Consider the following 72089-nt stretch of genomic DNA (forward strand, 5'->3'; position numbering starts at 1 on the left):
TCAGTGTTGTGATACTAGACTTTTAAATGTGATGGCATTCCTTCATCAAAACGAAATGCCGTCGCTTCAGAAAATCAGAACTGACATCCATCATCATGTAAATTATTGATTGCAACAATCAGTCGTCCTTTTTTAAATTTTATTATGCAGATCCAGATTTCGGCTAGAAGCTAGCCAATCTCATTGTTAAGAATACGTGTTGTACATAGTCAGATTATGTCTTAAAAAGTTACAAGTAATGGCTTAACTCATATGGTTTGTATATTACATACCACTATTATTTTCGCTCAAAGCATGTAAGTCCCTGTTGATCGGATTACACCCTCATCATTATTCAGGTTACTGTCGCTATTTTTGTGATGGCAGAAAATTTCGAACTTTTCTAGGAGGTCGAGGAACCTGCACTTTTCGCACGTATGCAGCAACCTCACACTGGATGTCAAAGTCGGCACCTTATGTTTTGTTGTAAATTTAACATCCAATGCCAGCTTGCTGCACAAGTGCGAGAAGTGCAGATTCCTCTACCTCATAGAAGAGCTAAGATCATCTGTCATCACAAAAATACCGACAGCAGCCGGATTAATTATCGGGTTGTTATGAAAAATGCACAGCTCTCGGAATTGTTTGAAGATTTGTTGCTGGGAAACAGTGTAGTGTTTGAGCCAGGGGAACGAGGTAACACCTGCCGTCTTGCCAATATGTAGCGGCCATTTTCTAAATACTGTAGGAGTATGATGATTATAATTCTGAACCAACAGAACTTATTCCATGGTACGTTAGCTCAGATGCAGGTACAGTATTGTTAACAGCAACTCAGTATATTGGTTGTTTTGCATTTACAAGGTAAATCGGTTTCAAGGGATAGTGAGGTTGGTACCCTCTGTATCTATAAAGGAGTAGCCAAATTGCGCCAACCATGCATCTGACTGACATTTGGCACCATCTATGAACTATTCAGTAAATATGATGAACATTATACTTATTATGTTTTAATGAAGGGAGATATAATATAATGATAAAAATACTTCAGCCATACTAACTAATAGGTGTATACAGCATGTGCCTTCTTGTGTCATAAATTTTTAACAAATTTAAAAAGTTTTACGTAATTTAGATGTTTTAATAATAAGAACGGACTCACAAGGAGTGAACATGGAAATTTTATTACATGCCAGCAAATATAAGTCGTACTACAATGTAAAGAACTTAACTTATGTTTCACTTTATGTAATTCTAATGCAAATTTGAATTGGTTTACTTCCCTTGAAATTAATATATTTAGTTCATATATATGGCACCTTGTAACCAACCGATGTGCCTTCCGCAAACAGTAGTATTCAGTGAAATGTGGGTGTAGTCTGATCAACAGGACCTTACATGCTTAGAGCAAAAATAATAGTGGTATGTAATATAAGGACCATAGCAGTTAAGCCATTACTTGTAACTTTTTAAGGCATCGTCTGACTATGTACTTCTTGTATTCTTAGCAATGATGATGGCTACCTTCCAAAGCTGAAATCTGGATCTGCATAATAAAATTTAAGAAGGACGAGTGATAGCAGCAATCTATAATATACAAGTCAATATAACAGTCACCGAGTGCAACCGCTTTCAGAATCGAAGTTAACTTGACCCATCATCACGTTTCTCCTTCTTTGCAATATTTATCTGCATAGGTGTCAGATCTATAAAGTCCACTTACTTCATTTTAACGACTGCTAACGGTTTATTTTTCAGGATTCTCCAATGACTGTAATCTATTCATCACAGGTGTACACAGCGGGGTTTCTGTTCTTAACGTGCTTCTCAGTTCGACCGAAATCTCGGTCAGAGGGCAATTGTGTGTGTACAACTTGTAGAAACCATTGTTGAACGGCTTGAAATTGTCCTGAACGCAGTAGTAATCTCTCTATTACAACAGTTGCCCAGTGTTTAGCTTGTCCACTGCAATTGTCACTAATAATGAGAAGAATGTTTGCTTGAGACTTTTCTCTTTCTAGGAGTTTTATCAGACAGCTTCCTATCTCATCAAATCCATGCTTCGCTTCATCTTCAATGATCACGAACATATGCCCCTTTTAAGACCCACAATCATGAATACCAAAATTATACACCCTCATCTTCGTCTTATAGAATCCAGGCCCAGACCTCAGCCTTGGAGTTGGAAACGTTATTGTAGATTACAGGCTATTGTAAGATGTTCCTCAGAATTATCTCTAGCTAACTTGGAAAGCTGTGCAAATGATATTTTGTCCAGCACATGCTTTGGCATGATGTAGGTCCCTTTCAGTTTTTAATTTTCTAGTCATATCTTCAGAGTTGGTCAATTGTCCATTCTTTATTTGAATTCGAAATTCATCACATGCGTGACATGTGTCTGAACGAGGCAATTTAAAACCAATATTAAAATCGTCGTTAAAAATATCTCGAAATTTCGAAACTTTTACTTGTGGTGCATTATTTTCTCCACAATATTTATTGATATAATGAAGAACGCTACATGCCGCGGTCAGAGGAAAGATTATTAGGGTCCTGTGAGCGGCTGTAATGACTGGCAAAATCAGGTATATTATTTATGAAGTTGTGAACTGTCTGAACTGCTTCTGGTGATATTTTCCTTTAATGGATTTCCATTCTTCTGGAAACAAAGAAAAGGAATAAAAGTGATTTTATAGGTAAATTCCCAGGTCTGAGAAATTTAGTGAATTTATATTTGAATATAATACTTAAAGAAAGATAATGGATAAATAAGCACAAAAGAACAAAATGATGGTTTCTCTGGGAAGCGACAGTAATTTAGTCTTTGAAGACCTCTTCTGTATTTTTGAGAAGTGAAGTGTCCATCACACAAGTGTTTTTGTATTTTCTTAAGACGTCTTTGATTGTTCCAAAGCCCATGCACACTTAAAAATGCGTCTCTGCATCCCAAAATATTACAGCCATTAACCTCGACCTAGTACAAAAACGTAATAATTCGCCACGAAACTGCAGTTTTCCCTTTCTTTGGGCACCTAAAAGAGTAAAATATATTAATCAGAATAATAATTTTTTTATAAAAATTACATTATATAAAAATAAATTTCAGATTTTCGTTAACCATAGTTATCCGCTTTTCACTTGTTTCAACCTAATGTTGCCCAGAAGGTAATTAATTTGGCATCTGAAATCACCCATATCCCAAAAAGAATGGAATGTCTTACCTACACATTCATCATTTTTGCTCCAACACTTGTTTTTACTTTTACATCCAGGACCAGGAACTTTAGCACCAACGGTTCGTCCTGTCTTATCAGAAATGGTCTCTTTACCAGAATTTCCACCACGTTTACATTTTTTCTATTGAAATTGCACATATTTGTTCTTTATCTTGCATTCGGGTTCTTTAGCAGGTGATACTTCGGTAGACCTTTTACATTCGTCGGCATCCTGAGCCAAACAAAGTATTCAGAATGAGAAAGACAAAGCCGCTTTAACACGTATAACATACCTTAATACAATATGCAAATAGCCGGATAATATTAAAATTATTACCAATAATGCAGTAATTAATACGAGAAGTATAATTTGTTTATGATTTACAAATACATATTTTCATTAGCGAGTATATAACAGTTATAATTATGCAATTGTATTTTACTCTTATACAGTCTTAAGCCTCAATGTTTTAAATGTTTAAAAAAATTAAGTATTGTCGACTTACTATGTCAATTTCGGATGAATATTCATCAGAGGGACAATAACTGGTTCAACTGGACGAATAATCTTCTCATAACTGACCATTTCTGTCTCGTTTCGGTTACACATGGAAATAACCTCTTCTTTGTAAGCGCCATGTTACTGTGGTTTTGGGTTGTGTCACACACGAAAAAGACTACTTCCCCACTGTCTGAGAAAGACAAGTGGGAACTACTCTGCCATTTAGTTAGTAAAAGTTAAAATATTTTCGCAGTAGCTTCCTCTTTTGAAGGGAAGTAGAAGTAACGCAAATAACATATTTTGAGAAAAGTGTGGATTTGGACTATATGATTCTCACCCTTTCATTTATTTATCTCATTAACGGTACCTCACCATTTTGGAGTCTGAAGGAGGAAAAAGTCAACAAATATGACACATCTGAGTGTCATGTTGTCTAATTGTTACAAAACTTATCGAATCCCTGCAAGAGGAGTTGCAAGACTCAAAACTGCAGTACTTGAGAAAAACCGACGTAAAGAATTCTAGAAAACGTGTACTGTAAGAGTATGAGCTTCCTTTAAATTTCAAGCAAGTATTTTTGGCAGTAAATTCCACTACATCCCGTACAACAGTAATGTGGACACGTAGTTATGTCCTCGTCGAATGTGAGCTGTTGTTAGATATAACAAATCAGTTCCTCGAGGTGTGTCGCTTTTGCAGCATTTCTACTAACTTTTTGTTTTCGTTATGGTCCCTCGTGTAATACTTTTGCCACTTTTACACTTCAAATAATACAAGAATGGTATCTATTACGTGACAGTTCTGTGATGAGCTACACCTAGACTCTGCTCACAGGATGTGTTGAACTCTCGTAGAAAGCTTCTTAAACAGGTCTGTAGTGTGTCCGAGGACGACACAGCGACGAAGTCACCATTGCTGAGGCGAACAGAATGCGTAGAAGGATGTTATAAAATTTTTGGAGTTTTGAGTTCTTGTGACATTGGAGCTAAGTTAATATTCGTGCTTAAAGGTGAGTGGCTATTACCGTACTCTCCTATTGTTCTTAATTGTGATGGAATTACTTACAAATATTGGCAGTTACGTTCATTTTTCAACGAACGTTCTCAGCATCACTGTGACACTTCGTGCATTATGGAATTATTCCTAAATTCTGATAGCAAGGGGATCCAAATATGCGATAGTGTCGCATATTAAGACACACATAGCTTATTGGGCGAACTCTTTCTCTCACTGTTTGTTACATATATTATCACAAGAGGGCAACAGTTTATCGTGCATGGCAGTAAAATAAAAATCTGTGTGTATTTTTGTTTTATTAAATTACGATAAACGGAGATTACGTTGCATAGTCCTATGAATTGAAACTTGGCAAATTTTCCGGACCTTTCTATTAGGGTAGCAGTTTGTTCATAAGGTAAGAAATGTACTTTAAAATAAAGTACTCAGCTAACAATAAACATAATAACTGACATAACAAGTAAAAAAATTGGAGTGTTTCGAGAACCATTTATGATTAATGCATCTAATCTTAACAGGCGGCATCGGCATCTAAAAGGAAGACATGGAATAAAGAAGCCATGGTTTGTGCAGCGGTCTTTGTGAGGAATGACGAGGTGGGGTTCTTGAAGCCCTCCAAACTTTTTGCTGCACCGTAAAGTAGATAGGAAAAGGACGTGAGGAATAAAACTCATACACCTAAGCAGCTGGTATTCTGCATCTTGATAGAAGGACTTTCATCTCAAGTGAAGAATGAACTTGTGAAATACTGGCTTGCAATGGAAGAACGATTTTATACTAGTAATGGTGAGGACATAGGAGACATGGCCCTACAGTTAGCTGTCAGGACTATGCTAAGAAACCATCGAGTTCAGAAACGGTTTTAGCAGGAAAGAAATAGCTCAAAGCTTACCTTAAGAGAAGTGCTATTTTATCAATGAGAAGTCCTCAGCATCTCGCGTCAGCAAGAGTGAAAGCTCTTACTCAAGAAAATATGGTGAGATTGTTTGATACTTACGAATCCCTGCCACCAGAATTCAACCATAGAGCACGTAGAATCTTCATTATTGACGAAACTGGAGCGACGTCTGCGAAACACATACATAGCGAGGTTATCGCTATTAAAGGGAAGAGACAAGTTGTTGTCTTGACTTCAGCAGAAAGAGGAAACATTCCTTTTTACTTGTTGTTGTTGTTGTGGTCTTCAGTCCTGAGACTGGTTTGATGCAGCTCTCCATGCTACTCTATCCTGTGCAAGCTTCTTCATCTCCCAGTACCTACTGCAACCTACATCCTTCTGAAGCTGCTTAGTGTATTCATCTCTTGGTCTCCCCCTACGATTTTTACCCTCCACGCTGCCCTCCAATACTAAATTGGTGATCCCTTGATGCCTCAGAACATGTCCTACCAACCGATCCCTTCTTCTGGTCAAGCTGTACCACAAACTTCTCTTCTCCCCAATCCTATTCAATACTTCCTTAATTCGACAATGGAGCCTCTATCAGGCAAAATTAGTACTTAAGTTGGAGTAAAAGGTGGAAAAAGTTGAATTTGTGGTTAGAAGATTGCAACATGCATAGTTATGACTTATGAAAAATATTGCAATGTAATATGGACATCAGTTACGAAATTCTGTAATATTTACAGCTACTGTAATATCAAAACAATATTTGTCCCTCACACACGCACACATGTGTGAAAGATATTGTTATGTAAGATGTAGGCACGTTATGAACACAGAGATTGCAATTATCAATGATATTGAAAATTACATTCGATTTACCTTACACATGAAAAGTACCTCAACTCAGAATATGCCGCTCTTCTTGAAATACCCCTGCTCAGCTGCCTGCAGCAACGCAGAAGTGACACAGTTCTTACTGGGACGAATCATGAAGTAGCCTACAACAAAACTGACGTAACTGCCTTGAAGTGGAAAAATTGCGAGATAGAGATATGCAGTTTTCCGTGCAACCTTAGGCACTTCATACACGTATTGTTTCAGTAACATAAATTACAAACTCAGTTTCTTTCGCCTCTGTCACCTCATAGTATGTGAACAAACTTACCCTTGCACCTCAAAATGGTTCTATAACTGAACTCGCGATAGTGAAGTAAATCAGTAGTGAACATTTACAGTCAAATGGCGGCAGTGTTCTTAGTCACAAATTATGTCATGACTATTGTAGACAACCAACGAAAATTCATCAATAGTACAAATTGTACCGTTCAAGAAAAAACGTAAAGCGTGGTTTCCACCTACTACTGGACTAATTAATCACATGTACAGTCACTCATGTCATGGAAATATACGGCAGTAACAATTCACGGAGACAGGGGAAGATATGTTTAGACAATGGACATGTAATCTGGAGGACGGTGGTTGAAATATCCGTTGCGTCATCCAAGTTTAGGACTTAATGATTTCCCTTAATCAATAAAGGCAAATGCTAGGATGCAACCTTCGAAAACGGAACGGCTGAAGTCTACTCCCCATTACTACACAATCCGAATTTGTGCCTTCCACGCAAATGACCTTTTCGCCAACGTCATGTTAATTGAAACCTCCAGTTCTTCCGTCCTCCATTGTGTATAACTATGAAGTAAAATGACCACACATGTTCATCTGTAAGTAAAACAAATGGAAAATGCCACGATTCATTCATCAGAAGAGACTTTGTACAGAATATTTGGACGATTGAATACTGCTCATGTGTATTGGGACCATTCAGGTGGTATTAATAGAAGACGTCTATAGTATGGAAAGAAGTGTGGGAAGCTTATTTGAATCATGAGTATATTTATTAGCTACCGAAAATCGTTGAAGGATGTGGAACGTCTCGCGAGAAATTGATTAGCATTTTTAGGAATTAATATTTTTCTGAGTCGCTGGGTTGATATTTCACGTCTAGGAATAAGAGTGAGATGGAAGTAGCAAAAGCACGTAAAATAAATGAATACGACCGATATCAGTGTTCAATATATACTTCTCTGGTTTTCTGTTTGCTGAGCGTTTTGATGTTTTGCTGACAATTATAAGATGTGTGCTTGGCAGTGCCTAGGAGGAGGCAGGAGAATTAGGAGGAATGCAACACACAAAAATAATGAAGAGTGACCGATATTAGTGCGGGAATCCTAAGTGTAATAGTTTCTAAGCTGATTCGTGGCATTTTTTGATATATCCTTCAATAGAACTCGGTTTTGCCTGTGACAGATCTTTAGAAATATTTTTGTTGCCTTTCAGTTTTTGAAAGTCTTTTAGCTTCCTCTACAGATACAAACATACACACACAATAAATAAATGATTGTCATATTTCAACTGCCAAGGACTTCCAATAAGTACGTCTTTACTGACAATCGGTGTTGATCACCTAATTATCGTCAGACACCTTAAAATCATTTATATTGCGACTGTCGTGTAAAACATTATGAAAGACAATTCACGTCACAGCCATCTACATTACAGAAACGAATCCACCTCTTTATGTAGAGGCACTTTGCATTTAACAGAAGAAGATCGGAAACGGCTTTAGTTGGTATTACTACTGACTATGTAATGTATTTTAGTGTCGCAGGCTGTGTCTAGGATGAATTTTATGTTATTTGACAGCACCGTTTTTATATTGCCATGTGAGCTGTTTTTTCCATTTCTTCTCACTGTTTTAATTCGGCAGACCTAGAATTGCTCTGCGATGCCAAACTTTTCATCTCAGAACAGCAGTTGTGTCCCACGTCCTCAAGTATTTCCTGGATGTATTGTAGTCTCTGCAATCCTCTACATTTTTAACTGTCTGCAGCTCCCTCTAGTATCATGGAAGATATTCCCTGTTGTCTTAATGCTTAATCGATGTCAAATGATCCTGTCTCTTCTTCTTGTCATTGTTTTCCATTTTTCCTGAGGACAACCGCCCCATTTCCCAATGACCGTGATTCAGTATCATACAGGGCTGTGCCCGAAACGTACATTTTCAGAAAGTTTCCCGAAATTAATGCATATATTTTTTACCATTAAGTTTCTTTTGGCCAGGAATGCCCTCTTTGCCTGTGCTGATCTACTTTTTACTTCCGCCTTGCTACGTCTGTCATGCGCTATTCTTCTTCCACGGAAGCAGAAATCCTCAACTTCGTCTACTTCGTGATAACCAATTTTGTTGCTTCTCGCTATGCCCACTTCTGCTGCTTCTCAATCCATATTCGTTACTCCATTAGACTGTTCATTCTGTTCAACAGTTCCCTTAATTCTTCTTTCCTTTCACTGAGGATAGAAATGTGTATTGCGAATCTTACTATTAGTATCATTTCACCCTGAGTTTTAATTCTACCCTTCAAACTTTCTCTTATTTCCGTCATAGTTTCTTGGATGTATAGATTGAGCAGTGGGGAGGAAAGACAACTTCTCTGTCTTCAGTTTCCTTTAATCCGGGAACATCGGTCTTTCTCTTCCGATCGTCCCTCTTGCTTTTTGTACATATTGTACATCATGTGTTTATCCCTATAGTTTACAGCCAATTCTCAAAGAATTTGGAACAACTTGCACCATTTCACATTGACAAACGCTCTTTTTGAGTCGACAGATCCCATGTGTGTGTCTTTACTTTCCTTCAGCCTTTCTTCCATTATCAAGTGCGGCGTTAGGAGTGCCTCCTTGTGCCTTTATCTTTCCTAGTCCGCCCCCGGTAGGTGAGTGGTGCCGGCACGGTACCTCAGCGTGTTCGGTCAGGGAGCTGGTTGGCCTCTGTAATAAAAAATTGAGTGGAAGGATCAACAAAACGAACTTGAACGGATGTCATGTGACGCCCGCAACGACCAAAGACAGCGATCAACAACGAACAAAATGAAAAAAAAAAGTGGCCAGCGCCACAGAATGTCAATTCTAAAAGCCCGGGTTCGATTCCCGACTGGGTCGGAGATTTTCTCCGCTCAGAGTCTGGGTTCTGTGTTGTCCTCATCATCATCATTTCATCCCCATCGACGAGGAAGTCGCCGGAGTGGCGTCAAATCCAAAGACTTGCACCCGGCGAATTGTCTGCCCGACGGGAGGCCCTAGTCACACGACATTTACATTCATTTATCTTTCCTATACCGAAAATGGTCGTTATCTAACAGAATCCAAGTTTTCTCTCTCATTATTTTGTGTATTATTCTTGTTAGCAGCTTGTATGCTGACCTGTTATGCAGAAGTGCGGTAATTCTCTGACTTATCAGCCCTTGCTGACTTTGGAATTATGGGGATGATATTTTTTCGAATGTCTGACAGTGAGTCGCTAGTCCCACATACTTTACACACCAACTTGAAAAGACGTTTTCTTGCCCCTCTACCAATAATTTTAGAAATTCCGATGGAATGTTAAATATCCCTTCTCCCATGTTTCTTCTCAGGTTTTGGATACCTGCCTCACATTCAGTCTCTAATACCTGGCACCTATGTTTTCCATAAGACTCCAGCTTCTTCTTCTGTCTCGTTGTCAGACAATTCTTCCCAGTCATACAGGCCTTCAACGTGGTCTTTCCAGTTATGTGCTCTCTTCTGCGTTTAACAGGTTTAACAGTGGTGTTGCTATTGCGTTCCTTATGTTCCCGCCTCTCTATTAATTTTACTGAATGTTTTCTGTATGCTTAGTCAGCCCTTCCAATGATCATTTCTTTTTCTAATTTTTCCTGGAGCCACTTCACCTTGACTGGCCTCTGGCTCCCATTTAATCATAGCTAAGCTATGTATATTGCTGCAAAACTGTCTTTTCATGAACACTTTTGTTCTTTCCTCTTTCATCGATCAGTTGATGTCTTTCTGCTGTTACTCAAGGTTTCTTCGTAGTTACATTTCTTTTACCTATGTTAGTTTGTCCAACTAGTGACGGACCTTCCCAGCTGTGTCCACGTCTCCTTCAAAGGAACCGTCTATTCTCATATTTCTTATCGCAGCATCCACATCCTTAGCGAACCTGAAACGGGTCTAATTATTATTCATTATTTCTGTATTTCACTTCCTTCCAAATGGATTCCCTTGAACGCAGTATACTCTTCATCATTATTGTGTTCTAATCTGGCCTATATCTAATACTGTGTATGTCTTACAGCCCAATATCAGACTTCAGAATCTGTGACTATTATAATTTTTCCCGATACTCCGGGTCTTTTCAAATTACAGCTCCTCCTCTTGCAATACTTCACCAGATTATTCGATATTACTACTTTAAGTTTACTGCAGAATTCAGTTAGTTATTCTCCTTCGCCATTGTTCCTGCCAAGTATATATTCCCCCAGAGCTTTTTTTTCCTATTACTTACCCTAAACAGCGTTACAACGACCCTGTTTAGTAGTTTCTTGTCTCCTTGTACGTATTGGGTTACCCTTGCCTCATATACTTTCTCTATCTCTACATCTGCTTGCGACGTCAGCATGTATATCTGAACTATTGTTGTTGGCGTTGGTTTCCTGTTGGATCTGATGAGAACAAACCTTTCACAGAACTGTTCACAGTAGCTCACTCTTTTTGGTACTTTCCTAGTAATAATGAATCTCAGTTCAGTGATACTATTTTATACTACTGTTTATATTACCCTATATTCATCTTACCAGAAATCCTTATCTTCGTTTCATTTTACTTCACTGACCTTCACTAGATCTAGACTGAGAATTTACATATCTCTTTTCTATCTTCTTTGTCATGTCCAAACATATGACATTCAACAATCCGACTCTTAAAATGTTGTCCCTTAGTTTATTACTTCTAATTTTCTTCATGGTCACCTCCGCCTTGGCAGCCTCCTGCCGAAAATGCGATTTGAGGGCTAATGCAGGTTCTTTTGGCAATGGAGAGATCATTATGACACTTTTTCAGTTACAAGTCACATGTCCTAAGGATACACGCTATGTATATGTAATATAGTGGTTTCATTGCTGATTATTTCTCGTATTAGGGACAATTTCCCGCTCCAGAGTCCAGGGAGTACCCTAAACCTTTCTTCGCTCCTTCGCCCTCCTTGAAAAGGCTTACAGTTAACCGAAGAGGAAAGGAATATATCGCAAACAGGAAGAAGGGGCAGGATGGTAGGGCATCTGTTAAGACATCGGGGAACAACTTCCATAGTACTAGAGGGGAATATAGAGGGTAAAAACTACAGAGGAAGACAGAGATTGAAATAGATATAGCTAATAATTGACCGCCATTGCCGATAATTTTTATTCAGAATTCAATCATCGGCTGGGTTAGAACCCAGGATTCAGAACGCAAAGATTACTGATGAGAGACTATTGGCCTAGACCACCGGTACTGCTGACAGTAAGCAGTTATATATGATAGAACATCTGAAGACCCTCTGCAGATAGAAGAGGATTGTCGTTAAAGACTTACTCGTCAGCATCTTTTGGCATTTGAGATACGTCGTTTTTTAAGCGTCACGAGATGAAATGGCATACCATCTTCACGATACATAACACTTTAAATGATTCCATCCCGCCTGCAACTGTCAGTTTAGCGTAATGTTTTTTTGTCATCAAGACATCTGATACCGGCCTATGGCTAGAACCGTACAAAGGTGCAGTGATTAAATGAAGGCTGACAGCTGCAGGCGGGATGAAATCACACGCAATATGTCGCAGCTTTAGACCCTATTTCAATCAAAATTAAATACATACAATATCTGTTCTAGCTCCTGATGGAGAAACTAATTTATTTTTACATCTAAGTTTCATGTTAAATTGTCATTACTGAACTTGTAAAAGATTTTTCTCTTCCTTTCCTGTCTTATAAAAAACTATGATTGGTGAGCTTTTAACCAGCTGTCACGTGGTAGTCAGTAACATAAACACCGAGTCACCCGTCTGTCACTGAAGTAGGATACGTCGTGCCACGCTCCCTTGAATCCTATTCCTCTCGTGCATATGTTATATTTTTAATGTGCGCCATAATTACTCATTAGTTTGAGCGGATCTTTTTATTAATGTACATATATTTAGTTTAATATGTATGACAATAACTCAGAAAGCAAGTTGAGCAGTAAATAAGTTTCTTAGATTTCATTACTCATTATCCTTATTCATAGAGGGCAATACAAAAATGGTTTAAATGGCTCTGAGCACTATGGGACTAAACATCTTAGGTCATCAGTCCCCTAGAACTTAGAGCTACTTAAACCTAACTAACCTAAGGACATCACACACATCCATGCCCGAGGCAGGATTCGAACCTGCGACCGTAGCGGTCGCGCGGTTTCAGACTGAAGCGTCTTGTATCGCTCGGCCACAGCGGCCGGACGGGCAATACAAAAATTAAATGTTATCGTCTGCAGTATATGAATCACTACAATCTTCTAATATTACAATCTAAAAATATTTTTCTAAATTTAAGTTTCTTTGTTATTATAATTCACTTCAAGCAATGACATTACACGGTACAGTCACGTTAATGTGATCACGTCCTATGTTCGACGTCAACGCCCAGTAACCACTCACAGACTGGAGGTGGCAGCACTAGCCGTGGAGAGTAAATAAACCGTGTTAATTGCGTTATATTTTTAAGTTGTTGTTGTTGTTGTTGTTGTTGTCTTCAGTCCTGAGACTGGTTTGATGCAGCTCTCCATGCTACTCTATCCTGTGCAAGCTTCTTCATCTCCCAGTACCTACTGCAACCTACATCCTTCTGAATCTGCTTAGTGTATTCATCTCTTGGTCTCCCCCTGCGATTTTTACCCTCCACGCTGCCTTCCAATACTAAATTGGTGATCCCTTGATGCCTCAGAACATGTCCTACCAACCGATCCCTTCTTCTGGTCAAGTTGTGCCACAAACTTCTCTTCTCCCCAATCCTATTCAATACTTCCTCATTAGTTATGTGATCTACCCATCTAATCTTCTACATTCTTCTGTAGCACCACATTTCAAAAGCTTCTATTCTCTTCTTGTCCATACTATTCACCGTCCATGTTTCACTTCCATACATGGCTACACTCCATACAAATACTTTCAGAAACGACTTCCTGACACTTAAATCTATACTCGATGTTAACAAATTTCTCTTCTTCAGAAACGCTTTCCTTGCCATTGCCAGTCTACATTTTATATCCTCTCTACTTCGACCATCATCAGTTATTTTGCTCCCCAAATAGCAAAACTCCTTTACTACTTTAAGTGTCTCATTTCCTAATGTAATACCCTCAACATCACCCGACTTAATTCGACTACATTCCATTATCCTCGTTTTGCTTTTGTTGATGTTCATCTTATATCCTCCTTTCAAGACACCATCCATTCCGTTCAACTGCTCTTCCAAGTCCTTTGCTGTCTCTGACAGAATTACAATGTCATCGGCGAACCTCAAAGTTTTTATTTCTTCTCCATGGATTTTAATACCTACTCCAAAATTTTCTTTTGTTTCCTTTACTGCTTGCTCAATATACAGATTGAATAACATTGGGGAGAGGCTACAACCCTGTCTCACTCCCTTCCCAACCGCTGCTTCCCTCTCATGCCCCTCGACTCTTATAACTGCCATCTGGTTTCTGTACAAATTGTAAATAGCCTTTCGCTCCCTGTATTTTACCCCTGCCACCTTTAGAATTTGAAAGAGAGTATTCCAGTCAACATTGTCAAAAGCTTTCTCTAAGTCTACAAATGCTAGAAACGTGGGTTTGCCTTTCCTTAATCTTTCTTCTAAGATAAGTCGTAAGGTCAGTATTGCCTCACGTGTTCCAGTATTTCTACGGTATCCAAACTGATCTTCCCCGAGGTCGGCTTCTACTAGTTTTTCCATTCATCTGTAAAGAATTCGTGTTAGTATTTTGCAGCTGTGGCTTATTAAACTGATTGTTCGGTAATTTTCACATCTGTCAACACCTGATTTCTTTGGGATTGAGTTATATTTTTAAAATGTTAGCATGTACCTTGAATGATGAGTGCAGTAAATTTATGGCTCTCTAGTTACTGCCCAGGCTTTTATCTCCTTTTTTATCACTCTAGCAATCTTCCAGTGCTTGGGGATACTGCTGCTGTTTCAATATTGGTTTAAGAGGTGTAGCAGTTGTAGATGTAGCATCATTCCCGCATATTTTACCAATTCAGCATTAATACCATCTCTTCCTGTAGCTTTTCTGTTCTTAAATGATGTGAAGACAGATGTTTTTACTTCAGACTGTATTTCATCTAATTCGTTCTTATCTAGGGATTCAGTTTCAATTTTCTGTGGTGTACCTTCCAACAATAATCCTTTTTAGTACTTTACTCACTTTCTTCTTCGGTATTCTTTATTTGCTTCTTCTCTTTTTAATTTGTGTTTAAAGTTTTTTACCCTTATATGCCACTTGCTGTTTCCCGTGAATAATATTCTCCATATTAGAAATAAATCAATCCCAATGTGCAGACTTGCTTTTCTTACTACACATTTACCAGTATTTCGTCGCTCCTTATAGTTCTGCTTATTGTCAGCTGCGGAGTTCTTTGAGTATTTTATACATAGATATGGCTTACCTTTAACAGCTTTCATTACATCCTCATAGCTTTCCTTGCTATTCTGCATGCCAAATTCTTTAGATTTTGTCATTATTTTCATATATTAACTTCAGTTTGTAATTGTGCTAGCTCTTTATTTAATCGGCTATGGTAGGTAAAGCTGTATGATGCTATCCTCTTCTGGCTAGTATATTTTATAAAACTGTTTGAGTTTGTTAGATACTTACTTGCCTGGTGGTTTTCTTCCACATCGTAAAAAATCTGTTTGTAAATTAGAAAAAATGGTATGATCCTATAAATTGTGCGCTATTAACTGTTCTATCCCTTACATGAAACGCTAGCTTATCAATTACTAAGATATAGTCAATCATTGATCTAACACATCTGATGGCCCATGTATAATTTTGTTAAAAGATGAGTTTGTTATTTTTGGATTATTATAGCCTATCGTATCTATTAGTATTTTCCCTTCTTCAGTCTCCAAAAGGCACTATATATTCGTTATTGTCTAGTTAAAGGATAACATGTATACGACTTTTAACATTACTATACCAGAGTTAACCTGAAACTGTAATAAAACACTAACATTTCCGCTATTCTCCGAGTGACGACTGATAAAGTAATGCGCCACAAAAAAGAAATTTGCGCTACCCACGCTCTTTCACTCACTTTGAATGTCTTTGTATATGTGTGTGAATATGACATCTGAGCTGTTGCAAAGAAGGCACTACCCAATTAGCAGAGACCAAAGAATGAGCCTAAGTCTTAAATGAGTCTTTCATGTGGGAAAACATCCATCCCTCTTAACTGTATTTGTCCTCGAAATTAAAAATTAACTGAGATCATAATTCGTTTAGTTGTTTCACATCAAACATTTGATTTTAATTTGCGCCTGGCAAATTTTAATTGGCACAAGCTCATTAACTCCGCTCTGCCACGAACAACATCTTCCTGATGAGTTTTCGAAATTAATATTTTACTAAAGGTCTCGTTTTAGTCATTCGTGTACAACATTATGCCGGCTGCTTTAAACATGTAGTTATATCCAGTGCTAGAACTTATTCATTTTCCGTTCTTCATCGATTACTTGTATGCAAACGTGCTAATTGTTCCCGCAAGTGGCATGCATTATTGATACAAAAGGCGAATAATATTTGAAGAAAGGTTACTCTCTTAAGGAATGTGTCGTGTAGAAATTTTTATTCAGGATTGCGAATGTTATCAGTTATATTTTATTGAATATTTACATACTAATCACAGCGGACTCTTTTAAACGATTCGTTGAAGCTGTATTCAAGTTGAGACAGAACCAACGGAGTGTAGACAGACTGATTCCGATGCAGTCTAGTCCCGTTTTCTCTCTTTTTATGAGTTACAAGGGCGACTTGTTGATACAGACAAGCAACAATTAAACGGTAAGAAACGGTTACCCGAGGGGGTGAATTTAGTTACAAATATGCTGTTCCACCGTCTCAGGCCTTAAGCACTATTTTCTCAATACACTGGTTCTCTCCAGCCGCAAGTAGACACTGAAACCGTAGGTCAACAGAGTATCAATCTGTGATTGCTCACACTAGATTACTATGGGTTTTACTGCGGGCCAGTGGTATAGTCTGAGCAGTCAGTTTCTCTTGCAGCTTCAAGAATCAAATTGTTTATGTTCTAGTTGCGAGGTCTACATGAAAGAAATTCAGACTCGTGTTCGGAAGAAACGTACGTTACTTGCACAGTCTTTCGCTTTACGCTTGATGAATACTGTTGTTGATGTTGTTATTGTTGTTTTTGTGGTCTTGAGTCTGGAGATTGATTTCATGTAGCTTTCCACGCTTATCTATTCTGTACAGGTTTCTTCATCTGTGTGTAACTGTTGCCATCTACATCCAATTAAATCTCCTTAATCAAGCACTTGCCTCTCGCTGCAATTTGTACCTTATCAGTGACCCTTCTTTAGGAAATTGGCTGTTCCTTAATGCCTCAAGACTTCTCGTAAGTGAATTTGCTATAAATTTATTTCAGCTCATTTCGCTTCGATTTTTGCTCATTAGTTGTCCGATCTCCCATCCAACCTTCCCCATTCTTCTGTAGCATTACGTTTCAAAAGCGCTTGTTCCCTTCTTCTCTTCGCAAATGTTCTGTTTATTACCCACTTTTCACTCCCGTGTAAGGTTACACTCGAAATACTTACGCAGAACACATCACAGAACTTAAATTTAGACCTGACTGATTTTTATGCCATTTTCAACCATTCGTGACACAAGTACTATGCTAATCGGTCATTCTGCTTGAAACGCAGTAAAAAAGAAAACATAAAATCAAACTGACATCTATTTAGAAATATAGCCACTTGGATCAATTAGGTAATTATTGTCAAATTGGCAGGCAAAGAGACATTGTCACAATCTTAGTGTACCTACATTCTGATTGTTGGATCCAAAGACTCCAGATGACTACGTAACAGTGTATGTCAGACTATCCCCGAATTGCAAATATAAGAGTAAACAAACTCACAAAAAATGAAAAGGAGAACAATACTACCAGTGTAGGTAATTTACGATCCCAATTACAATAAAAGCCCGGGTAACAATCCGGTAGCTGACGTTGGCAAATGTAGCCACAACAGCCCGAATGAAATTAGTGTTAAATTCACTTGTTAACAAACAAGTTGGAGTTGTCAGAGAATATAGCCCCAACAAATGAAAAAGAGAGAGAGAAACAGGAAGAAGAGATATTATAGCACGTCATCAGATATTTCTAAGAAACGTGTTATTAAGGAAATCCCTTTGCTCGTTTAATATCTGCTATTGATATTTTTTTACATTAGTGAAAATTTCAAACACTTCAAGTGCATCTAAATGGCAACCTTTAGGAACGTAATGACTGATAGACAACTTTTGGTCTATGCGTCCTCGTTTTTTCTTTTTTTAACAAACTGCTTTAATACTGAAACTTCCTGTCAGATTAAAACCTTGTGCCGGACCGAGACTCGAACTCGGGACCTTTTCAAAGTTCCCGCACTCGACTCTCGGTCCGGCACACAGTTTTAACCTGCCAGGAAGTTTCTCATCAGCGAAAATACCGCTGCAGAGTGAAAATTTCATTCTGTTTCATTACTAACAACGTTCTCAAAGTCCATCAATAAAGGACGATACCGTTTCACCTACGTAAAATTTTTGTTGTATGAGGAGCCATTTCACATCTACATTCCATTAATGTATCCTGCATTTGTCAGAAATAGATTTCCATTTCCCACTGTCACACAGTCGTCATCCAAAAGTGCACAATCCGTTTCAGTGTTTTGTGACTACCTTGATTCCAACAGACAATGTTCTGGAACATAGTTTGACACCCACCTTATGACTTACATGGTTTGGATTTCTGTACTGCAAACCTGATTCTCAGTTCTCTTATGACCACAGATAATCTCTTCGTGAAGTCGCTATCGTAATGGAGGTTAACGTGCATTCTTACTGCATCTGAGTTGAGAAGTGTATGTTATTCACTGTGAAATGAACGATTCTCTTTCTGTGTAGTGTCCAGCTTCTTAACAAAGCTCGTAGCTTATGCCGTGCGCGCACTCTCTCTTTACTGCAAGATGGATAGCGCTAGTCGTTGTTGGTCGATTTTTGTGAAGCAACGTGACGTCATTCGAACTTTCAGATGTCACGAGAAACGAAGCATTGAGTATTTGCCTCCTAAAGGTCTCCCGTGGTCAGTATAAGGAATGTCAGACAAGCTGATTGGTAACACTGAAAATTACCTAGCAAGTAAGGCACAGTGCGTCGTCCTTAATGGAATAATTCTCCAGACATAAATTTAACATCGGAAGTTTTATAGAACTATTACTGTTCGTAATATACAATGTGAGACAAAAGTTTGGATACGCCCCTTATAAGTCGAACGGTGTTAGGAATCATAATGGCGTCTGGTATGGGGTATCAGTTGATGAGGCTGCAACTTACAAAAAGCTATGACGACAACGGCGGCTATCTTGTTATCCACCAACTATATTTCGGTTTGCTTGTTTCAAATGCGAAGGCGCAGGAGGCACAAGTTATTTAGAACTGCCTCTTTCTCAGGTATACTCATGTGAAATCTGTTTTAAGATATCTTTATTTGTGTAGGAGATAATACCTGTGATCAATTTTGTTTACTGTCACAGGTATCGACAATGGCATACAGCAGGAACGTATTGAAATTGTGTGGAGTATGATGTAGCAGAATGATTGCTGCTGGCATCAATGCCTGCCCTCCTGAGAGAAGTCACTTTTCAAATATGACAATATCCAAGTTATTGGACAAATTTCGTGCAACAGGTTCTTTGGTGGACAATCCATGCAGTAGACGTACAAGAACTGCCGCCGACGAGGATACTGCGGAAGTAGTTATGGTGCCGTTTGTGAAAAGTCCACATCTCAATACGCGCCGGTTATCAGCAACATCTGGTGTCAGTCAGCGTTCAATCCTGAGTGTGTTACACACACACGAATGACACCTGTATAAGATACAGTTGTTATATCATCTCTTGGAAGATGACCCTGATCGGCAGGTGTAGTTTTCAGAATGGGTTCTTGATCAGTGTAGCAGGGAGACAAACTTCATACGACAGATGTTGTTCAGTGACGGAGCTAGTTTATAAGTGCAAGGAAATGTAAACAGACAGAATCAACGTTTCTGGTCACATGTGAACCTCTCATGGGTATAAAAGTGCTGGTGGTGAAAAAGCGATGGTTTTTGTGGGATTTGGGACACAAGGGAATCTTGGCTCCGGTGTTTATTGATGGAACCTTGGATCGTGAGAGATATCATAACATGCTCCGTGATTATATGCTTCCAACCTGTTGAATCCTCAGGGTGATTTCCCAATATTCTTCCATCAAGACTGTGAACCTTTTCAATATGCTACTGAAGTCGTCTGACTTCTGCATGAACAGTTTGGAGGTCACTGATGAAACGTCCCCTTAGAAAAATTATACATGACTGTGCTTAAATTGACACACAATATTTTTAGCGCAACGCAATCTGACTTTCAATAATCCCTACAAAAGAATGGCCCTATCTAACAATAACCTATACCTTTCACAAATCACTTACCTCACAAAAATCTTCGTTACTCGAACTACTGCAATACAGCGAGCGCCAATACTGCCAGCTAAATAAAAGATTCAAACTGCGCAAGGCACTAACTACTGATAGGTAGAGTTAGCAAATGAAAGATTTTAATAGAGAACAAACAATGTATTTATCTTAATAGTCATAATATACATAACAGTTCATGACATCCATTCGTAGAAATCTACTGTTTCTGATGGACACACCTCCAGATTATCCATTCTCAAAAATTGGCCATCTCACTTCCCCACATCCACCACTGCTGGCGGCTCGCCTCCAACTGCGCAAGGGTACGCGCTGTTAACAGCCAACTGCCCAACACTAAAATGGCGAATATTGCAACAATGCCGACCAGCCTCAGACTGCACACAGCACAGCCAGTGATTTTCATACAGAGTGCTACATGGAGGCGGCCACCAATATAAGAACCTAAACAGCCTACTTACATAGCCGCCATGCTCCCCACAAAAAATTTTACAAATTGTTTTGAGCATTGGCTAATGCAGAATTGAAAAAAATTTTCATAATTATAATTACAATAACAAAGAAATCAAATGCACACACTTATTGATATAATGTTGGTCAAAAGCTAAAATTTTCTCACAGTCCATAAAGACAGTCCAGATCGTTCGTCGCAGTAAAATAGCATCGTTTTTCTCAATGTCTGAGCAGTAAAAGAAAATGCACACAGAAGTAGTGGATTTACATGCAGTCTTGAAGAAGTAGTGTTGTCCTTCCAACGGAAAGATAGTGCTGACTCTTGACATGCAGATAGGTAATGGGCCACAACAGAGCAAACCCACTGCAGAGTCAGTCGAAGTTTTGAAGAATATTGGTAGGTAGGTCATCACAGAGCAGACCCAGTGTAGTCCTGGTAGGGATTATGGTATTGGTGGGTCATCAAAGGTCCAGACCCACTGTAGTCCTCGTAGAAATAATGATATTGGTGGGTCATCAAAGGTGTAGACCCACTGTAGTCCTTGTAGAGACGGCAAGCAGCCATCTGTAGCGACTGTGCAGGTGCACAATCACCATCGAAGAGTCTTGCGGAGAAGATAGCAAGTCCATGAACCACCACTTGTGCACTCACAAATTTTTTTTTTCAAATGTCCTTAGAGTCAACAATGCTGTTATCGAGTCTCTTGCTGAATTATTAACACATGTGCAAACACTATCAGTCCCTACTTCTCACATATTGTACATATGCTATGACCAACAGAAACGTGTGCAGTGAAATGTAACTTACAAGTTACTTAATTTGATGAACTGGTGTCAATTACAATTTTATAACATGAGAATACAATTACAGAGATACAGAAAACATCATTAAAACATAATAATACAGATAATGGTTCAAATGGCTCTGAGCACTATGGGACTTAACATCTGTGGTCATCAGTCCCCTAGAACTTAGAATTACTTAAACCTAACTAACCTAAGGACATCACACACATCCATGCCTACGGCAGGATTCGAACCTGCGACCGTAGCGGTCCCGCGGTTCCGGACTGAGCGCCTAGAACCGCTAGACCACCGCGGTCGGCAATACAGATAATATTTGTAGTAATACAGGCTTTACAAAAGAATAGGATTAAACATATGCATCAGTGTTACAGGAATTATGACATTAGTAAATATGTATGATAATGAGAATAGTTTTCGAAACATTAATTTCACACTTGAGCATTAAAACAAGACAGAATAAATAATGTCTAAACATCTTTACAAAGAAAATAACATAGTATTTTAAAAATTCTACAACATAAATCTTATTAGCTAAACACATAAAGACAGGAAAAAGGCAAATACACAAGGGTACGTAAACACATAGTGGGATAACACAAAAGGAAAGACAGGGTTCGTTTTCAGTGTAACATTTGATACTGCAATCCAACCCAAAACATCATTCCATAGATCTTCCCTCTTATTTCAACATTTGCTCCAGCCAAAAAAAATCCTATCCATGCATGTTTTCTGTATTCTGTTCACATCCTCTTTCAAAAATAGTTTTTCTCCACTGTACACTACGTTTTTGGCCAAACCATTTTCTTATAGCTTCTCAATGCATTTCTTCCAATTCATCATAGTTAGTTTCTTATATAGTCTACTCCCTCTTAAGCTAAATTAAACCTACTGAGCTCAGATATATATACCAAGGCATGAGGGAATGTAGCAGCACATAACAAATTAACACACACAGCAATGACTAAAAAATGGAAATTGGCAAAGCAAGCAGCAGTAAATATCATAACTTATATCTAAACGTGACAAACCCACAAGCAAAAAAAAAAAAATTACAGTAAAGATGGCCATGTCTAATACCTATGTCAGATCTTAACACTAGAGTGATGCATCACAAAATCTTACTCTGCAAGAAAGTTACCAAGTTGTTAAAAAATTTATTTATGCAATTCCTGTGAAGGGAAATGTCTATTTGTGCTCTCTTTTCTAAGAAAGTACATAATGAACGTATTCTTTACTGGGTCTGTAGACAGAAAATAGTGATATTAGTACATCTATTAAATTTTATTTTAACCAATGCTACAGTGCAGCTAGAAACTAGATATTAAACAAAATAGGCTAAGCAAGGCGTGAGACGTCATTCACTAGCCATTTGGCATTTCACAATGCAGTAAAAAATCTTTCAACTAGCAAGACAATAGGCGTGAAATGTTTCTCATCATTTCATTTCAGTAAATATTATAAATTAAGAGCTCCACAGTGTAATCATAAGTTTTCAAGTTTGGGTGTGTCGTATTTGCGATGCATTCTACATAGAAAAGTCAATAACGAGTATAATGGCCTCTTTTTTTTCACCTGTACCTCTAAAAGGCACGCACTAATGGCTTTTTCCCAGGCGACTGTCACGCAGCTGGGTGCCCATGACGCATTACGTGAAGGTGGTCACTTAACTTTCTTACCGAAATATTTACGACACCAGTTTGCACTACAGTGCCAGTCTCATATAAAATTTCACAGGTCGAGAATTTGTGGTACAAATGTGTAGAAACAAAATCCTTTAAATACACTCCTGGAAATGGAAAAAAGAACACATTGACACCGGTGTGTCAGACCCACCATACTTGCTCCGGACACTGCGAGAGGGCTGTACAAGCAATGATCACACGCACGGCACAGCGGACACACCAGGAACCGCGGTGTTGGCCGTCGAATGGCGCTAGCTGCGCAGCATTTGTGCACCGCCGCCGTCAGTGTCAGCCAGTTTGCCGTGGCATACGGAGCTCCATCGCAGTCTTTAACACTGGTAGCATGCCGCGACAGCGTGGACGTGAACCGTATGTGCAGTTGACGGACTTTGAGCGAGGGCGTATAGTGGGCATGCGGGAGGCCGGGTGGACGTACCGCCTAATTGCTCAACACGTGGGGCGTGAGGTCTCCACAGTACATCAATGTTGTCGCCAGTGGTCGGCGGAAGGCGCACGTGCCCGTCGACCTGGGACCGGACCGCAGCGACGCACGGATGCACGCCAAGACCGTAGGATCCTACGCAGTGCCGTAGGGGACCGCACCGCCACTTCCCAGCAAATTAGGGACACTGTTGCTCCTGGGGTATCGGCGAGGACCATTCGCAACCGTCTCCATGAAGCTGGGCTACGGTCCCGCACACCGTTAGGCCGTCTTCCGCTCACGCCCCAACATTGTGCAGCCCGCCTCCAGTGGTGTCGCGACAGGCGTGAATGGAGGGACGAATGGAGACGTGTCGTCTTCAGCGATGAGAGTCGCTTCTGCCTTAGTGCCAATGATGGTCGTATGCGTGTTTGGCGCCGTGCAGGTGAGCGCCACAATCAGGACTGCATACGACCGAGGCACACAGGGCCAACACCCGGCATCATTGTGTGGGGAGCGATCTCCTACACTGGCCGTACACCACTGGTGATCGTCGAGGGGACATTGAATAGTGCACGGTACATCCAAACCGTCAAACAGCATAGTGAACGCATTATTGTGGCCAAGATAGATACGAAGCCCACACCTACTACAGTAGTAGAAGTTTATATGCCAACTAGCTCTGCAGATGACGAAGAAATTGAAGAAATGTGTGATGAAATAAAAGAAATTATTCAGATAGTGAAGGGAGACGAAAATTTAATAGTCATGGGTGACTGGAATTCGAGTATAGAAAAAGGGATAGAAGGAAACGTAGTAGGTGAATATGGATTGGGGCTAAGAAATGAAAGAGGAAGCCGCCTGGTAGAATTTTGCACAGAGCACATGTTAATCATAGCTAACACTTGGTTTAAGAATCTTGATAGAGGGTTGTATACATGGAAGAACCCTGGAGATACTAAAAGGTATCAGATAGATTATATAATGGTAAGACAGTGATTTAGGAACCAGGTTTTAAATTGTAAGACATTTCCAGGGGCAGATGTGGACTCTGACCACAATTTATTGGTTATGACCTGTAGATTAAAACTGAAGAAACTGCAAAAAGGTGGGAATTTAAGGAGATGGGACCTGGATAAACTGAAAGAACCAGAGGTTGTAGAGAGTTTCAGAGAGAGCATAAGGGAACAATTGACAGGAATGGGGGAAAGAAATACAGTAGAAGAAGAATGGGTAGCTTTGAGGGATGAAGTAGTGAAGGCAGCAGAGGATCAAGTAGGTAAAAGGAAGAGGGCTAGTAGAAATCCTTGGGTAACAGAAGAAATATTGAATTTAATTGATGAAAGGAGAAAATATAAAAATGCAGTAAGTGAAGCAGGCAAAATGGAATACAAACGTCTCAAAAATGAGATCGACAGGAAGTGCAAAATGGCTAAGCAGGCATGGCTAGAGGACAAATGTAAGGATGTGGAGGCTTATCTCACTAGGGGTAAGATAGATACTGCCTACAGGAAAATTAAAGAGACCTTTGGAGATAAGAGAACCACTTGTATGAACATCAAGAGCTCAGATGGAAACCCAGTTCAAAGCAAAGAAGGGAAAGCAGAAAGGTGGAAGGAGTATATAGACGGTCTATACAAGGGCGATGCCCTTGAAGACAATATTATGGAAATGGAAGAGGATCTAGATGAAGATGAAATGGGAGATACGATACTGCGTGAAGAGTTTGACAGAGCACTGAAAGACCTGAGTCGAAACAAGGCCCCCGGAGTAGACAACATTCCATTGGAACTACTGACGGCCTCGGGAGAGCCAGTCCTGACAAAACTCTACCATCTGGTGAGCAAGATGTATGAAACAGGCGAAATACCCTCAGACTTCAAGAAGAATATAATAATTCCAATCCCAAAGAAAGCAGGTGTGGACAGATGTGAAAATTACCGAACAATCAGTTTAATAAGCCACAGCTGCAAAATACTAACACGAATTCTTTACAGACGAATGGAAAAACTAGTAGACGCCGACCTCGGGGAAGATCAGTTTGGATTCCGTAGAAATGTTGGAGCACCTGAGACAATACTGACCATACGACTTATCTTAGAAGAAAGATTAAGGAAAGGCAAACCGACGTTCCTAGCATTTGTAGACTTAGAGAAAGCTTTTGACAATGTTGACTGGAATACTCTCTTTCAAATTCTAAAGGTGGCAGGGGTAAAATACAGGGAGCGAAAGGCTATTTACAATTCGTATAGAAACCAGATGGCAGTTATAAGAGTCGAGGGGCATGAAAGAGAAGCAGTGGTTGGGAAGGGAGTAAGACAGGGTTGTAGCCTCTCCCCGATGCTATTCAATCTGTATATTGAGCAAGCTGTAAAGGAAACAAAAGTAAAATTCGGAGTAGGTATTAAAATCCATGGAGAAGAAATTAAAACGTTGAGGTTCGCCGATGACATTGTAATTCTGTCAGAGACAGCAAAGGACTTGGAAGAGCAGTTGAACGGAATGGATAGTGTCTTGAAGGGAGGATATAAGATGAACATCAACAAAAGCAAAACGAGGATAATGGAATGTGGTCGAACTAAGTCAGGTGATGTTGAGGGTATTAGATTAGGAAATGAGACACTTAAATTAGTAAAGGAGTTTTGCTATTTGGGGAGCAAAATAACTGATGATGGTCGAAGTAGAGAGGATATAAAATGTAGACTGGCAATGGAAAGGAAAGCGTTTCTGAAGAAGAGAAATTTGTTAACATCGAGTATAGATTTAAGTGTCAGGAAGTCGTTTCTGAAAGTGTTTGTATGGAGTGTAGCCATGTATGGAAGTGAAACATGGACGGTAAATAGTTTGGACAAGAAGAGAATAGAAGCTTTCGAAATGTGGTGCTACAGAAGAATGCTGAAGATTAGATGGGTAGATCACATAACTAATGAGGAAGTATTGAATAGGATTGGGGAGAAGAGAAGTTTGTGGCACAACTTGACCAGAAGAAGGGATCGGTTGGTAGGACATATTCTGAGGCATCAAGGGATCACCAATTTAGTATTGGAGGGCAGTGTGGAGGGTAAAAATCGTAGGGGGAGACCAAGAGATGAATACACTAAGCAGATTCAGAAAGATGTAGGTTGCAGTAGGTACTGGGAGATGAAGAAGCTTGCACAGGATAGAGTAGCATGGAGAGCTTCATCAAACCAGTCTCAGGACTGAAGACCACAACAACAACAACACCAACAATCAAATTCCTCATATAGCATCAGCTTATTGATTACAAACATACTTCAACAGCATAATACACATCGTCGTCGTAAAAACAACATCATAACACCTCAGTCAAATCTCAAAATCGTCGTAGCTTTCTCCAATAATATCAAAACGTAAAGAAAATTCTCTGCTCATTTCAATAGTGTCATCTACGTCAAACGTACTTAAAAAATGATTATCCCATACCAAATATGACATTCAAAGCTCTCATAGTATCACACTGGTTCCAAAAAAATATGAACAATACACAAAGTACAGACAAAATACAGTTTCATAAGTGCGAAGTTATCCAACTGTGTAATTGTGTAAACATGTGTCATTGATGTAGTAAAAAAAAAGTTTGTTTCTCTGTTAAATAATAGATAGTTGTGTAATTTATGTGTTAGAGAAATATGGTACCGATGCATAAAGTTGTATAAGTAAATACCATATTAGCTAGGGCTCCTTGTGCTTGCCAAACACATGGTACACGAAGTAGGCGTGTTCCGCCCTGAGGATTAATGTAATTATACCCTCAGGTAATACAGATTACAGCAATGGAATGAAATGTATAACGGAAAACTTTCTTTGTAACTGAAAAATCTTGAAAAATAAATGGTTTAGGTACAAAATTAATCACTATATTGCGTGTCCTTTAGCGCAAAATGTGCGTCTTGCTATAAGATAATTCTGTGGAAGTGTCGTAGTTATCGTCCTCCGAAAGCTAAGTTCTGCAGAAGTCAATGTACTTATCTCATGGTAAACAAACGAGAAATGCTATGCGTATAGATATCGTAGTTATTATGCACACTACCGTGATCAAGAAAGTACTATACTGTAATGTATTGTTGCGCTACGAAAAACGCTGTCTCATTGTAGCTATACCACAAAAGTTACTACTAAGACATGTTTTACTTTCCAGAAGAATTCAGAAAAACTGTGCGATATAAAACAGATACACCGCAAAAGCAACAATGTAAATTGTGTCACATATTAGTAGCGTCGTGATATAATCGTGTAGCTGTCAAATAAACTAACCACTGTGTCATCTGGTATCTCTCAGAAATTACTTTAAATCCAGAATATATTTTCAAGTAAACCAAAATGTTGCATTAAAATCTCAGTAGCAGTAGCGGTACATGTTCTAAGTATGTCCAACTTATAGTCATTACGTAATCGTGCAACTAACAAGCAAGAATGTACACACACAATAACACTGTGTCGTCTGTTCACTATAACAATGCACTCGTAAATACTGTCTAAATATGTTCCCTAGGTTCTAGACTGGATAGTGAACTTCAAAACATTGTTGCATGTTAACAGTTTCAAAGTCTGACAGATCATACTAGTAACGTGAAGTGAAAAATTTTATGGCAAAGACTAAGTTATAAAGCAGATTATCTTTCAATAAACGATTTTACATGTGAAATGTGGTGCAATCCTTTACTCTTCCTAGTATGCAGAGTTTCAACTTCAATGCCATTATCATGCGGTATACGACAGTAAAGAATACTGGAATTTTTCTCAACGTTAGTCTCTACGTTATTTTTCTCTGAGCCAGCTGGCGTACGTGGCTGCCTGCGGTGCGAGTCATTGTCTGTCTCTTTGTTGGCGTGCGTCGTTATTGGGATTAGGAGACCTAACTTCTACAAATTCACCTTGTCGAGAGGGCCCTGCGGTGTTTGAATCCCGGCAGTTCTGATGCAATTCAGGTCTATCGTTACGATTATATCGTCTGTCGTCATGTCGGTAGTTTCCATAATTTCTTTCTTGTCGGTCACATGGTGGAGAATTTCTCCCGGAATCGTAACTACACGGTTGACCACTGCGACTGAAGTTATTCTGTCTCCCTTGAAAATAATTGTTTTGGTTCCCATATTGTCTGTTTCTATGGTTATCTCTGTCATATTCATTACTACAGAAGTGCGATCTTTCTCTGTACCTATTATTCTGCCAATGGTTGTCATAAGTGTGGTGTCTGTTTTGGTAACGATTTGTGTTGTGAGAATAGCCTTGTCATGTCCAGTTATTATTTCTTTCATCACGGAATTGCGACGGATGTGACCTGTAATTGTTGTGTTCCGGTTTTCGCGTTCCGCGATTGTCTGTGTCAATTTCTAATCCTTGTAAGAGTCCCTGGAAAGCTTCAATGTCGTCTTTGCAACGTCCTGCCAAAATAATATGTCGTAAATGTTCAGGTAATTTGATTAAGCAAATGCAAATTAGTTCTGAGGGGCTGTATGGGTTTGACAGGTACTGGTTCTTGTGCAACATGTCTTCAAAATAGTTCATAAGACAGGAGAATTCAGATTGTTCGAAATGTTTCATCATTATGATGCTATGTTTTACTCGGTCTTGTGTAGCTTGAGACAAATATGCTGAAAGGAAGGCATGATAAAATTCTCCTTGACTGTGACAATCGTGAATGACCAATCGCATTCTTACAGCTGGTTCATTCTCTAAATAGCCACACACAAATTCCAATCTGTGCTGCAATGACCAGTTGGGAGGAAAACAATGAGAGAATTGATGAAGCCATGCTCGTGGATGAATGTCATTGCCGGAATTCTTAAATGTTTTGAATTTACGTGTAGTAATGAACAGCTTATAGTCAAATTCATCGTGTCGGTGAGTCACATGTCTGTCATTATTACGTCATGTCGGCGGTTCCATCTCAAAATTCGGTGCACCTTGCCAATTTATTTCATAATTTCCGACATGCCCTGTGTTATTATTTTGTGGCTTTTCCGTATTTCTAAGTCCCTCTTCCCATGTTGGAGCGCGAGTGTCCTCTGAAATATGTAATTTTTGTATTACTTGTGCCAACTGATCTTGTACTTCCCGGATTTCTCTTTTGTATTGTGTATTGATTTGATTTTGATTTTGTTTGAATTTTCTAATTTGTTCTTACTCTTCAGTGTCAGTGAAGGCTACAGGTCTTGTGTCGTTCAGATCATCATCTACCTTTGTAGATAAGTTAGTGAACTGATCTGAAAGTTCGGCTACTTCATCCGATAGTGAAATTATTTCCTCTGTGTGTTTTTCTGAACCAAGTTTCAGAGTGTCCATTTTTGTTGAAATCGTATCTACTGTGTCCTTTTAAGTTTTCCTGAGTTTTTGCTAGTTGCGTAACCAAAACAGTAGATGCACGGAGTCAATTTTAGCTTGCAAGGTCTCATGATTTTCATGAACAATAGTTTGCAGTTCTTTTATGGCTGCTTCGTGATTCAGTAATGCATTTTCATGCCGCGAAAAAATAGGTTGAAATGCTCACAAATTTGTGTTTTTACGTCATTACAGACTTTTTGACATTTCGATTCAATGTTATGTAACTCAGTAGTTAAATCTTCACGTGTTTGTTCAAGCATGGTGTCTAACTTCCGAAGATTTTGTCCCATTGTGTCTAACTTTTGAAGCTTTTGCTGTGTATGTCTCTGGTGTTGTTCCATTGTGTCTAACTTTAAAAGATTTTGATCCATTGCGTCTAACTTTTGAAGCTTTTGCTGTGTTTGTCTCTAGTTTTGTCCCATCGTGTCTAACTTTGGAAGATTTTGTTCCATTGTGTCTAACTTTTGTAGCCTTTGTCTCATTTGTTCCATTAACTCTAATAACAATGCACTGGTGACTGGAACATGTTCCTCAGTGCTATTCGGCAGTGCATTTGAACCGGCAATATTCGAATTTTGAAAAGCAGAAAATGTGTCTTCACTTATTTGAGAAAACGGAGAGGACGCAAAACCTGAATCTACAGTATTTGCAATATTGTGCCCTGTCATTTCGAATTCCTGAGGCGAGCTGTTGCCGACCGATCGATCGATAATGCTTCCCTGTTCACTATTTGTTCCACTGTCTAGGCCATTATTTGCAGCCCGCTCCATTTCCCTATGCACAATTACCAAATTACTACTTTCAACATTAGTTAATTCATTACTCGGCAGCGCTAACACATTGCTTTCGTCTTCACTGTCATTTCTCAGTTAACTTTGGAACCTAGTATTACGTTCTTCACATGCCATTATTGTCACAATATTTCACACGATAACACAGAAAAGCACAATTTGAAGAGCAAAAATAAGAGAACACATTAACATATCACTGAAAATAATATCTCGTTAATTGCAAGCGCAGCTGCGAAATACTTGGTGCAAATCTAGATGCATGCTACAACTGATTTACTGTACAACAGTGAAAGACTGCTACTACAAAGGAGATTCTCTCTACAATTACGTGCTAGCAATAAACAAAAGCTACACTAATTACACAAACTACAAGAAAAAATCAGAAGGTTCCAGTAAGGTATCCTCGGCTAAGGGTCAACATATGAAACGTCCCCTTAGAAAAATTATACATGACTGTGCTTAAACTGACACACAATATTTTTAGCGCAACGCAATCTGACTTTCAATAATCCCTACAAAAGAATGGTCCTATCTAACATTAACCTATTCCTTTCACAAATCACTTATTTCACAAAAATCTTCGTTACTCGAACCTCTTCAATACAGCGAGCGCCAATACTGCCAGCTAAATAAAAGATTCAAACTACGGAAGGCACTTACTACTGATAGGCATAGTTAGCAAATGAAAGATTTTAATAGAGGACAAACAATGTATTTACCTTAATAGTCATAATATATATAGCAGTTCTTGACATCCATTCGTACAAATGTACTGTTGACACACCTCCAGATTATCCATTCTCAAAAATCGGCCATCTCACATCCCCACATCCACCACTGCTGGCGGCTCGCCTCCAACTGCGCAAGGCTACGCGCTGTTAACAGACAACTGGCCAACACTACAATGGCGAATATTGCAACAATACCGACCATCCTCAGACTGCACACAGCACAGCCAGTGATTTTCATACAGAGCGCTACGTGGCGGCGGCGTTACCAATATAAGAACCTAAACAGCCTACTTACACTGAATACGTGGGAGTGGTCCTAGTGAAAGGTGACAATGGTCCCTTGATCTGACACTGCTTGACTTTTTATCTATGGTGACTTTTGAAATCAGATATGCATGAGGTAACAATCAACAGTGTAGGGCGTATTGAGGAGGCATGTCCTTTCTTCAAAAATGGCTCTGAGGACTATGAGACTTAACGTCTGAGGTCATCAGTCCCCTAGAACTTAGAACTACTTAAACCTGCATGACCTAAGGGCATCACACACATCCCTGCCCGAGGCAGGATTCGAACCTGCGACAATAGCGGTCGCGCGGTTCCAGACTGTAGCGCCTAGAACCGCTCGGCCACCCCAGCTGGCTGTCCTTTGTTGACCCAAAGATAGTGCGATGTGTACAGCAGGAGTGGCAACGAGGAGCCCAAATGTGGGTAAGGCGCAATGAAGGCCATACTGATCATATGCTGTACTGCCGAATCTGATAAGCGTCCTAATCTCTGGCAAGTCGTAACTTCTACACAAATAAAGATATAAAAACACATTTCACATGTGTATGCCTAATAAAACGGCAAATCAGAAAGCCACATGATCCTATTTGAAACAGGTTAGCCGAAATTCAAGGTGGCAGATTTCAAGATGGCCAACGCCATAGCTCCTATAAATTGCGGCCCCGCTAACAGAGACACCGTACGAAAGTCCATTATCATTCTTTAGAATCTTCGACTTTTTAGTGGGAGTGTATCTAGAACTTTTCCTCACACTGTGTATCCACAAACAACTTTCGCCTTCTCTGTTATTCACTAAGTCATAGATATTTATATACTTATTTAAGTAGTGAAAGATCAGTTTGGATTCCGTAGAAATATTGGAACACGTGAGACAATACTGACCCTACAACTTATCTTAGAAGAAAGATTAAGGAAAGGCAAACCTACGTTTCTAGCATTTGTAGACTTAGAGAAAGCTTTTGACAATGTTGACTGGAATACTCTCTTTCAAATTCTGAAGGTGGCAGGGGTAAAATACAGGGAGCGAAAGGCTATTTACAATTTGTACAGAAACCGATGACAATTATAAGAGTCGAGGGGCATGAAGGGAAGCAGTGGTTGGGAAGGGAGTGAGACAGGGCTGTAGCCTGTCCCCCATGTTATTCAATCTGTGTATTGAGCAAGCAGTAAAGGAAACAAAAGAAAAATTCGGAGTAGGTATTAAAATCCATGGAGAAGAAATAAAAACTTTGAGGTTCGCCGATGACATTGTAATTCTATCAGAGACAGCAAAGGACCTGGAAGAGCAGTTGAACGGAATGGACAATTCTTGCAAGGAGGATATAAGATGAACATCAACTAATGCAAAACGAGGATAATGGAATGTAGTCGAATTAAGTCGGGTGATGCTGAGGGAATTAGGTTAGGAAATGAGACACTTAAAGTAGTATAGGAGTTTTGCTATTTGGGGAGCAAAATAACTGATGATTGTCGAAGTAGAGAGGATATAAAATGTAGACTGGCAATGGCAAGAAAAGCGTTTCTGAAGAAGAGGAATTTGTTAACATCGAGTATTGATTTAAGTGTCAGGAAGTCGTTTCTAAAAGTATTTGTATGGAGTGCAGCCATGTATGGAAGTGAAACGTGGTGATTAATACCTTAGACAAGAATAGAATAGAAACTTTCGAAATGTGGTGCTACAGAAGAGTGCTGAAGATTAGATGGGTAGATCACGTAACTAATGAGGAAGTATTGAATAGGTTTGGGGAGAAGAGAAGTTTGTGGCACAACTTGACAAAAAGAAGGGACCGGTTAGTAGGACATGTTCTGAGGCATCAAGGGATCACAAATTTCGCATTGGAGGGCAGTGTGGAGGGTAAAAATCGTAGAGGGAGACCAAGAGATGAATACACTAAGCAGATTCAGAAGGATGTAGGTTGCAGTAGGTACTGGGAGATGAAGCAGCTTGCACAGGATAGAGTAGCATGGAGAGCTGCATCAAACCAGTCTCAGGACTGAAGACCACAACAACAAGAACAACAAGTATTGAAAGTGAAGTCGTAACACTAGAAAAGTGAAGCGAATTGGAGAAGAGACGCAGAGGATTTTCCCACAGTCTAGTGACTGAAAGCTGATCCCCAACGTTAGCAAATCTGTGCCGTCATGAGACGTCACACGCCTGCGGCGATTTAAATGCCGCATCTAGGCGATGGTTGCGCCGCGGCAGTGAGATATGCCTCTGAGAAGAGACGTGCGACGGAGCTGATGGAGCTCGTTCCTGGAAGTGTCCTCCGAAAATCGAAGCTTTCTTGGCGCGAGAAGGACGTCGTGTAGATCGTCGGCTGCGCCCGTGGGTGGACGTTGGTTCTACGGACACGTGCTATCAGTGGCTCGTATGAGGCTGACTTCTCGGACGTGGGATTACTGCACTGTCTGGCTTTGGCATATGGTCACTGAATTTCATAAACGACCGAATAACTGTGAATTCCGTTGGTTAATTAAACGACCGAAGAACTGTGAATTCCGTTGGTTAATCGAAAGATTTTCTCTGTAACGTTTAGAGCTAACAGGTAGTGTTTATCTATCTGGACCGTGGTTTTGTTCGTGTCAGCACATGGCGGGAGTGACGTGTTTATCTAATATCATTGCAGTGGTTATGTAGAGAAGGCCTGTGCTGATTATCTTTTGAGTGCTTTTGATATGCAACTGTGGCCCAGCAATATTTTAGCTGACGTGTTAAATCTGTGGCTGAAGGAGCTTTATTTGATTAGCCGAGTAATGTTTGTGTTTTTGGTTTTTATGGTCTAATATTTCCGGCAGGAACTGGAGATATAATTGCATTTTGTGGAACTGCTCAATTAGTATTTAACAGAGTTTGTTAAATAGGTAGTACGTATTGACAGTGTTTTGCCTACTGTAGGCACTACTCGCTAGGCCAGTACCTCTACATAAGAAGTTGCGGTGACGGCTTAAACTCCATGCATGTTGTTAAATATAGCACACGAGCGGCGAGAGCTTAGTGAATACATTTATATTACAATTTTATCGATTAGACAAGAGTTGCAGTTTCATTAATCTTAATTGTTATTAATGCACCTTATATTTAACAAAATGTAAGTCGATGTTCTGGTCTCTGTGATTTGCGAAATTAATACAGAGTTAATATTGGTTGGACGCTACGTCTGGCACTACTTATTATACTTTATTGATAGCCTGTCAGCTGATGACAATGTTAAATGTGTTTTATTTAAATTGTGGTGGATGTGTACAAGAGGCGCATCTTCAATCAGTTACTATTTAAATGACTTTTGGAGAATTAATGTTGTCATACGTTTCTATAGACTCACGACGAAATTCCATGCGTGATCCAGGGACCAAAGTCACAATTGTTACTACGTTAGGATTGGTTCAAATGGCTCTGAGCACTATGGGACTTAACATCTAGGGTCATCAGTCCCCTGGAACTTAGAACTAGTTAAACCAAACTAACCTAAGGACATCACACACATCCATGCCCGAGGCAGAATTCGAACCTGTGACCGTAGCGGTCACGCGGTTCCAGACTGAAGCGCCTAGAACCGCATGGCCACACCGGCCAGCCTACCTTAGGATTTTTATCATAGTTGTTCCTTTTCACATTTTCGCGAAATAAAATATGTTCAATAAAATGTTCACTCACTGCTCAACACAGCGCCATCTCTTGCATGAATCAATATAAAATCTATAGAATTGTTCTTACTTAGTCGAAAATGGACTTTTTTGGATTACACGACTGCCAAGTAACCAGTGGAAAGAGTTTTATCCATAAAATATTTCGGAAACTATGCACGATGCGAAACTCCACCTAAAGCGAAAAGTAGGAAAAGCTAACGCCACATTCATTGGAAGAAATCTCATGTTCAACATATCACTGAGTATTGTCCCTCAATCTGGCTCCCTTAAAATGTAGGATCGACAGCAAACTCAAAGAATAGTCAAAGAGGAGCACCATGTTTTTTACATGTTCTTACGGAAAGAACAAATATGCCACGTACATGCTTGTCCGACTCCAGTTTGAGGCGATGCTGTAGATGTGTTGTGCATCATGGTGCACTTTAATAGAAAAATTACGAAGCCGCACGTTCATAGAATAATCAATCTGAATATTGTTTTCTGCTACAGGTATCTGGAAACAATTTGAAGCAAGCCTACCATTGATGTTGACTACCGTTCGCGACTGGATCAGGAAAATGGAAAGAAACAGTGGGACACGAAGTACCCTCCGCCACAAACTGTACGATCACCTGCTCAGCACGCAGATGTAGATGGAAGTCAATGGCTCTGTATGGAAGAGACGGCAACCGGGGGCAGCAGGGCGAGCTCTGTACAGTAGTTTTAATAGTCGTTCCTTTGGTTGATAACAGAATACAAGTGACTTTAAATTCCAAAATATTTTTACGGCAATACCCAATTGTTTAATGCTATATAATTGAGCAAAATATTTCGTTTGGCAATTAATTAAAAAAAGAGACCATAAGATATTAACGAGGAGGTACTGAATAGGATTGGGGAGAAGAGGAGTTTGTGGCACAACTTGACTAGAAGAAGGGATCGGTTGGTAGGACATGTTCTAAGGCATCAAGGGATCACCAATTTAGTATTGGAGGGCAGCGTGGAGGGTAAAAATCGTAAAGGGAGACCAAGAGACGAATACACTAAGCAGATTCAGAAGGATGTAGGCTGCAGTACGTACTGGGGGATGAAGAAGCTTGCACAGGATAGAGTAGCATGGAGAGCTGCATCAAACCAGTCTCAGGACTGAAGACCACAACAACAACAACAACATATTAAAAAAGACGTGTAAATACGGAAAGTTATTATATTCAGTTACTTAAGACTTAGTACTTTACTTCCACAAGACGTTGTGTTCCCAGTGAAGTCAATACATGTCTACGAAACGTGACGAGTTTAGATACAGCGAAAGTGTGGCAAGGGGACTATCCGAACCGGCTGGGTACGGACAACACATTTAGCATCAGCAACGCATTAGTATTGAGACTGGTGAAGCGAAGTGTATGTCGTGATAAGTCGGCCCCATATTTGGTGGAGCACAGCGAACGTTTGTGGCCTCTAGGCAGTGACACAGCCGATACACTTGGGAAGCACGTTTAATCGCAACGGATGTGAAAAAAAGGATCGTGCCTGAAATGAGGATGCCTTCTCTCTCTTAAGCCATCCTCCCATAGGACGTGAAAAGTTCGTGGACTTTTCGAAGAAAACGTTATTTGATGGGCTGTATACTGTTCAAAATGGCTCTGAGCAGTATGGAACTTAACATCTGAGGTCATCAGTCCCCTAGAACTTAGAACTACTTAAACCTAATTAACCTAAGGACAGCTCACACATTCACGCCCATGTCGTGCGGTTCGAGACTGAAGCGCCTAGAACCGCTCGGCCACTTCGGCCGGCGGTTGTATACTGTAACTTACACCTGTGACTAGACGTTGTTTAGAATCACCTGCACTTTGAGAATCTCTCGCAATTGTGTTGCTTTTCGGGACTATTAATTCTACCAAAATCACGGGAATGGTCGTATTGTTGGATGTTTTCGGATTATAGCTTGCGTGTTACGAAGTATGACGTTTCAAGGCAGCTGCATGTTGAAGATTTACCAAAAAGTGTTGCTTCTGGTACAGTGCATTATAATCAGATATCAGTTTCTGACATAACGGAGGGTAGAACCTTCCAGATAAGTAACATCAAAGATATTTCAGAACGAAGAAAGTGCCCCAGCGCAGTGAGTATTGGTGCAAAGAGAGATTAAGGCGCGTACAGAGGAAGTAAAAGTTCTGATAAAGAGCACAGAGATGGATAGCGATCACGCACCCATGTCTCCAGACAGACTACAAAGGTTCTACAATATTGAGATCTGTTGACTGCGGCCACCAGGGGAGATGCTCAGAAAACGAGCTCTGGGCGATGCGAGTTGTGTGAACAGATGCCCTGTAGTCTTGGAATACAGAATCACCATTATTGAGCAAACATTGTACCATGGGACAAGCTGATAGGCAAAATGGTCACATACTTTTTGGCAATAACGCGACGTTGCAGAGTAGCCATGGCGCCCCATGGACTACCACCATACAGCTGCCCAAAACACCGTCATGTTTCGCAGTTGGTACGTAAACTCGACCAGAAGTGGAAACAGTATGAAAAAAACTAATAGGACGAAATGACTTTCTTCCATTGCTCCATGATCCAGGTTTTGTTACTATGGCACCACCAGTAACTGGTGTCACCGATGAGTTGTTTTGGAATTCCAGATCGCTTTGTCATTACCTACTTCTGGAGCTCCATTCGTGGTGGTTTGGTGCTGACAGAATTCAGTTCTTCAGTAACTATTCCGTTGACGTGTTCTTATTTTTCGTCAACGTCCTGTTCAACGACTTTCCGTCTTGATCACACAACACACATTTTCGTCCGGGTTGTGGCTTAGTCGATGATGTTTCTCCACTTTCCCCGTATGCAGTATAAATCTTCGACGCTTCGGTTTCCTTGGTTGCGGAACCACCCACCATAAGAAAACCAACAATTTGCCCCCCAAGTTAGAAAGCACTTAGCGCCGACAAAATTAATTCACAATTGCACATAACTCTGTTCTGACCACGCCTGACGCAAAGTATTGCGTATTGCGCACACTACACCGGGGTCATTTGTGGTCAACAGCGCAACTTACAGGCTTGGTTAGCACCTGTAGTTGCGTTTAAGCATTTACCCCCTGTACGGATAACTACCGCGTCCGTTTGACCTTGCTTACCGTCCTCAAGCTTTGCCGTTCCTCTCCAGTTTATACCTTCCACGTTTGCCTTCGTTATCAAGTTCACTACTCATTGGTGCTTCGGGATGTGAGTTATCAATCGATCCCTTATTTCATTCACGTTGAGTCATACAGTTCTTTCATCGCAATACCGATCAGTACCTGGTCTTCACCTCTTGATCTTCCAGGCGGGCTGGTCAGCAGCATTCTCACGTGGTATCGTATTTCCCAAAATTCTCTTCTCTTATTGTCTAAACTAACGTACACGTTTCACGTCCAGCATAAAACTCAACAAAGAAATACGTTCAGCAAATATTTCCTAACATTTATGTCCCACGGACATTCTTTTCATCTTTTCATTCTCATAATCATAAGCCACCAAAGATGAAGCAGCCCAGACACTGTATGTAGAGGCAGATGTAACTTTTATTTTTCTTTGAGTAGTCTGTCCTCGGTCTTATGCCCTGTTTGATGCGGACCTCCACAAACTCCTCTCTTCTTGTACTAATCATCTTAGAGTATTACTTGCCCCACAGGTCATATTTACTTCTTGGATGCAAACCTATGTCTTTCCCTATAGTCGCTCCCTCAGGTGTTTTGGAAGTCATTCACTGGCGTCCTGACACTTGTACTGTCATCCTGTCCTTCTTTCCGGTTTCTTCCATGTCATTTATTCCTCGCCGATTTTGCACAAAACCTCCTAATTGCATATTTTATCAGCCCATCTTAGCTTCAACTCTTGTTTTGTGGGTGTCCTGTGTTCTGAATGGTTCCATGCGACCCGAAACGAAATCCCATAAAACGCCACAGTCTCAAATGCTTCGATTCTCTTCTTCTACGTTTTTCCCACAGTCCATCACTCAATTGCTTTTATAAAACATCATCTCAATAGCCTCGAGTCTCTTCTGTTCCAGTTTTATCACAGGTCATGTTTCAAATGGTTGAAATGGCTCTGAGCACTATGGGACTCAACTGCTGAGGTCATCAGTCCCCTAGAACTTAGAACTACTTAAACCTAACTAACCTATGGACATCACACACATCCATGCCCGAGGCAGGATTCGAACCTGCGACCGTAGCGGTCGCGCGGTCAAGACTGTAGCGCCTATAACCGCTCGGCCACTCCGGCCGGCGCCATGTTTCACTTTCGTGCAATGTTGCGCTTCAGATGAACAATCTCAGAAATATTTGCATCGCATTAAGGTCATTCTATGTGACTTCTACCACAACATGAAGAGCGATTGCTTTCTTGCTTGTTTTTCTCCTTCCAACGATGATAAACATAATAGGAGTGAGCAACCCATTTGCTCAGTTGAGCTCCTAATCGGGTTCAAAAGAGGCATGAACCAACCGAAAACTAATGAAGCAAACGCTACACCGTAACCACAGTTGTAAGCGACTATATTCGTCGGAGATGATGGAGATCAGAGACATAACACACGTCAGGGAATGCTCTGAAACATTACAGAGTCAGTATATACTGTGGAGCGAATTTCGTATCATCACGTTCGTGACATAAACGACTTCACGTTGCTTGCTAAAAAGAGGGATTATCAGAAGGTGTGTTAACACTTACACCTGGAGGAGAAGCTACACGTATTGCATACAGGGTGTTAAGCAAGTATTCCATATTTTGAGAGATGTTAGAATGTAGGGGCTATCCAAATAAGAAAAAACGTCCAATAAATATGGGTTTCAAATGCATACCTTAAGTGCTACGAGTTGTTTACTCTTTACTACTTTGAAACAACTATATTCTGTTGCAAGCTTTTTGATGTTAGCAACGATCTACAGAAAGCAGTAAACAAACGGAAAAGATGCCTGAATAACTGGGCAGATGGTGCCCTTGCTTTCTTATTGTTTTTGAACTTACAGAACATGGGACGACGGTTGATTCGATTGATAGACAATAACAGAAGATGAAGTTCGCCGTTTCCTGTATGGGATAATGAACTTCCATTTTCCTAAATAGAGCAACGATAAAACTACAATGTAAAATCATATTACAAACTTACCAAAACACAAACTGGTCTCATTAGACCTAAGGTATGTGCTACAATTATCCAGAGCTGTGAATACGGTTTACACAAACAATACTAACGCTTGTTTACAATATGCTGTATCCACCGACAGCTATAGAAGAATATATCCACATATCATTACTGCAGCTCTTGGTTGTTTGTGACAGCAGCTAGGTCCAGTAGAAGAAAAGTGTTTCACACAAGCGAACATAAAAATATGTTCATCGGTATTAGGTATGCGTTTTAGAGACCATATATGTTGTTTTTGTTGTTGTTGTTGTCGTCTTCAGTCCAGAGACTGGTTCGATGCAGCTCTCAATGCTACTCTATCATGTGCAAGGTTCTTCATCTCCCAGTACCTACTGCAACCTACATCCTTCTGAATCTGCGTAGTGGATTCATCTCTTGGTCTCCCTATACGATTTTTACCCTCCACGCTGCCCTCCAGTACTAAATTAGTGATCCCTTGATGCCTCAGAACATGTCCTACCAATCGATCCCTTCTAGTCAAGCTGTGCCACAAATTTCTCTTCTCCTGAAATCTATTCAATACCTCCTCATTAGTTTTATGATCTACCAATCTAATCTGCAGCATTCTTCTGTAGCACCACATTTCGAAAGCTTCTATTCTCTTCTTGTCCCAACTATTTATCGTTTACGCTTCACTTCGATACATGGCTACACTCCATACAAATACTTTCAGAAACGACTTCCTGACACTTAAATCTATACTCGATGTCAACAAATTTCTCTTCTTCAGAAACGCTTTCCTTCTCATTGTCTGTGTACATTTTATATCCTTTCTACTTCGACCATGATCAGTCATTTTGCTCCACAAATAGCAAAACTCATTTACTACATTAAGTGTCTCCTTTCCTAAACTAATTCTCTCAGCATCACCCGATTTAATTCGACTACATTCCGTAAACCTAGTTCTGCTTTTGTTGATGTTCATCTTATATCTTCCTTTCAAGACACTGCCCATTCCGTTCAGTTGCTCTTCCTGATCCTTTGCTGTCTCTGACAGAATTACAATGCCATCAGCCAACCTCAAAGCTTTTATTTCTTCTCCATGGGTTTTAATACCTACTCCGAATTTTTCTTTTGTTTCCTTTACTGCTTGCTCAATATACAGATTGAATAACATCGGGGAGAGGCTACAACCCTGTCTCACTCCCTTCCCAACTATTGCTTCCCTTTCGTGCCCCTAGACTCTTATAACTACCATCTGGTTTCTGTACAAATTGTAAATAGCCTTTCGTTCCCTGTATTTTACCCCTGCCACCTTCAGAATATGAAAGAGAGTATTCCAGTCAACATCGTCAAAAGCTTTCTCTAGTCTACAAATGCTAGAAACGTAGGTTTGCCTTTCCTTAATCATTCTTCTAAGATAAGTCGTAGGTCAGTGTTGCCTCACGTGTTCCAACATTTCTACGGAATCCAAACTGATCTTCCCTGAAGTCGGCTTCTGCCAGTTTTTTCATTCGTCTGTAAAGAATTCGTGTTAGTATTTTGCAGCTGTGACTTATTAAACTAATACTTCGGTAATTTTCACATCTGTCAACACCTGCCCGCATCTCATGGTCGTGCGGTTGCGTTCTTGCTTCCCACGCCCGGGTTCCCGGGTTCGATTCCCGGCGGGGTCAGGGATTTTCTCTGCCTCGTGATGGCTGGGTGTTGTGTGCTGTCCTTAGGTTAGTTAGGTTTAAGTAGTTCTAAGTTCTAGGGGACTGATGACCCTAGATGTTAAGTCCGATAGTGCTCAGAGCCATTTGAACCATTTGTCACCACCTGCTTTCTTTGGATTTGGAATTATTATACTCTTCTTGAAGTCTGAGGGTGTTTCGCCTGTCTCATACATCTAGCTCACCAAATGGTAGAGTTTTGTCAGAGCTGGCTCTCCCAAGGCTATCAGTAGTTCTACTGCCGGAGCCTTTTTTCGACTTAGGTATTTAGTGCACTGTCAAACTTTTCACGTAGTATCATATCTCCCACTTCATCTTCATTTTCATCCTCTTCGATTTCCATAATATTGTCCTCAAGTACATCGCCCTTGCATAGACCCTCTATACACTCCTTCCACCTTTCAGCTTTCCCTTCACTGCTTGGAACTGGGTTTCCATCTGAGCTCTTGATATTCATATAAGTGGTTCTCGTTTCTCCAAAGGTCTCTTGAATTTTCCTGTAGCCATCCCTGCTTAGCCATTTTGCACTTTCTGTCGTTCTCATTTTTGAGACGTTTGTGTTCCTTTTTGTCTGCTTCATTTACTGCATTCTTCTATTTTCTCCTTTCATCAATTAAATTCAATAAATCTTCTGTTACCCATGGATTTCAACTAGCCCTCGTCTTCTTACCTGCTTGATCCTCTGCTGCCTTCACTATTCCATCTCTCAAAGTTACCCCTTTTTCTTCTGCTGTATTTCTTTCGCCAATTCTTGTCAATCTTTCCCTAATTCTCTCCCTAAAACTCTCTACAACCCCTAGTTCTTTCAGTTTATCCAGGTCCCATCTCCTTAAAGTGCTAACTTTTTGCAGTTTCTTCAGTTTTAGTCTACAGTTCATAACCAATAGATTGTGGTCAGAGTCGACATCTGCCGCTGGAAATAACTTACAATCTAAAACCTGGTTCCTAAATCTCTGTCTTAGCGTTATATAATCCATCTGAAAGCTTCCAGTACCTCCAGGCCTCCTCCATGTATACAACCTTCTTTCATGATTCTTGAATCAAGTGTTAGCTATGATTGAGTTATGCTCTGTGCAAAATTCTACTAGGTGGCTTCCTCTTCCTTTCCTTACCACAATTCCATATTCACCTGCTACGTTTCCTTCTCTTCCTTTTCCTACTGTCGAATTCCGGTCACCCATGACTATTAAATTTTGGTCTCCCTTCACTATCTGAATAATTTCTTTTATTTCATCACAAATTCATCAATCTCTTCGTCATCTGCGGAGCTAGTTGGCATATAAAAATGAACTGCTGTGGTAGGTGTGGGCTTCGTGTCTGTCTTTGCCACAGTAGTGGGCATACTATGCTGTAAGTAGTAGCTTACCCGCGCTCCTATTTTATTTTATTCATTATTAAACCAACTCCTGCTTTACCCCTAGTTAAGTTTGTGCTTATAACCCTGTATTCACCTGAGCGGAAGTCTTGTTCCTTTTGCCACTATATCTATTAATATATACTGGACGTTTTTTCCCTATTTTGGCCCGCACTACGACCTAGCAAAATACAGAATACTTTAAAATGGAGAACCTGTATAGTCTAACTTCGGTTCCAGTTGGTGTTACAATGTATATATAATTTTTGTACTACATTGTCCCACACTTTAAAATATGTAATTTATCTCAGTATAGTATTACACTATACAGAAATTTCAATTTCTTTTTCTTGTTTATATCCAGAACAAAATGTTTTCGAAACTGGGCTACGGGCACAAACCTGTTTGTATTTAATACATGTGATGAAACTAAATTTTCTTGGTAGTATACAATATGCAGAGCACATAAATTAGTTTCGCAATTTCATTGTTTACAAATTAGCCGCAACATGTTCCAGTCCAAATGCAGGGAATGTACTTACTCTGATTGTCTCTGGCGAGACAACACGCATCCTAATGTTTCGACTGTCACCGTAAATGTCCTGAGACAGCTTTTTTCTGTGAGACAGAAGGGAAGGTAGCCCCATTCCGCTGTTTCGCTGTGAACGATAGCACAACTGGTGTGAGTGAAATGGACCGTGAGAGATAGCGACACCGTTGTCGTTGACGTGAATGTGTTTGCCGCTAAACGTTCGCTGGTTTCGTTTTGGGTTACGGCGGCATATGACTATGGAGACTGGCTCGACAGTGCACCGCGGGAGATGATCCTGGGAAATGGAAAGCACTTTATATTGAACGTTTTCCACGGTGCGGCAGGCTAAGAGGAGCTTCGTGCGTTGTGAAAACGCTTCGTACCTGGCAACTCATGACAGAGGTGTGACAAACACCTCGTGGCACGGACGCTGCTTCACAAGGTTTCTTTCCCTTCCCGCACTGAATTCCAGTTAGCAGCGGCTGGGAATTACGTATATAAAGAGACTGTCCGTAGAACGCAACATCTGCAGCGTCAGCACCTACTGTTCCTGGAAAATTAAAGCGAAAGTGAAATTCGTTCTGCACCGCTCTTTCCTACACATAGGCAGTCTACTGTCAAAAGTAGAGGAAAGAACAGAGGGCCAATTGGTGGAAAGAGTACGTCGATGGCCTGGACGAGGTGGAGTCGTCTGTTAACGAGAAGAAAGAATCAATAAATATCCACTTTGAAATTATGTGGATATCCCGTATTAGATCAGAGTTCGACTCAACTTTGGAGAACTCGCGAGTAAACAAGCAGAAGGTATAGATGAAGCGTCAGGGGAAATAATTAGATGAGTTAATTTTTACGAAACTCTAGAAAAACTTATTTCAATGTTTCACCTCCGGTTACATCAGTATGAAAGAACATGCAACATTTCATAAATTAATCATCTTGGGTGCGTCGAATATGGCAATTTCGTTAATGGTATCAACAGTGTTCCTAGGAAGAATATAATTTCCCAAAATGCTGTCAAACGTCCGTCTATACGGTATACAAAACAGGTAACTCAAGCGAAACAGACCCGCTAATTCCACAATAATTATGACTAAATGAATATCTGATTGTGATATTACAGCGACAGGACTCACACCACGTATACTACGAGTATTTAGCTGTGGGACAGCCGGGTGAAGAACATCGCAGTACCAGGATGGAAAAAGCTTAATCGGGCTCTGCAGATCTTTATCTTATAGCCTGGATATTGGAAGGAGATGTAGAATAACGACCGGAATTGTTCGAGTTAGATTACAGAGAACATAAGATAAAGATAACGTAAGATAACAGGACAACTAAGGATTTCTGACGTTAAATACATCACTTTAAGTTGGTATGGGCACTCCAAACAGTCTATCCACTGACTAACGTTGTCATGGCCTCCCTATGATGCTATTTTAAATTCCTTCGTGATTAGTCTTTCAAATGGCTCTGAGCACTATGGGACTTAACATCTGAGGTCATCAGTCCCCTAGAACTTAGAACCACTTAAATCTAACTAACTTAAGGACATCACACACGTTCGTGCCCCAGGCAGGATTCGAACCTGAGACCGTAGCGGTCACGCGGCTCTAGACTGGAGCGCCCAGAACTGCACGGCCACACCGGCCGACGATTAGTCTTTTCAGGTTTCAGCATAGGGCAGTGACTCTATTCAGATGATGTTGCCTTAATAGTTGAGTTTTGAAAGGAAATTTTGCAGCGTACTTTGAGACCAATAGTATTTTCCATTTCTCGATCAACACCGATCACAGCGAAAGGAGATGGCTTACTGCTGGATACTTCAATCATTTCCATGAAATCTTTAGTAGTTTCCATTTGTACCTTTGTGTTTTATAATCCAACATTTTTATTGCACCCTAAGTACTAATGGCCACAGACAGTAGATGTATTTTCCATCTTCTTCAGGCCACGAGTTTGATTCGAGTTACGTAGTGAATGAAGGGGAAGACAGTAGAACTTTTATTTCGATCACCAGCAGAGTCACGAAATACACATATGCATGCATATGACACGACCGACTATTCTAAGCAAAACGTCCAATAAACACTGGCTCTACAATGCATATTTTAAGAATTGTGGGCACTACTTCATCTTCGATACTATGAGAGAAACCCCTTCCACTGCAAGGTCCTTGCTTCCCATACTTTTAGAGGAGATAGTACGGACCTCGGCAAGGAATAAATGCACAGTGAACATGGGCTCCAAGGGGCATATCTTAAGATCTATGACCACTTGGTCACCTTCGCTACCGAGAAACATTTCATCCACTAAACAAGTGCTCATATCTCTTAAGGTACGCATTTTAGATCCCATGTTTGCTAGACTTTTTTGCTTCGAATACCCGTTCTCCTCATACACCTGGATATAGACTGTTCCTCCAGGGGTATCCCGTACAGAGATGTTTTGTGTCCTCGTACAAGGCACGAGTGATAAAGTGAGAAAGGAATAACGTCAGTTTACTCCATTTTCAGTAATGCATTCAAGATGAACATGAAAAGAGAATGCGCCTGTTACAAGAACATGGATAGTTAAAGAATACATAGAAACTTATCCCTTAAAGTGAACGGTATTGACTGATATGTTCTGCAGGAATACACGGTTGAGGTTTCCAAACGATTATCTATTACAACGGCCCTAGCATCCAAGTTTGTCACAAGAATAATATACAGAAGAGCAGAAAATTAAACTGAGAAACAGTTCGGCGACGACCAGATTGGCTTTAGGAAACATAAAACCACGTTGCGATTAATTATGGTGGCAAGACTTAACACAAACTCAGAATATTTGATAGAATCTTGATGTAGAAAAAGCGTTCGACAGTGTCAATGGTACAGGTTCCTTGAAACTCTTCGAAAACCGGTGTAAGCAAAATGAAAAGACGGGTAATGTAGACTGCGCAAGAAGAAAGAGGAAAAAACAATGAGAATGGAAGATGAAAAGACAAGTCCTCGTAATGAAAAACGCGTATAGCATGGATGCAGTTTTTCTCACCTATCATTCTCTCCATACATCGACAATGATAGAAATCAAACGATGAGTTGAAGAGTGGCGTTAAAATAACAGAGTGAAGGATATCAATGATAAGAACCGCTTAATACGTTAGTAACGTTGGAACCTTAGAAAGAATTGCAGAATATCTTGAAATAAATGAGCAAGATAATGAATCAGAATGTGGACTAAAAGTAAATCAAAGAAAGACAAAAAACCACAAGGGTAGCGGAAATGGAGGGTAGCGATAAAGTTGACACCATTACGGATGTCACAGAGTGATGTACTTGGGGCAAGTGAGAGACTGTTTGTTTACTCTTAGGGCAGTGTATCTTTGACATGTTTTATTGTATATTCTGTGACTATTCATCAAAGTGGGGAAGGAAACGCACAAGTCATGTATCACTCTTTTCACATATGCTACCACACGAGCTGTACACCTCGAACTCTGTACAGACTTGTCAACGGACAAGTTTCTTATGGCACTTCAGCGATTCGCCGGAAGACGTTGACTACCCCATACGATATATACAGATAATGCGAAAACATTCCGCGCCACGAATATGGAACTAGCCCAGCTTTGGAAGGCATTAAGCACCACAAAAACTTATCAGTTCCTCGGCCACCTGGTATTACTTGTAAATTCATTGTCTCCCGGGCAGCTTGGTGGGGAGGTTGGTGGGAAAGAATGGTGGGAACTATAAAGCGTTGCCTACGGAAGGTATTGGGACTCGCAAAGCTCATTGAGGAACAACTGAACTCCACCTTGACCATTATTGGAGCCGCGGTGAACTCCAGGTCCATCACACCAGGAGACGATTCTGATGCACTAACAGCTTCCCATGTTCTGGCTGGAGAAAAACTTACGATTATTCCGACGGGACCAGAGCCTTCAGCGAACACAAATTTAACAAAGGAATTCCGACTGAGACAGCAACTCTGTGACAGTTTTTGGGACCGTTGGATTAAAGAATACCTATTGAAACTCCGGAACTACCATGAAGTTAAACGCAAATCGTGCCGAGTCATCCCCTTTCGCCCTAGCGACATCGTGCTGATCCAAGAGGACCTTCGTCCGCGACGTATGTGGAAGAAGGCCAGGATAGAAAAGGTTCTACCAGGAAGAGAAGGCAGGGTAAGGACGATAATACTCCGGACACCAGAAGGTCACACATCATTAGTCGTCCATTAGTGGAGGTCGACCAGGGTGGGGAGGATGTCACAGAGTGATGTACTTCGGGCAAGTGAGAGACTGTTTGTTTACTCTTAGGACAGTGTATCTTTGAGATGTTGTATTGTATGTTCTGTGACTTAGACTGCTAATCGCTGCTCTACTGTGATTCATGACAACGGAGACCAGGTAGTAGACGAGGTAAAAGAATTCTGCTGACTTAGAAGGAAGTTAACGTATAAAGAACGAAGCAAGAAAAGTATAACGAGCTCATTGGCAGAGGCAAATATTACTCATATAAATAAGCATTCTAGTATCAAACGGAGACCATAATTTGAGCAAGAAATTTCTAAGAATATGCAAATAGAGCACAACATTTCATGGGAGTAAATCAAGGACTGTATGACAAACGGAAGGAAAGAGAATCTAAAAGTTTAATGCATCTCGTTCAGTCGTAAACTTACAATTAGGCAGGCAGATAACGTAAATCATGTAGAGGAACTCCAGAGTATCATCGAGGACATGAAGCAGTGTACACCCACTGGGAGGGAGAGCACGGCAGGACATGAGTTAAGAAATTTCCGTGAAATTAGTCTGGACCACAACGATATGCAAGTAAGTCAGCGAGGGAAAACCGCGATTAATTTCACAGTTGTACTTAGAAAAACAGTCTATATCGCACACATCACATTTATTGGTGGAGGAGCGGTTTCAGTCTAAAGCCGAACCATCTTCAGATAGCACTGTGGAACACAATGTAAAGAGACATACGGATAATATATAAGCAATATAATAACAATAAAACGAAATTGTAGACAAAGTTCACGTGTGGAGACAGATCCACGAAGCTGGAGCTGCAGAGGTCTCCTGACGCTGTCAACTGCTGGAAATAGAGCGACGTGGTCTACTTAAATAGCGGAAGCTCCGTCCCATTGTCCTCTCCACTTGTCATTCATAACCAACAGAATTAATGTTTATTGAATGCAAGATAAAAGCTTTAACTTCCAATTTAAAAATGCTATCTCGTATTTATTATACTGGGTATAAGATTAACCACTGTTATATTTATGATGAAAATAATGAAAAAAAGAAGTAGCATGCAATAAGAAATCGGTAACTTACACGCAATACTCAGAGCTTTTCTACTTCTACGAGCAATCATCTAGATGTCCTTCATTAAATTGTAACTTCTTTGACAGTTACCGATGTGTTGTGCTGCTAAGAAACCAGCAGCATGCTCTATATCCATATAGTCCCATCGCAGGCCATGTGAATAGCCATGTAACTGGCACCTCATTTCATGTTAATTTACTTTTTATTGCATTATATATCTACTGTGAAAACTGAAAAAAAGCAACTCAAGAGCATTACATAACAGCAAAATAGGCTTTTACAATTACTTCTGTTCTTCAGCTAAAGCAATACTTCAGAGCAACCAGCCAGACATATTTCGTTATATCATAACATCTATGATAGCAAACGAAGCTGCACGTTGCTAAGCAGCCACCAGAGTCCTGTACATGTACAGTAGATAACCCTGTAGAGTGCAGTACAATAGCGGTGTTACTGGCATCCTATTTTATGTGAAATTTCGTTTTAGTATGTTATATTTTACACTATAAACTACTTAAGCCGATATTGTAATTAGATACCATAAGCAAGGTGGCATAAAAAATTTTGTAGACTTGTTACACACATTTCTGAATAACGAGTGACGTCTTATACAAGGGTCACTCCAAAAGAAATGCACACTATTTTTGTAAAAATACAGTTTTCATTCTGCATGTGTGAAAGTTTTACAGTATGCAGATACATTTCGCGCTTGTTTTCAAACTTAGTTTGACCTGTTCCCGTGAGTGGCGCCGTCACAGCATGTCTTCAAGATGGCTGCTACACTTGACGTTCGTCAGAAGCAACATGCTGTCGTAGAATTCCTGTGCTGTGAAAACGAGTGGGAAACATCCACAAGAGGTTGAAAAAGGTGTATTGAGATGCCGCTGTCGATCACAGTACAATTAGTTGATGGGCATGCAGGTTACGTGATGAAAGCGGGCACGCCAATATTAAGGACTGTCCTCAAAACGGCAGGCCTCGTACTGCTCACACCCCAGACAATGTGCAGAGAGTAAAAGTATTGGTGACTGCTGGCAGAGGCATCACAGTGAACGAATGGTCACGCTACGTTGAGATAGGGGAAGGAAGTGTTTGCAGAATACTGAAAGTGTTGGCGTTAAAAAAGGTTTGTGCCTGGTGGATTCCCAGGATGTTGACAGTGGCTCACAAAGAAACAGGAAAAACGGTATGCAGCGAACTTTTGGAACAGTACGAGAATGGTGGAGATGAATTTCTTGGAAGAATTGTGACAGGTGATGGAACATGGCACCATCATTTTTCACCAGAGACGAAGAGGCAATCAATGGAGTGCCATCATGCAAATTCACCCAAGAAAAAAATTCAAAACCACACCTTCTGCTGGAAAAGTTACGGCTACAGTGTTTTTCGATTCCAAAGGACTCTTGCTTGTGGACATCATCCCAAGCGGAACCACCATAAATTTTGATGCATATGTGATGACACTGAAGAAATTTCAAGCTCGACTGAGTCGTGTTCGACTATATCGGCAAAAGCAGGATGTTTTGCTGTTGCAAGACAATCCAAGTCCACACGTCAGTCAAAAAACCATGGAAGCGATCACAAAACTCGGATGGACAACACTGAAACACCCGCCTTACAGTCCTGACCTGGCTGCATATGACTATCATCTCTTTGGGAAACTGAAAGACTCTCTTCGTGGAACAAGGTTTGAAGATGATGACTCCCTTGCGCACGCTGCCAAACAGTGGCTCCAACAGGTTGGTCCAGAATTTTACGTTGCGGGTATACAGGTGCTGGTTCCAAGAAGGCGAAAGGCAGTTGACAGGGATGGCAATTATGTGGAGAAATGAAAATATTGTTCCTAATGGATGTATCTACACACTGTAAAACTTTCAAACGTGTAGAATAAAAGATGGTTTTTTTAAGAAAATAGTGTCCATTTCTTTTGGAGTGACCCTCATACATACATACTAATCCACAGAAGACAGTGTGAGTTACGAGATTTATATCGTATGCTATTTTATGATTTAATTCTTTGCAGTACACATACACACACACACACACACACAGAAACACACACACACACACACACACATATATATATATATATATATATATATATATATATATATATATATTCCTGGAAATGGAAAAAAGAACACATTGACACCGGTGTGTCAGACCCACCATACTTGCTCCGGACACAACGAGAGGGCTGTACAAGCAATGATCACACGCACGGCACAGCGGACACACCAGGAACCGCGGTGTTGGCCGTCGAATGGCGCTAGCTGCGCAGCATTTGTGCACCGCCGCCGTCAGTGTCAGCCAGTTTGCCGTGGCATACGGAGCTCCATCGCAGTCTTTAACACTGGTAGCACGCCGCGACAGCGTGGACGTGAACCGTATGTGCAGTTGACGGACTTTGAGCGAGGGCGTATAGTGGGCATGCGGGAGGCCGGGTGGACGTACCGCCGAATTGCTCAACACGTGGGGCGTGAGGTCTCCACAGTACATCGATGTTGTCGCCAGTGGTCGGCGGAAGGTGCACGTGCCCGTCGACCTGGGACCGGACCGCAGCGACGCACGGATGCACGCCAAGACCGTAGGATCCTACGCAGTGCCGTAGGGGACCGCACCGCCACTTCCCAGCAAATTAGGGACACTGTTGCTCCTGGGGTATCGGCGAGGACCATTCGCAACCGTCTCCATGAAGCTGGGCTACGGTCCCGCACACCGTTAGGCCGTCTTCCGCTCACGCCCCAACATCGTGCAGCCCGCCTCCAGTGGTGTCGCGACAGGCGTGAATGGAGGGACGAATGGAGACGTGTCGTCTTCAGCGATGAGAGTCGCTTCTGCCTTGGTGCCAATGATGGTCGTATGCGTGTTTGGCGCCGTGCAGGTGAACGCCACAATCAGGACTGCATACGACCGAGGCACACAGGGCCAACACCCGGCATCATGGTGTGGGGAGCGATCTCCTACACTGGCCGTACACCACTGGTGATCGTCGAGGGGACACTGACACTGAATAGTGCACGGTACATCCAAACCGTCATCGAACCCATCGTTCTACCATTCCTAGACCGGCAAGGGAACTTGCTGTTCCAACAGGACAATGCACGTCCGCATGTATCCCGTGCCACCCAACGTGCTCTAGAAGGTGTAAGTCAACTACCCTGGCCAGCGAGATCTCCGGATCTGTCCCCCATTGAGCATGTTTGGGACTGGATGAAGCGTCGTCTCACGCGGTCTGCACGTCCAGCACGAACGCTGGTCCATCTGAGGCGCCAGGTGGAAATGGCATGGCAAGCCGTTCCACAGGACTACATCCAGCATCTCTACGATCGTCTCCATGGGAGAATAGCAGCCTGCATTGCTGCGAAAGGTGGATATAAACTGTACTAGTGCCGACATTGTGCATGCTCTGTTGCCTGTGTCTATGTGCCTGTGGTTCTGTCAGTGTGATCATGTGATGTATCTGACCCCAGGAATGTGTCAATAAAGTTTCCCCTTCCTGGGACAATGAATTCACGGTGTTCTTATTTCAATTTCCAGGAGTGTATATATATATATATATATATATATATATATATATATATATATATATATATATCACTCGTTCTACTGATTACGAATAATGACGCCTGGAGACGACAAGGGGGCGGAGCTTCCGCTGTTAAACCACACCACATCTTTGGTTGTCCAGAAGTTGTTAGCATCTGGAGACTTCTGAAGCTCCTGCTATGTGGATCCGACTCATCGCATCAACAGCGGGTATAACTTCCTTTTATTTTATTGTGTTGTTTATATATTATCTGTACGTATCTCTACACTTATAGCACTACATGTTCCTGAGTAGGTCTGAAGATATTCCGATTTTGTACTGAAACCGTTTGCAAAGTAAATGTGATATATGCGGTCTAGACTATTTCTCTAATGCAACTGAATCAATATCCACAGGGAAACCGGATAATATGATAATTTAAACATACGAAATGTTGTTTTACAGGAGACCGAGAATAATTATTTGTCCAAGTCTCATACAATCTGCACACTGTGACGCCTCTAATTTGTGGCAAAAATAATTCTGTGGTGATACACGCTTAACAAAGATTATTTATCACAAGCAGTGTATTGGAACTTTAGGTTTCTCGGTGACATATAAAGATTCCATGAACTACTATGCAAATGAAAGAGGCCATGTTATCTCTCTCTTATTGCTTGTCTTTTTGATCTTGTTGTTTAGCTTTTGTCTTGTTTTGCGCTCGCTGGTCTGTATGCAATTCGATGGATAGAGGTCTGCTGCCTATTCATCTAAGTTGATTTACAGTTAAATAATAATTACCAATGTTTAGTTTTCAAAATGTGTTCTTTCTTTGAAACGAAAACCTTTCCTCTCTTTACCATTTACCTAAATGTGGCCAATTCTTTGTACGTATGGAAGCTCGTGTGGGATTCTAATTTAATACCTAAAGTACCTTAAAATTAATTTTCTTTCATTTCTCGCTCTCTATATTCTGAACAATCCACATTTTAAAGCTATTTATGAAGTTAGATTTTCAATTAACACAGCACAGTTATCTCTAGTTGTTGAATATTTATCTTTACGTAAAACTACACTAGCCGAAGCTTGCGTTAACTTTGGCTTGAGCCTGTCGAAGTAATATTTCAGAATTAAAAGAATTTTCAATTTCTATCGAATCAGAAAGAAAAATATTTAGTATCCACACAGATATAATTTTGTGTAGCAAAAAGCTTTATCTATGATCTCAGATTGATATTTCATAACATCACGATATTCTCACTTTACCTAAAGGATATCTTTGAAGTACAACGTCCATTATTAAATGTAGGTAGAGAAATTCGTAATGATAAAACGTATTTATTCTTACTTTTTCAGTAATAGTTAACAATGACGTTTTCTCTATTTCCAGTGATAAAATCACCCAAGCCATAAGAATGTATGGTCAGGGTTTAGCTTAACACAAAATTTAATAATCGATTGTAAGTCGTTAGACCATAGCTGGGGTAAAATGAAGGGGGTCATACGTAATAGATACATGGTGCTGCTAGCGACAGTTGACGCTCAAAACCATACATAACTATAGTGAAATGAAGGGAACTCTATGACAGAAACTTGTTGCACGTATCTACAGTTGACACTAAAAGCAAAAAGATGTAACGTATTGAATACAAATAGGCAGACGGTTCAAACTATCTTCCTACTGCACGACCGGAGCAATCGCTGGAAATGTAACTGTAAAATTTGCAGATGTATCTGTCAGGTGCGACGACCAAATAAAAATAGTTACAGAGAAAGTAAATACATTTGTCATACCAAGTTTCGCGTTGTAGGCCGTAGAGCGTCACGGTGATTGGACTCTCATCCAGCTCCACTGAGAGATGCTACACAAGACGCGTTGTGCCTCGTTGAGAAGTTAACGTTTAGAATTCCGAGAACTCACGTCCGAAGAGTAATCAGACAACGTATTAATTCCTTCCAAGTATATTCTAAGAAGTATCATTATGGAAGACTGAGAAAAATTCGAGCACATACCGGCAGTTGTCTTACTGCAGATTATTAGTGACTAGACCGAGGAAGAGCGTAACTCAGAGTAGATCACTAAGTACACCAGAAATTTGCTGTAAATTGATATATGGAATATTGAAGCAGATTTAGAATTTGAAAGCGATGTCTCTTATTTGATGACTAGCTTTTCCACTCTTTTACATGAGTCAACTGAAAGTGTAGTACTAAGAGTCCGTTTTTCCCTTGGAAAGATTCAGATGGAAGTAGTTTGCCGTTACACTCTTCCAGTGTGTTACGAAGTCTTTGTAGTGCTAATGTATCGTGTAGATGACTGTAATAACTGGTTGTGCAATGTACTGTATTTCGTGGATGAATCAAGAGAAAGGGGGAGCTTAAAATTAACTAGTCTTCTACAACACCAAAGGGCCCGTCATTACTTACATCGACTTGACGAAGAAGAAAGAACGCCGCACTGCACACACTCGATGGACTGCTACGGATTTATCCGCACAGCAGCACAGTCCAGTTACCAGGAGCACTATACCACCATCTCTGTTTGGCTAGATAGCGATTCATATTTGTTTAAAAAAACGGGTTCGGGTTGCAAGCAGCATATAATAGTGATCTTGTTTGATAATTTTATGTGCAAAACATTATGTAGGTGACATGTTTATATTATAATTACCTGCCAGCTTAATTGGGGAGTCTCCATTGTTAGGTTACAAGAGATGATGGTATCACTGACTTGAGCGAGCTTTGTGACAATGTGATCTAGGCAGTGTTGTGATGGTAAAATCATATTATTTCTGTCATACAGCCTGTAATTAAGCTGGTATAATTCACATTCTGGCACTCTGTTGAATAATCATATGTTTTACACCTAAAATTATTTTTTGATCCTCTTGAGTCGGTTTAGATTGATGTTAATCATTCATTTCCAGAGTAGGAATTGCCGGTACTTTTACCGCTTTCAACATTTATATTTGCTGTCTAAAGACCTTCGTTTCGTAGCTGACCACACGAATGCACATGCACCTCCAACCTCCACACAGTTCAGAACAAAGTACATAAAAGCTTTTAGTTCCTCGGAGGTTACAAAATGAGACATCCAATGGCATGATCGAGGTTGCAAAGCGATTAAAACATTTAAGAAAAGCAATATTTAATTCCTTTCTCGGTGGTCCAGAATTAAGGAGCCTGTGGTTTCCGTAAATGGATTGAAACAAATACCAGGATGGTTTCTTTAGAAGTGGTGTTGTCCATGTCTTATAATATCATCATCCTTTCAGATGTCTTCTACTAATGATTTGGTTGTCTTCTTTTTCGAATTCCCCCTCTTTCTTCCCTCCTCTGGAATGTCGGAACACTCCCATCATATAGATGGTGTTCTGAAATGCAGTACAGCGTGGGAGGCGGCAATTACAAGCTTGAAGCTGTTAGGAAATATGGGCCCCACAACGATCTTGTGACATTGCATTATTTGCCTTGCCCACCATATAGGGTATTTAACAGTCCATGTTACACACTTCTATAGGTTGTAGAGGGGACATAGCATATCAAGTTTTAAACAGAAATTCATGTTCAGACACAGTTAGTTGCCACGTTACGAGGAAAACAAGAGCTACTCAAGCACGCGCTAGATGTTCCTTAAGCATTTCGCATGTTACAATAGAATACGCACGTTCACGAATGGTACGATGACGCAATGTCACATGATATCCTCTGTTTCCATTTACTTTGTTTCCACAATTCCTGTAATGCATCGGTGGACATTACGGTGACGTGTGTTGCAGTAATAGAATGCCTGAGTACTCGTCCCAGAGCGAACAAGTATGTTGTTAATTTAGGGTGATGCACGCCGTAATGGAAGGGAAGCTCAACGACTGCACCAAGAGTACTTTCCAAATAGTGTGACTCTATCTCGTCCCATGTTCGGCAGAGCAGAACAACAGCTGCAGGAGAGTTTCAAATTCACAAGCGATAGAGCAAACTGTGGGGCTCTAAGAAGGTAGTAAACTGTCCTATTGGAAGAGGTAGCCCTTCACCAAGTTCAAGGGAATCCATCGACGACTACTCGAACTATTACGCGTGAGTTGATGTATTTCACTCCTCCATCTAGCGGGCTCTGCAAGAACAGCATCTCCATTCACATCACCCTCAGAGAGCATTCACCATGCTCCTGGAGAATTTTGTGCCACATGTCAGTTTCTGTTTTTTGTTTTTACGCCGTTATGTGAATTCTGTTAAGCGATAAAAGCGAACATTAATAGGGAAGGTGTTCTGAATGCTCTAAATAACTACATTTGCCACGAAGACAACCCCAAAGCCACGTGTACACGAAGATTTCAGCACATTTTGGCATCAATGTCTGGGAAGTTGTCCGCAATGGACGTGTGACTGGGCCATACATCCTTTCTCCCCACCTAAACGGGCCACGTATTTGCTATTCCTCCTGCAAATGCTAGCGGGGTTTTTAGAAGGCATGCCACTGGGCAACCGGCACAAATTGTAGTACCAGTATCATGGTGCGGCAGTATATTTGGCTTGCGTCTGAAACCAACTGCAATGTAGTCTACAGGGACAGGTGGATCGGTCGACGTCTACCACGTGCCTTGTCAACAAGACTCCCCAGATGTAGCCGCTTCAGACTTTTCCTTGTGGGGCCACATGCAGACTCTAAGACTCCTGGCAGTCGAAGGAAGATCTAGTTGGATGGATTATGGTTGCCGCAGAAGTGATTGAGCATACACCTCGCTTGTAGAATAGAGATTATGCGAACTTACTGCGCAGATACACTGTGCACTCAGAACTTGGTAGTCGTCACACCGAACAGCTTTGTAATATCACAGCAAATAGGAACAAAATATGTACATCTTGAAACACGGAAACGAACTGTTTCAGGGCATGAGTTTCTATGAAAAACTTCATGTAGTAAATCCAGTTTACAGTCTCTAGAAGTGTGTGACTTCCATTGTGAAATACCTTGTACATCGCGAACGCTCGTCAGCGTCTAGGGTCAGGCAGGAAATCATTATGGCCCTAGATAAAGCCCTTATCTTTGTGGTATGTTGTCGAGAGCGCGAGTGTGGTTAAACGAGCAGCTATGAAGTACTGAAAGGGTCTGAAATGGTAACTCACTTCCCTGTGGAGAAGATCACTGCTGTTAGTAAGAACTGCAGTATCACGTGCTGTGACGTACGCCACAGAGCATATATATGTCACTGACCTCGTGCTGTTCAGGCAGACGTGCGACGTAAATATTGCTTTTATTGCTTTACATGACGATTCACTGAATGCCAGGGACAACTATCCGATGACGTACAATCAAGTGAGGTGCTACTTCCAAGGCTAAACCTAAAGAAGACGGCTGGCTCGTAACTGATAACAAACCAGAAGCTACCTGGTGGATGCTTTCAACATCATCAATAGCAGTGAAATCTTACCTCTGGAATGGAAACAAAGGTGACTGCCATACGGCTGATAGACTTGAAGATATATCTTAATCGGGAAGGAACCACAAAACAAGAATATAGAAGCGACGGAATCGGCGACAAAAGAAATCCTGGTTCAGTATGTATGTATGTATGTATGTATGTATTGAACTGAGGACCTAGAAACGACGGAGAGGCTTCGTCTCTGCCGTAGCCCTCAGTGCTACAAAACCCCACCAACAGGCTACAGCAGTCCACTCACCCCACCGCCGCCATACACCGAACCCAGGGTTATTGTGCGGTACAGCCCCCAGTGGATCCCATCGGGAACGTCTCATTCCATACGAGTGTAACCCCAATGTTTGCGTGGTACAGTAATTATGGTGTACGCGTACGTGGAGACAGTGTTTGCGCAGCAACCGCCGACATAGTGTAACTGAGGCGGAATAAGGAGAACCAGTTCGCATTCGCCGAGGCAAATGGAAAACTGCCTTAGAAACCACTCACAGGGTGGCTGGCACACCGGACCTCGAAACTAATCCGCCGGGGGGATTCATGCCGGGGACCGGCACACCTGCCCGGGGAAGCAGAGTGTTAGACCGAACGGCTAGTTGGGCGAGCAATGGTTCAGTATAATTTTCGCACTATTGCCAAGATGAGTGACATAGATACATACAGGTAATATTGTGACGGGATTGGGACGTATTGGTACGGAGGATACAGCATTTTATCTGAGTCACTGACACAGGGAGAAATAACTTCAGGCATGTTCCAGCGAAGTGCTTTCGAACCGTTGTTGTCAATCCTAAATATTAACAGCTTGGAAGGCAATATTAATAGTAACCCCAGGCTCTCTCAATGTACCACGGTTATCTGTAACGAAGAACAAAGGCACACAAATACATAGGGAGAGCTTGATTAGGCTTCAAACTGGTGAAGATATTAGCATATTGTTCTAATTGTTCTGAAAATTGAAGAAGTGCATTTCATAAAACGTAGAAAAGAGGTATATAAGGTAACAACTACAGTTCATCATATCTGAAATCAGTCGCCAGAAACAAATATCTGGAGGTAACAACTTGTAGTGATATGAAATGAAATAACCACAGTAGGCAAGGCAAGTGGCAGACATCGTTTGAAACGTCCCCTTTCAACAATTATACAGGACTGTGCTTAAACTGACATACAATATTTTTTAGCGCAACGCAATCTGACTTTCAGAAATCCCTACAAAGGAATGGCCCTGACTAACATTAACCTGTACCTTTCACAAATCACTTACCTCACCAAAAATCTTCGTTACTCAAGCTACTGCAATACAGCGAGCGCCACTACTGCCAGCTAAATAAAAGATTCAAACTACAGAAGGCACTAACTACTGATAGGCATAGTTAGCAATTGAAAGATGTTAATAGAGAACAAACAAAGTATTTACCTTAACAGTCATAATATATATAGTAGTTCATGACATCCAGTGTTACAAATTTCAAAACTCCGCCATCTCTCTCCCCACATTCACCACTGCTGGCGGCTCACCTCCAACTGCGCAAAGCTATGCGCTGTTAACATCCAGCTGCCCAACACTACAATGGCTGACAACAATGCAAACTGGTCACAGACTGCACACAGCACAGCCAGTGATTTTCATACAGAGAGCGCTATGTGGCGTTACCAATAAGAAAACCTAAACAGCCAGCCTACTTACACGTTTCATTCACAGAAGACTGGGAAAACACACCCCTGTAAAGGAGCCTCGTTAAAAATCACTTGCGCCCCTCATTTGTCATGTGTATAGACACTATATCAAAAACGACCTACAGGGGGTACTGAACGTGTGCAAAGGACTACAGTACGAATGGTCACAAATTTGATTGACTGTCGATAGACCATCATGAAAGTGGTGTAAATCATGAATTTGCTTATGCCTGAAGGTTGAAGACAATTATCACGTGGAAACATATGTACGCACTTAGCAGAACCAGTAATTTGTGAGGAATTTAGAAAATTTCTTCATCTCCGTGTGTACCACTGACGTTGGGACTGGAAGACAATGTCGGGCAAATTACAGAGCAACTGTAACGGGAAGAAACACTAACATATGATATAATGCAATGCACCTCTACCAAGCACTACTCAGGTATCTGCAGAATATTAGTGTAAATATAGATAAGATGAAGGCCCCCCAGACTAATGGCTTTAACGAGAGATATTTGAACGTTTTAAATTCTGATTGTGTTACTAGGTCCCCTATCTTTTCTTTATAGAATCCTGTTTTTCTTTCTTCTATCACGTTATCAGACAAGTATGCCCTCTCATAGAAGCTTCAATGTACTCTTTCAATCTATACTCTTTCTCCTCTGATTTTAACAATTTACTTCCCATCGCACTCGTCGTGGTACCACACTTCCTTTCAATTTCACCGAAAGTTGTTTTCACTTATCTATATGGTGAATGAGTCCCTGCGACAATCATTTTATACCTTCCCTTCACATCCTACTTATGTATGTCCTAAGTGGCTTGTATTTCTGTCTACCTGAATTTCCCTAAAAAAATTTGTACTACCTTGTTTCACCGATCAGCTTAAGTATTTCTTCTGTTACCCATGGTTTCTTCACAGTTACCTTCTTTCTAACATTGTTTTTCTTTTCAACTTCCGTGACTGTTCTTTCTAGAGATGTTCATTACTCTTCAACTGAACTGCCTACTGAGCTACTTCTTATTACAGTATCTATAGACTCAGAGAACTTCAAGTGTATCTCTTCATTCCTTAGTACTTCCCTATCCCACTTCTTTGTGCATTGATTCTTCCTGACTAGTTTCTTAAACTTCAGCTTACTATAAATAATTGTTATCTGAGCCTCAACCTGCTCCTAGGTACACCTTACACTTCAGTATCTGAATTCGGAACCTCTGCCAGACCATGACGTAACGTAACTGAAATCTTCCCGTATCTCCTGGCCATTTTCAATATACCTGCTACCCTTGTGACTCTTGAATAGAGTATTCTCTATTAGTAACTGAAATTTATTGCAGGACTCGGTTAGTCTTTCTCTTTTCTCATTCCTTCTACCTAACCCATTATTTACCATAACACTTTCTTACACTCCTTCCCCTAGAACCGCATTCCAGTTTCACATAACTGTTAGATTTTCGTCTCTCTTTACATACTGAATTACCCATTCAATATCCTCATATACTTTCTCTACCTATTCATCCTCTGCTTGCGACGTTGGCATTTGTACCTGAACTGTTGTGGCTGCGGCTAGTTTGTTGTCGATTCTGATAAGGAGAACTAGTCGCGAAACAGATCACAGTAACTGACTGTCCACCCTACCTCCCTATTCATAACAAATCCTAGTTCCGTTACAAAATTATGTTACTGTTGCCCTGTACTCATCGTATTCATTCCATTTCACTTGACTGACCCCCGCTACATACATATAGAGCTTTATCAGTTAGCTTCTCAGATTTTCTAGCTTCCTTACCACATTCGAACTTCTGACATTCAACATTCCGAGTCATAGATCGCTATTCTTTCCGTTAGTTATTAAATATTTTCTCACCTCCTCCTTAGCAGTCCGCTTTCAGAGATCTGAATGTGGGATTACTTTGTAAACTTTTGCCAAAGTAAAGATCATCACGACATTTCTTCAGTTTCAGGCCACATGTCCTGTGAATAATCTCTAACAACCAGGTGATGCTTTGGTGTGATCTACCACACCACTTAATGAGCGAGAAATCCTCTGAAAAGGAAAATTAAATCTTAAGCCTGTGAACTCATGCCCTGCCAGATGTGGAGATCCAGCTACGTCGACTGTTAGACATGATAAAATACCTGCCATCGGTGTACCTAAAATATGTCATTAAGTAAAGGAAGGAACTCTGGTTCAGGACAAACAACAGTCTATTTCCTGTACAAAAGAATTTATTACATGAATTAACATACCTATTTGGATTCAATGGCGGAAATGGTAATCTTAGAAAAATGCTATATGAACTAGGAAGATGCCGTAGAAAAATGAACACAAGGAAAATATTGAATCTGCTAACAGTATTTCAACTGACATTGGCATCAAATAGAAACTGTATGCTGTGACAAAATAATCTAAAGTATTGTATGTAAATTGAAAGTGGAGGAGAGGAAAAAGGAAAGGAAATGGAAGGGATTGCTAATGTCACCTGCAACAGGACATTATGCAAAATCGGCGGAAATGAATGAAAACGTATATCAGACCAGGTTTCGAACCCAGGATCTCAGGCTTACCAGACAGGTGTGTTAAGCACTGCACTATCTGGAACACAGTGTTGCTACAACTGCGTGGACTATCTCAGCACGCCTCTCGCCTAATCCATATTCCCACCGAGTACCACCTATCCACAGTCCATTTCCTCCACGTTCGCTATTATGAGGTTCCCACAAGAGGTCAGACATACTGTACTTGCGCACCTGCACTGAAGATGGTGGATAGTTGGCCCATCTAGATGAATCAATTATGCGAACGCATTGTGTCTGTTTTTTTTTTCAGTTATGTCTGAAACAACAGACACCACGGAGAATCCTCAACTGTGATACATGTCCAATGCACCATGCATTCATATAACTGATTTGCCACGTTGGAAATAGATTCACCTTCTTCAGCGCAGATGCACAAATACATTCGACCTCCTGTGGGAATCTCAGAGTAGCGAGCATGGAGAAAATGGACAAGGACAGTGGATAAGTTGCGCTCAGTGTAAATGTGGATCAGCCGGAAGGCGTGCCAACATAGTTCACAGAGTTGCGATGACACTGTGTCCCGGATGGTGCAGTGCTTAACGTACCTGCATAGTAAGCAGGAGATTCCAAGTTTGAATCCCCATCCAGTACATACTTCCACTTGGTACAACTGATTCTGGATAATGTACCTTTGCAGCTGACATCATTAAACCCTTTCCTTTCCCTTCCTTTCTCCTCACCACTACATTCAATTTGCATACAGCATGTAATATTTCACAATGTGGACTTCGTGTAGTATCTACTCTTTCAGACGTGTCCAAAACAACAGACACCACGCACTCATACACTGAAGCGCTAAATAAACTGGTAGAGGCATGCCTACTCAAATACAGAGATATGGCGCTGCGTTCGCCAACGCCAACATGTGTCTGGGTCAGCTGCTGGATCGGTTACTGCTGCTACAATGGCAGGTTATCAAGATTTAAGTGAGTTTGAGAGTGGTGTTATGATTGGGGCACGAGCGATAGGACACAGCATCTCCGAGGTAGTGATGAAGTGGGGATTTTTCCATACGACGATTTCACGATTGTACTGTGAATATCAGGAATCCCGTAAAACATCAAATCTCTGGCACTGCTGCGGCCTAAAAAAAAAAAAAAAAAACAACAAGAAGACCAGGACCAACGACGACTGAAGAGAATCGTTCAACGTGGCCGAAGTCCTACCCTTCTCCAAATTAATGAATATTTCAATACTGGGCCATCAACAAGTGTCAGCGTGCGAACCACTCAATTAAACAACAGCCATATGGGTTTTTGGAGCTGAAGGCCCACTCGTGTATCCTTGATGACTGCACGGCACAAAGATTTACGCCTCGCCTGGTCCTGTCAACACTGACATTGGACAATTTATGACTGGGAACATGTTGACTGGTAGCACGAGTCGCGTTTCAAATTGTATCGAGTAGATGGACATGTACGGGTATGGAGACATCCTCATAAATCCATGGATCCGGCATGTTAGCAGGAGATTGTTCAAGCTGGTGGAGACTGTGCAATGGTGTGGGACATGTGCAGGTGTAGTGATATGGGACCAGTGATACGTCTAGATGCGACTCTGTCAGGTCACACTAACGTAAGCATCCTGTCTGGTCACCTGGATCCATTAATGTCCATTGTGCATTCCGACGGACAGGGCAGTTCCGGCAGGACAATGCGACACCCCACACGTCGTGTATTTCTTCAGAGTGGCTCCAAGAACACTCTTTTGAGATTAAACACTTCCGATGGCCACCAAATTCCCCAGACATAAACATTATTAAGTATATCTGGGATCCCTTGCAGCGTGCTATCCAGAAGAGGTCTCCACCCCTCGTACTCTTATGGATTTATGGACAGCCCTACAGGATTCATCGTTCAATTCCCTCCAGCGCCACTTCAGTCATTAGTCGAGTCCATGCCATGTCATGTTGAGGCACTTCTGCGTGCTCGTAGGGAACCTACGAACCTACACGATATTAGGAAAGTGTACCAGTTTCTTTGGCTCTCCAACGTGTAACAAAGTAAACTAGTAGAGTTGGGCAGTATTTCCTATCTGCTGCATCACCTCCTCAAATTTAAACGTTAAGATCAAAATTAAATGGCTGACAGTGACACGAGAGAATGCGAATAATTGGTCGAATCTAATGCAAACATGAAGGGGAGGCACACTGGTGACATCAACGTTTAACGCCTGAGCAATGCGTCATTTTACTTTCACAGATGCAGCGATAATGTCGGCATCGTTCAGCTGTTGTGTGCGTCTCGTCTTGTACCTGTTGATGTTACAAAACTGTGTTGGTATCTGACCGAATTTAACCGTCTAAAACTTCCTAACATTTTCGTGAAGTAGAGAAATATATATGTCCCTAGCTAAGACAAATCCCTTTTTACACTCGCCAAGGCTGGGCGACGTGCACACTGTTGCCCTCAAAATTTCTCGGAAGGACGTTAACTATAATACAGGGCTATTACAAATTATTGAAGCGATTTCATAAATTCACTGTAGCTCCATTCATTGACATATGGTCACGACACACACAAGATACGTAGAAAAACTCGTCAAGTTCTGTTCGGCTGAAGCCGCACTTCAGGTTTCTGCCGCCAGAGCGCTCGAGAGCGCAGTGAGACAAAATGGCGACAGGAGCCGAGAAAGCATATGTCGTGCTTGAAATGCACTCACATCAGTCAGTCATAACAGTGCAACGACACTTCAGGACGAAGTTCAACAAAGATCCACCAACTGCTAACTCCATTCGGCGATGGTATGCGCTGTTTAAAGCTTCTGGATGCCTCTGTAAGGGGAAATCAACGGGTCGGCCTGCAGTGAGCGAAGAAACGGTTGAAGGCGTGCGGGCAAGTTTCACGCGTAGCCCGCGGAAGTCGACGACTAAAGCAAGCAGGGAGCTCAACTTACCACAGCCGACGGTTTGGAAAATCTTACAGAAAAGGCTAAAGCAGAAGCCTTACCGTTTACAATTGCTACAAGCCCTCACACCCGATGACAAAGTCAAACGCTTTGAATTTTCGGCACGGTTGCAACAGCTCATGGAAGAGGATGCGTTCAGTGCGAAACTTGTTTTCAGTGATGAAGCAACATTTTTTCTTAATGGTGAAGTGAACAGACACAATGTGCGAATCTGGGCGGTAGAGAATCCTCACGCATTCGTGCAGCAAATTCGCAATTCACCAAAAGTTAACGTGTTTTGTGCAATCTCACAGTTTAAAGTTTACAGCCCCTTTTTCTTCTGCGAAAGAAACGTTACAGGACACGTGTATCTGGACATGCTGGAAAATTGGCTCATGCTAAACTGAAGACCGACAGCGCCGACTTCATCTTTCAACAGGATGGTGCTCCACCGCACTTCCATCATGATGTTTGGTATTTCTTAAACAGGAGATTGGAAAACCGATGGATCGGTCATGGTGGAGATCATGATCAGCAATTCATGTCATGGCCTCCACGCTCTCCCGACTTAACCCCATGCGATTTCTTTCTGTGGGGTTATGTGAAAGATTCAGTGTTTAAACCTCCTCTACCAAGAAACGTGCCAGAACTGCGAGCTCGCATCAACGAAGCTTTCCAACTCATTGATGGGGACATGCTGCGCCGAGTGTGGGAGGAACTTGATTATCGGCTTGATGTTTGCTGAATCACTAAAGGGGCACATATCGAACATTTGTGAATGCCTAAAAAAACTTTTTGAGTTTTTGTATGTGTGTGCAAAGCATTGTGAAAATATCTCAAATAATAAAGTTATTGTAGAGCTGTGAAATCGCTTCAATCATTTGTAATAACCCTGTAGCTCTTGTCGTATAAACGTGAAATTCAGCAGAGATTCGGCTAAAGCAGAGCGTTGTGGATCAACAAAGTGTTCATAGAAATATACTGTATCTCTTTCGGCGCCACCACAGAGCATTAAGTGCTCTGTGCATAACACGTCACCTCCTGAGAGAGTGGCCACAATTATCCATATGTAATTGACTATATTGCCGGCCGGTGGGTGTACATGTTACTGTTCATCGTCACTTACTCGACCAGTAAGGATCTCTGAAACAAACTCCCATTTATTCTGGGTTCTCTCTGACCAACCAGCTTTCGGGATTCCCTTCTTCTGTTAAAAGCTCCATGAGCTCACGTGCTCCACACAAGAAGCACAAGCACTGTCTATGGCAGTATCACATGATGTTACTGTTTACGGAAGGCCTGTGATGAGCATTTCCTGCTTTTCCCTCGTGCAAAATTCAAGGACCGCGTCCACTTCCACTAATTGGCCTCCCTGCTGCGAGAGTACCGTGTTAAGGCTCGCTAAGAGTATTTCCTTGTCGGACTTCTGCGTTGCCAACTGGCAAACCTCTTTCACTTCAGTTCTACTTTACTGCTAAGATATTACAAATTTATCTGAATGCGAATGAGGTACGAATTGTTAGTACTGTGCAATTGCAATCCACATAAGTTCTTATTACACTTTGTGCTATGCAAATTACCTAATTGCGTTCAAAGTACGGCTTGTGCCATATCAAAGGAATCGGCTCGACGAGTAGAATCGATATAACGAGGAAGTTAACATGTTACGAGTAAAAATTACCCTGCCACCTCACATGTCCTCCCCCTTCCGATTAAATTTGTGCTGGGATCGGTCAGTGGTTGCGGCACTGGTTTATACCACGCAAAATTGCATAAAAGTTCTCAATGAGAAAATTCTACCCCCACGAGGGATATCACGCACATAGTACAGCTACCTTAAAAGTAGACTTAATGTAATCTCGTAGAGCAATTTTTGTTTGTTTTTTACTCTCATTTAGTTCATAGATTTTCTCTCAGCCGCAACTTTCAAATATTCTTAGTACAGATCTTGTATGATGAATTATATATCACTAAGTTACAAATTCAAACCATTTTCACATTTTGTACCACTGAAACATTTTACACTAAATCACCTTTGAAATATACTACTTAAAAATCATTGTCAATGTTTCTTACTCTCATTTAGTTCATAGATTTTCTCTCAGCCGCAACTTTCAAATATTCTTAATACAGATCTTGTATGATGAATTATATATCACTAAGTTACAAATTCAAACCATTTTCACATTTTATACCACTGAAACATTTTACACTAAATCACCTTTGAAATATACTACTTAAAAATCATTGTCAAGAATTGGAGTTTCATATCATTAATAAATTCTCTTTGTCACTTATGTGAATTATGTGTGTTGATGGTGAGGAATGTGGATGAAGAAACTTCCTCTTAACTAATTAAATTAAATGTCCTCAACCAGATCTATCATAATTATTAATACAGATTCTGTCATAAATTCGATGGAACTTTTACATTGCATAGTTAACCGATTTTACAGGCCTAAAACAATAAAAATATTCATTTATCGTGTGTATGTGATATTCTTTTTTGAAGTTTGTCTAATGTATGTATGAAAATTATTGTCCGCCCTGATAGCTGAATGGTCAGCGTGATGGACTGCCGTCCTCAGGGTCCGGGTTCGATTCCCGGCTGGATCTCAGATTTTCTCCGCTCAGGGACTGGGTGTTGTGTTGTCTTCGTCATCATTTCATCCCCATCTGGTGCGCAGGTCACCCGATGTGGCGTCGAATGTAATAAGACCTGCACCAAGGCAGCCGGACCTTCCCCGTAAGGGTTAGGTTTATGTGTGTTAATAATTGGCACAATTGAAAAAACGGAAATGAGCGTTTGGTGACCTTGGCCGGGAGGCCGTAAGGGGCCTCCCGGCCAAGGTCACCAAACGCTCATTTCCGTTTTTTCAATTGTGCCAATTATTAACACACATAAATCTAAATAATACACATATAAAATACACACATGCACTCACCGGATGGTTATAATTAAACTTCCCGTATTTGACATTTTATAGGCCGGCCGCTGTGGCCGTGCGGTTCTAGGCGCTCCAGTCCGGAGCCGCGCTGTTGCTACGGTCTCAGGTTCGAATCCTGCCTCGGGCATGGGTGTATGTGATGTCCTTAGGTTAGTTAGGTTTAAGTAGTTCTAAGTTCTAGGGGACTGATGACCACAGCAGTTGAGTCCCATAGTGCTCAGAGCCATTTTTTTAACATGTTATAACACGGAATCTAATTATCGTATGAGGACCAAACTTGGTAGCATTAATGTCAAGGAAGTGGGGAAAAGGAATAATACAGAATGAATTCAACTGAAACACTTTTGGTGTGCTGCTATGGTACTTCATACCATTACATACTGGAACCATAATTGCTACAAAAGGGGCTCATTATTCCACCCATCAGTGTCCAGAACTGTCTGAAAGTGCAGAATTGCTTTCTGAACAACAGAATGAATCATGTCCATAGGTATACTGGCTACCTGTCTTGATATGCTGCACTTCACATCAGCACATGTGTGAATGTTCCCCCGGTAAATCCTGTCCAAGCACAAATAACGGGGATTCAGATCAGGTGACCATGCTGGCCAAGCGTTTGGACACGATCGGCTGATAATTCGGTCGTTTCCAAGTGTCTTTCGGAAAAGCAAATGAACTTCGCGAGCGATGTGCGTTGGGGCCCCATCTTACATGAAAGCTGTTGAGATCAATGCATCTCTCTCCTGTAGGGCGGGTATGACATGCTGGTATATTACAGCAGCGCTGGCCGGTCACACTTCATGTCTTTGGAACTTGAGCTCCAACCCGTTGAAAAAAGAAAGGGTCATTGATGAACGTAGTCGTGATTCGAGACCATTCTGTGACATGGTCACCACACAGAGAAGCTTCATTCACAGTGACTTGAGGAAAAGATCCCAACGCTCGCCAATTCTGTGTGTTCACCTCATCCATCAGAGTGAAATGAGCTTCGTCTGTCCATAAAATGGTCCAGGGCGAGTCCTCGTCAACTTCAATCCTTGCAAGCAAATAGAGAGCGAAGTGAACACGTCGTTGTGTGTCCTGTGGTCCAAGCTGCTGTACGATATGGATCTTGTACGGATACCATTTGAGAATAGTCCGAAGCACCTTCTGTACAGTGGACCATGGGATGTTCAGCTGTCGTGACACAGCACGCGCACTGCCTGATGATCGGGAGTTTCGCACACCGTTGTCCACCATAACAATAGCGATTCCGGCGGCTTCTTCCTGAGCGACCCCCAGTTCTCTCATGTCTGATCCTAATCTGCACTTCAGGTGACAAGCACCGTGAAAGAAATAATTATTTAAACTCTTCATAGGACTTTCATGTTTGTGCTGTTCTTTTTTGCGATAGCGACGTCCATATGAGCACAAATTAAATCTATCTTATGTGATAATGGCCAATGGTTCGGTAAACCCACTTGAAATTGATTTATAAGTGTTCTTGGGTGCAAATAGCGTCCATCCTCTTTTTAATATCGAAACCGTCTCACAGTGAGGAAGTGGTCATTGACGAATTTCGTTGTGACACTGCGTATTATTTGCTCTCATAGACCAATATCCCTCCGATGGGACCTACATTATTTCCGTGTGTCCGCTGTACCACCATCGGATGCTACAGACTTCCACTGCCCTCCAGTAACTATTTCACAAGGATACACTTTTTTTTGTCGCAAATTGTGCTGTACGTACCAAATTATCTGTCGATGGGAATGGTTCGCGTTCTTGGCCTATACTGCTAACTTCAGAATCTGTATCGAGTTTCACCAGTGGCGCTGGACTAGAGTGTGGCGTGTATTGTTCTTACAGAAAATTTCTGCTACCTAATTCAGCTGTTTTGGGGCTGCATATTGATCATAGTCAACGTAAGTCACAGTTCGCGCGTGGCATGTTGGACTCTGTTTCTACATGAGGCATCATCTGTCTCTGCGCAAATGATAAATTCATATACGGATTACCAGTACTCATTGTGTGGATCAGAATAGCAGACTTTTTGAATGTTTTGTCGTTTTCCACTTTCGTGCACGCAGACATACAGCCACATTCGCGTCTCCTAACTTTTTTGCTATCGTCTTCCGTCTCATTACTACAGGCAGGTGATATCGCTGCGATCCTGACAGTGCTGTTATTCGAATTTACTGTTGATTTGGACGTCGTAATAGACTCTGAACACTCGTTGGCATTATCACTTCCACCTGTTGTAATTGTTGCTTATTTTTTGATTCTATCTTGAGAATTCGGCTATCAAGTTACTTTAAAGCCGCTTTTGTCGTTTTCATCTGTACAGTTGTTTCGTCGATTACTTGTGCTGTATGAGCTGCTTTTGTTACAAATGTATCGACATGCTGGTTAATTCCTTTGACACTTTACAGAGTCTCGTCATGCAACTTGGCCATGTCTTTTTGAACCCCATCTATCTCTGTTCAACTTTGTTTGTGACCAACCATTATCACTACAATCATATCTCGTGATTCTTTGGTGTCGTTTCCAATTTGATGTAATTGTTTACCTAGATTCTCTACGTCCCTTTCGGTGTTTTGTATGCACTTTTCGGTGTTCTGTAGCCATTCTGGGTCGTTGTCCTTGTTTCAAAGAGACCTTTCACATGTTTTGCATTGTTTGAGTAAAATACTGAATCATTGCAGACATTATATTGTGTACATCCGCATCTTCCCTAGTTGCCATTTGATGCAATCTTTCTCTATCCTGTCTTTCCTATGCTAATACATTAATTTTGAACAGAGCGCTGATGCATTGACACCCATTCTTTCAGTCCTATCTTGTGACAGTTAGTTCAGTATGATTATGTTTGGTTCATCACACTCTAATCTAGCATCATCTGATTCCACGACTTCTTTATGCCAGCCGGACGCAGTGGCCATGCGGTTCTAGGTGCAACAGTCTGGAACCGCGAGACCGCTACGGTTGCAGGTTCGAATCCTGCCTCGGGCATGGATGTGTGTGATGTCCTTAGGTTAGTTAAATTTAAGTAGTTCTAATTTCTAGGGGACTGATGACCTCAGAAGTTGAGTTCCATAGTGAAAAAAACAACCAAAAACCAATTTTTATGTCCTGTCTCTTCTCCTTGTTCGTTAACAACCTTCTGACACAATTATCTTGTAATTCTTTCCATCTCATCTTGTGACATTCTCTATTCTAAATCGTGCTGCTCACACAAGTACTCCATCTTTGACTTGCACTCGATCCTATCCGCCCCGTCTGCTACCTGCCTTTGCTTTGATCTATGTCGACCCGCCATTTCAGATCTTTCTAACGATCTCTGAGCTTCACGCTGTTTGCACACCTCACTTCTCATTAACATTCGATCATACGACTTAACTCTCTTCCCAAACAACATACATAGTCCCGAATGAATTCTTTTATCTCACGAAATTTTCGAAACTTCGAAGCAATAAAGCACGTTTGAATATGGATGGTACGGTATCCAATGCAACCCCACAACGACGAGGAAGTCACCTATGTCCCTGTACAATACAAATAGATTTCACAACTACTCTAACTACAGAGTCTGAAACGTCCCCTTATAACAATTGTACACGACTGTG

The sequence above is a fragment of the Schistocerca cancellata genome, chromosome 7 (genome assembly GCF_023864275.1).
Source record: "Schistocerca cancellata isolate TAMUIC-IGC-003103 chromosome 7, iqSchCanc2.1, whole genome shotgun sequence".
Lineage (NCBI taxonomy): Eukaryota > Metazoa > Arthropoda > Insecta > Orthoptera > Acrididae > Schistocerca > Schistocerca cancellata.